Source organism: Rhipicephalus microplus, chromosome 5 (genome assembly GCF_043290135.1).
Source record: "Rhipicephalus microplus isolate Deutch F79 chromosome 5, USDA_Rmic, whole genome shotgun sequence".
In the NCBI taxonomy this organism is placed as follows: domain Eukaryota; kingdom Metazoa; phylum Arthropoda; class Arachnida; order Ixodida; family Ixodidae; genus Rhipicephalus; species Rhipicephalus microplus.
In genome coordinates, this window is record NC_134704.1 from 6877097 (window position 1) to 6948908 (window position 71812).

Genomic DNA, 71812 nt, shown 5'->3' on the forward strand with positions numbered 1-71812 from the left:
CCTATCTCCCTCTTTACCACAGATGACCATCAATCTCTGCAAATCTTCCTTGTTGTCAGCTATTAGCACTATATCATCTGCGTACATCAATGCTGGTAGTGCCTGTTCAACGAGTTTTCCTAGTTTGACGAAAGAGAGGTTGAAGCCCAGTCCACTTTCCTCTCATTTGGCCTCTAATCCTTATAGGTACGTCATGAATAATAAGGGTGACAGAGGACACCCCTGCCTAAGCACCTGTTTCACCTCTGCAGGCTTGGATATCTGGTTTTCCCACTTTATAACTACATTGTTACCTTTATAGATATCTTTCAAAAGATTAGTGACTCCATCTTCTACGCCTAGTGTGTCTAGTATTCCCCACAATTCCTCTTGAATCACGCTATATCGTACGCTTCCTTGATATCCAAAAATGCTAGCCACAAAGGCCTGTGTTCCTTTTCTGCTATTTCGATGCACTGCGTCAGTGAAAACAGATTGTCATCCAACCTCCTGTGTTTCCGAAACCCATACTGCAGTTCCCCCGGCACCCCCTCATCCTTCATGCCTGCAGTCTTGCCTTTATAATCTGCATCGCCAGCCTGTAGACCACTAATGTCACTGTTATAAGACGGTAGTTGTTTATGTCAGCTTTGTACCCCTTTCCTTTATAGATCATGCTCATCCTGCTAAGTTTCCATCCATCTGGGACTTCACCATCGATTATTATTTTGCTCACTGCCTCTCTCAAAGCCTGCTTAGACTTTGGACCTAATGTCTTTATCAGTATAATTGGAATGCCATCTGGGCCTGTTGATGTATACTAGGAACCCTCTTTTCAGCCCTTTCCCACTCTCGTTGTGAAAATGGAGCCATTGCGCCACTTGATTCATCCTTGTCTATTGTGGTGCATAAAGCACTTCTTTGTTGAAATTTTTGTGTCACCCTTGTTCTTGTATATTCAATAGCTTCGTCCCCTTCTAGCCTAGCACCTTGAACTGTAGTTATAAACCTCTGCTCTAGGCTCGTCTCATTTCTTAGGGAGTTTAGATGGTTCCAAAATTTCGCAGTTGCCTTTATATCTTTTTATGTACTTCTGCCAGCCACTGAGCTCCCTTTCTTCCAATCTTTTCATTGATCAAAAGGGACGCATCCCTTCTACAGCTTAGAAAGATGTCCCATTTTCTTTCAACATCATCTGTCGGTTCCCCCCGCTGCTTAGCATGTCTGTGTTCCCTAGAGGCTTCCCAACGTTTTGCTATGACTCTCTTAACTTTCTCATCCCACCAACGCTTGGGTTTGTGTCTTCTTTTCCGGGGTGACTTGTCACGTACGTGCCTTAGCAAGCTCTAGCTCAAACAGTCTAATTAGATTCGTATATGTCCACACTGTTTTATTATCCTCAGTGATTACTTTCTCAATTGGTTTAGTAGCTATTTCTATTTGCCTTTCTGAATAAAAATTTTTCTGTAGTTGCTCATCTTGTCTCCTTCCCACTTTCCCTACTCTTCGAAAACTTAGCTTGATACGTTTGTGATCACTACCCATACTTCTGGAGCCACCTTCATCTATGTGCATTCCCCTGAGCGTATCATACATCCTATGTGACATCAGTGCGTAATCTATCGTCGACTGCAGCCTTCCTACCTCCCATGTTATTTGCCCTGAAAGCGCTCCTTGGGCTTGACTGAAAGCGCTTCTTGTGGATAAAACACTAAACTACGGGGAACCTCCTGTCACCTTAGAAAAGCGTGCGATGTCGCAGGCATCTTTCTAGAGGCGGTGGTGGGTTGTGGTTACCACCGTCTGAGCCTCCGAGATTTTGCTTGCCTGCTGGATTATTGGTGGTCACTTGGAAAGCGGCCGTCGTCGGAACTCTAATATTAGCGACACCTAAGTAGGAATGTTTTCAAATAAGTTTTTGCGTTTTTGGAGCTTATACGCAACAAAAATAACGTAAAAAAAGTTTAAAAAAAAGCGTACACGTAATTATAATTGACCCTACGTAAGTGACAGCGTCATTCAAAAGGCAACTTTTTCAATATAAGGCATCCTCTGAGATTAGTAAAAAACATCAAAACTGCTGATTTCAAAGGCTGAGTACAAAGGCCTTTATTCCTACGTAGGCAGCGCCGCCATAAATGACCGGCGTTTCGAGCTCATCCGACAGGGAAGGGAAATCTAGGAGGACCGTGTTCAGTGGCAAGTTGTTCGAAACTAGTGGTCTTACATACCTGGTGTTCTGTGCCCGAAGCATGCGCCTGAGGTTCTCGTCATGGAGCTTGTAAGATCCATTGTTTCCGAGGAATGTCCAACGAAAAAACTCGCGCTTCTTCGAGCACTTCGGCCAGACGACGCCAAGAGTACACTTTGTGCGCTGTCCCAGTCGCTTTTGCAGAGTGGCATCCCCAAAGATTCCAGCGATGATGAAGAGAGAGAACATGATAAAAATGACTTCCCTGGCGTTGCTGAAGCTGCCACCGAAGGTATGATTTGCGCCCGCCTACTGATAAGTAGTTTCGCGCCGGAGTTGACCAAACACTTCGTGACACCTTTGCAAGTTCTCTGTTTCGCACACTGCAAATCTGAATTGCCTTGGTGCAGCGAGGAGTCGGTCGCCGCATCGTCGGCGTTGTCGTCGCAGCTCAACAACTCGTTTTCGGCGCCCGAGCAGCGCCTTTCCGTACTGAAATACATTTGGCCGAAACTGGCAAAGGAGACCTGGAAGAAGAATCCTTGCTACAGGCACGTCTATCGTGAAGTGCTCTTGGCTCTTACTCCGAATGACATGCGCCACGCGCTGCCCATGGTTATGGCACCATCGCTGCTGCTTGTAGACGACTACATGACGTACAACCAGAGACTCGGTCTTGCATGCGTTCGCCGTATCGTTGTCAGTGTTCCACCGAGTGAACTTGACCAGTATGGCCGCCTCGACGTGCTCTTTGACGCTCTCAAACACTTGTTGTACGTTAAAGAGCCGGACGTAATTGTTGAGCTGCACACGTGCTTACGGAACCTGATTTTCGCAGACCATTTGGACGCTCTTCAAATCCATGATGACCAGAGGCGTCGAAAGATGGCTGGTGATGTGTACTGCGAGTTGCTAACTGCTGCTGAAGTGGAGCAAACATTTGCCCTAAGGAGGGCTTACTCGAGCCAGTTTTCACCCTACATTAAATGCCTTGGAATGGATGTTGCCAAGTACATGAACAGGACACTGAGAGTCCTTTTGGAATATGTGGAAGTGCACGACACAGATGAACAGATCTGCAGGAAAAATGCTTTGGCCTCATTAGCAGAACTGATCAAACAGATGTGGCCAAGGATCCCATTTCATTTCAGGAGGATTACAGAGAGCATATGCAAGCTTGCATGCGACCAATTCAGCAAATGTGCACTTTGCGACGAGATTGGCACATGCCTAAACTTGCTGCGACAATCTTGTCCTAAACAATACCATCGTTTCCACGAAGATCTGCTATTCCTTAGAGAACAAAACATTCCTGGTATTGCATCATTGCTTGAATGCACACATACCAAATAGAGATTAAGCATTGCAGTAGTTATATATTGTTTGTTAACGTGTGGAGTCTCCACTTGTGTATTTGGCAAAAAAAAAAAAATGTTGATGGCAAAATTTTTGTGTAGGCTATGTTATGGTAGCACGAAGTTTGTCAAGGTTCACATTATTTGACCACACTCGCAGTGCAAGTAAGCTTGTGTAAAACGATGACATTGAAAAAATTGTCAATGCTGACTCACTACATAACAAAGAGTACATAAAGTGAGATCCCAAAACTTGTTTCGTGACTAGTTATACTTCAATCCAGTGGCATAGGCGTGCTAGGACAAAAGCCCCCCCCCCCCCCCCCTCCCCTTCTGACCTTCTGAGCTTTTTTTTTTTTTTCGATGGCGTACAGAACATAAAATGACACTTGAACACATCTGCCTGTCCAGCTTTCACTTGGAATGAAAAAAATTCTCCCCCCCCTCCCCGCCTAAAAAAAAAAAAATTCTGCGTACTCCTGTGCTTGGAGCACACAATCTACAACAAAAAGTAATTCCTACCACATGCAGCATAGTGCATTTCCAGCTTTATTATTACTTTTATTTTCAATTGTCAAGCACATAATTTCATTCTTGGCTTCGAAAATCACTGTCACATTCTCTCATATGGGACAGAAGCATATGTTGTTCAGCTATTTGAATTGAGCCCAAATGTATGCTGCAGAGACAAGAACCACCCCTCGGCTTCATCCAGAAGGGTGATTTAGACACAATTTGCACTTTTATAAAGCACTACCTACCTTCTCTACATACGAGTTAAGCAGTGGCTTACATATGTTTGCACTAAAGGTGCTTCACCTCACATTCATTCACATCAACAAAAGTCAATTCTTTGAAAGGAAGGACAACAATGTTTTTGCGTGCACAGGTTTTCCCGCTCTCTTTAATCCATGAACAAGCTAAACTAGTCCGAGCATCACAAATGTAATCTGAGTACCCAATTATTCAAGAAGAAACAGCGACATAGGGTTTCAAAATGGCACAACTACTGAAATAAAGGCTCCGTAACACGAAATATAGAGCCACAAGGTAGTCTATGCTTGAATGAACGGTGTAGCGTGCCCGAGTCCTATACACATGCTTGGAGCACAATTTAGTGGGCAGGGGCAGCAACACTTCGATAAGTGCAAATGTACCTATCATTGTGGTGCAGGGTCTTTAATGGTCGACCATAATCCAGCATTCCCCATCACAGTTCTATAACATGATTGGTTTTTGACATGCAATACCCCAAAAATATTTTTCCACATTTCTTTTAATTTTATGCTTTAATACAAGCAAAATATAATGCATGTGCACATTGTTCACTTGAATTTCAAGACTGAAAATGTTGGCGCAGCGGGCAAAGAGACCATTGCACATTGAGATTTGCAAGGCGTGGCCACTTATAATAATTAGTGCAGAGTGATTAGAAATGATCGGTGAAACCGACGCACTAAAGAGTGAAACTGCCATACCATAGCAACTATTCTAGTCATTTAAGGTTAAGCCCCCATGAACATTCTGTGGCAATTAGTCTTCAAAGAAGCGGCTGTCCCAAGAATGCCTCTTCAGTGAACACCTTGAGAGAGATGCAATTTCATGACCCAATTTTTGTACCATCCTTAAGTTGTGCTTCCCTCATCTGCCCAACTGTTCTGTAACTCGCGCAAGCGTGCTGCGAGGCCTGGCCTGCTCCATATTCTCCCGTAAACTCTCAACACCAAACGTAAAACTATGCCCTACTTGCTCTATAATCAATTCTCTCATTAAAAGGTTCACGGGAGGCTTGAAGCGATGAAAAATACTCAAACAAGGAATATCACTGGGCGGCACACTTTAGAAAACCTCACCAAGGGAGGGCTGTTGCGTGCCAGCAGCTAACATCACAGCCTCTGCGGTGCATTTTTAGGGTTCGTGCATGCTAAGCCCATAGAGGATTATGGCGGCACACAGAGAATCTTCGTTGAAAACTTGCGTATTCTGCGATAACTTTTCTTGAAAGCAGAGTGGAAGCAACAAGAATAAAAGTGCATGTCTGCTACCACACAAAAAAAAAGTAATTAAATTTGCAGATAAATTTGCCTTGCTGAAGCAAATGCTTCTTTATTTATTATGAGGCTCAAACAGCTGCGGGAAGTTGTTAGTAAAATATAGTTCACATTGCCAGAATGCCTTCCCTTTCAGCACATTTTTTACCACCTTTTCAGCGTATCTGCTTTCTAAAGTAAACATGGCATCTATGATGTAGTTGGTCAGTATGAGATCGCAAACGTGCTGTTTAGTTCCGCCAGAAAAATATATGCATAATATACTAAAATGTACACCAAACCATCAGCATGTTTCTCTCATTCACATCTACGAAAATAAATTTGCAAGCGCATTAAAGATGCGAGCGATAAAAACTGAAATCAGCCGCAAGCTGCCGTACTACTTGCAGAGCCACACGGATGCAGTGATGGAAGTGACTTTTTACTTTTGGGAACAGAAAAGGTTGAGAGCGGCCATGAGTGTTTTCGTAGCAGGAAAAATGCCAGTCTGGAGCAGCTATTGTGTTTTAGGAGCAGATTGCAAAAATATGCTGCATAACTCCAGGGATTCAGAGTCATTGAAGTGTTGCATAAATATTATTATTTGTTATGAAAGATGTTTCACAGCCCACAAACAACTTAAATTATTATTAGATTGCTTATTGAATGCCTGTGGTATGGAGCTATATATTTAAAATACAATCTCGGTCATTTTTATATGTTGCTTAAACAGCCTGCATGTAAATTTAAAAAGCTCTAAATTTAAATGTTCTTGGTATGCCAGCTCTTGTTGCATAAATAAGAGCCAACAAAGCATATTAACATGCAAGCATCATAGTATACGCATTCTTTTCAGTTTCTTTATGGCTTGAAAGCTGGTCACACAATGAAAGTCCCTCATTATCATGTTCTCAGTGCCATTCGGGAGTAGGTTCAGAGCAGTAACGAACAAAAACCACAATTTGCAGCAGCACCTCTACCACTGCGGTTGTGCCTTTGCAGCTTTTGCTCCACTGTGAAGTGCAGGAGCTGGCTTCCTTAGAAGCATGTCATCCTTTCTTGCCCTCAAAAGTAGAGGAGAGAAAGCCTAAACGCGAGAAAGAAAAAATCATGCAGGACCTGGCCGTTGAGGAGGTAGGCGGGGGGTCAGGCTCTGAGCCGATTCTGACGAGGTTGGGAAAAATCGTGCCTTTGTATTTCACCAAAACCTACATGGAAGCAGCAAATCAACATGAGGATTACACGGTCAGAATGGCTAAAATTCTCACATTCTAAGTTTGGCTAGTTGTTTTTGTGTGCCTACTATATTGAACAGATTTAAGAGAGTCTTTTGAAACATTTATATTTCTTGGCTTGAGTGTATTAAACTTTTGAATCACGTGTGACATTCTACATTTCTTGTTTCTGTGGGGAGTTTTTTTAGTGTATTTTTAGCCGGGAAAGGTACACGCACACTAGCGGAAAGTATACTGCCACATCCCGTGGCAAGCAGCAATGCACTGTCCACATTGTCGGCGCTGCGAGATTCTCGACGCGCACCCGCTAGCTCGTGGCTTCCTCTCGCCAACAGATGGAGAAAGGTGGCTCGGGTGAGATGATGCTTACGTGAAAAGTGAACTCGAGCGTTGCAAGTGGTAGAGAGGGTGAAGCGAGAGAGAGCTGACACGTGGCAGGCGAGACAGCGACGTCACGGCGCACAGCTAGGAGGGCGTGAGCTACTTGGCACCACTCCAACACCTACGGGAATAGGAACGGTGAGGACGAAGGGACAGCGTTACACAGGCTAGTCAAAGAGCTGCTTCACATCTAATAATGAAACAACTGGGGTGCTGTAGTATGAGGTTGTGATACACCAGGACCATTCTCCAGTCGAAATTCCCGTGTGCAGTAACACTGAATTGGCTTAGATTGATAGATTGTATTCAAAATGTGCTAATGACATTATTTCACCATCATGGGTTTATTACCAGAGGAGAAAATCACGGTCACAGTCTCATTTTTAAATTCGTGCCAAAAGTCTATGAGCATGGCATTACGGATTTCAAAGTGCAGTTCTATTTTAGTTACATTGGCTCTATGTAGGACTTAAGAGATGCCATGGTGTTTGGTGTGGAAGGGGCATAGTTAACTGCATTTTATTTTTGTATGTTTTCTTGCTGAACTGATGAACTTCACAAGTTGAACTGATGTCTATTCACAAGAGCCACTGCATTATGAATTATGGTTGGAAGTTTGTGCCCATCCTACATGCGCATCATTCTCTGTTCTTGTTTCTTGCGCCGTCCTGTTACATGTTGGACAGAGAGAAAGTACGTTTGGTGCCTTTAATTGTGGTTTACTATTTCGTGAAACGTCACTTCCCCCTCATAAAGACCATAAACGTGGGAAAAGCTGAGGTTTCGTTGGAAACTGACCCTTCAAACTAGGTGATAACTGAAAGACGCATTCGGCATAATCAATTGCTTCACTGTTTTCCAGCTTACTTTGCTAACAATGCAAAAAAAACAGCTATCACTAAATGCACATGGATAAGAAATAGTGAATGACATGAGCTTTATCATAACGTGCCACATGATTGTCCTTAACGCATCGTGTGCTCAGAATCATGTCGCAGAATGGCACAAGGCTAGCACATTATGAAGTGTGAATTAGAGATCAACACTATATGAGTACACATTGCATTTGTTGGTGAAAATTTGAAACCCACTATGAACGAATAAAGGAGCAGGCAATAGACAAAGATGTGGAGCATGGTATATACTACATTTTTTCTGCATCCTTTTCAATTATTATTTTTTTTACAATGGGTTGCTGCATATCATCTGCATGAAGAGCACTTGCTATGCAAGTGTTCATTTTGAATTCACAAGTGCACTAATTTAATCTTCAGAGAATAAATTTCCATACTTACAGGACTCAGATGACAAAGGCTTGTATGACACTCGTCTGCAGCACACAAGCCCAAGTCGAGGTATAAACAAATTCAGACTACATAGTAATCAAGACAGCTCTGTGAGTCAAATGATGCGAGTGACAATAGTAACAGCTGGGTAAGTTATTTCTGGCTGAGGCCATTGACTAAAAAAAAAGTAAACGACCGATTGAAAGCGTGTCGTGAGTCCTGCAATCATCTTTTTATCCTGTTACAACAATGCTAAGTCATGCTTACTTTTCCGTGGAGATGAACCATGCTGCAGTTATTGAAAAAGCAATTTTCACAGTGCGACAGAGGACACAGTCAAAATGCAGTCAGTGCAGCGCTACGTCGCACTTCTTCCAGTCACCTTTCTGCATCTCAACTTTCACAAACTTTCATGAAGATCAATCAACTAGCCAAACAGAGCTAAAGCCACAACTTGGCCAGTGAGTGATACCTTGAGGTGCCAATTAAAGAGTGCATGTTTACCTTATGTTGCTCTAGACAGGTATCTATTTCTCAGCCATCTCTCAGCCTTGAAACATGCAATAATGTTCTATCACCGTGTAACTATGCTATTTTTAACATTCATACAGGATGCTTTTGAACCAAGTTACTACGTTTGCACTATACAAAAATTTATAGGGAGGCTTGGAAAATAATCCCAAAAAGCAGAATATCTTTAGCGACTTCGCAAATTGATGCCACTGACACGCTTGCTTCTAACACAAAGTATACTGCTTCGCTACAGATGAAGGGACAGGAGTCAAGTTCGGATTCACATGCATAAAAATTGCAAGACAGAAATCGGAGTACATAATTATACATATTATTTACTAAATAGATGTTCTCCATGCATCTCACATAGAACCATGTACTAATGTAGTGTTTTGGGGGATGCTAATTTCACAATGAAAATTTAGATAGTGACTTGGACACACACAAATAAAACCCATAGGTCTTGAACAAATTGCATTGGTTAAGATAAACGTAAACGAAAAAATGCTGCCGATTTAAACCATTTGTGCAAATGCACTGATGACCAAGGTGAAAATAAAAAATCAATACAGTATGCTGATTATTGCCCCATTCCTAACACCACTTCCTCCATTTCTAGATCTCCGCAACCTTTGCACTAAGCAAACCAAAATGGTCAGCATGGACCTGACGCGTATGTCGAGAACAACAACAACACTTTCACCATCACACTTGCGCCGACTGCTTGCGCTGGAGGTTGAGGATGACTTGCGTGGGTGTCACCTTGCGCCTGAGAATGAGCACTCGAGGTCGAGTCCGCACGTGCACAAGCGGCAAGGCAGCGTAGTTGAGCCGCACGTGGCTATAGCCTTCCACTGTGGCCAGCAGCTCGTGGGTGTCTCGGTAAGGCACCACAGAGCTACTGTGAATCGACTTGCCCTCCATTATGAGGTGCGTGAAGCTCTGCATCTCCAGACCACCAGGAGCAAGGTTTTCTGTTTTGTTGTATCTTGATGTACACGGAAATGGGGAGGGGGGAGGAGAATTAAGTTATGCCACAAGGCAGCATCACTATCTCACCCTTTCAATCTAAAATTTTCATCTTGTTTTTCTTACAAGGACCAATAGAGACTGGAACGAACTGACTCATAATGTTGTTCTACAACCATCTCTCAAAATGTTTGCCACTTGCCTCTAAGATCTCACGTGTTTTGCTGTTATTCACAGCTTTGTTGACACTGTTCACCATTTGCTTACACTCTACACTTATCTCTAGAAATATATGCAATGTAGCATCCGAAATGATCCATAGAACTGTTTTTTTATTTTCTTGCATTTGATTTTTAAAACACGTTTTTAGCGTACGATATTCTATTACTATAGTTGCAATAAGTTGCTTTCTTTGCCTGATTATTTCTGGCTCCCTCATTTGATTATGCTCTAGCTAAACATTGTAGATTTGCCAACTTTTTAAATTTGTACTACTCCCAATTGCTGATCCACTCTGCTGAAATCACCCTGTGGAATTTTTTACATTAAAAAAAGAATCTCTGTCTCTGCCGCCAGCTCCCACTGTCCTTTGCCAACACAAGGCTGTGGTAGTATTTAGCAAAGTTGCCTCAAAGGGACACTTAAGACCAAAACACTTTTTCGCATATATTAATAGAGTACAATTTCACAATCTCAAAAAAATAACTCTCACTGTGACATGACACTTAGTGAGCAAAGCAACGTGGGAAAAGAAACTGCAGGTGGAGACGTCAACCTGAGATTCCCGCACCAGACACTGTGGCATGATAAATTTTGAAGACGTCTACTGTGTCCTACGTACCTTATAATTGATAAAACTGAAGTACATTGTCATCGGTGGGTGCCATAGACTTAGCATATGAAGTTTCAGAAAATGTCATCGAGCGAATATTGCGAAAATAAAAAAGATACCTTGTGGAATTTCTTACATCACACGTGGAGATTACGACGCGAAATTTTAAAATGAAACTTCATCCTTGATTTTTTCCACTAATAATGAACTTATGACATTAAAGTTCTCAGAGGGCAGTTTATCAATCTAAAACAACTCATTGTTTCTCTTTAGTGTCCCTTTAAAAGGATGAGCAGGAGTGCATACTTTTTTTGGCCGAGAGTTACTGCTCATTCCCGTTAACATTAAGTGAGACACAGGGTCAGGTGGTAGTGCATCTTGCAGTGGGACACAACCACAGGCATGCGCACGAGAGTGGCTGCCCCATACTTTGACAGACAGGGAGGGGGCACTGCAACAAACATTCGCCACTCTTCAAGGGGAACTGTGCATACCCCTGTGACAAGGGCCGAGGAGTGGGACAGTATACACAAACTATTAAGCATTGGTTTACAGGATGAACAGAATTGCAATACTAGTACACACAAAGACGAATCGAATACTAAAAAAGGTTATCAGGCACTACATAAGGTGTATAACTATGTCATAAGGTACTCTCATTACTTATACTCGTATTGTATCAATAACGAAAAAAGGGGTATGATTCAGGGGCTCGTTTCTTCGTTAAACACAATCCATTGAAGTCAACAGACAGTGAAGCCAAAAGAAAGCACAAGGCACATTAAAATTTGTCATTTTCTTGCAGTAGTGTAGTAATAATGACATAAGTGGAAATTAATTAAAGTGGAGAGAGAAAAACGTTTATTAGGTGGTCAATGCGTGAATGTGGGAGGGTCCCTCATTCCAATAACCCTCTGGCCTGGGCCACCTTCAGTGCTCGCGACGAGTTGGCGGTGGTCAACCAGGTCCCGCTTGAAGATTGCAGCCTCCCACGTTTCACTGAGGAAATTTGGGTCTGCAGTTAATGGTGTTGCTTGTGCGGCTTGGTTGCTGCCTTTGCATTGCAGTAATAGGTGGGCTTGGTTGTCTGCCACATTACAGTGTGGGCAGATGTAGTCGTATGACATTGGTTTGAGCCATAGAGTTTCATACAATAATACCCAAAGAGAAATCTGGTGCTAGTGTCTACGCGGGTTCCTTCAGCGGCGCTTGTACCCTTATGGGAATTATGGGAAGTACAAGCTTTGGATCCGCTTCGGATGGATTATTTTCTTGAGATTCGCGACGCTTCTTTTCCGAGTGTAAAACAAAATGATATGAACTTAGATTTAATTTAAACTTGCTTCAATTATTTGTGCTCAAACTTTATTGCAAGACGTTCTCGCGACCAGGCGGCAAAAGTGAAACCTGGGCAAATTCAACCACCAGGGTATGCATCGCTCTGCCATTGCGTTCCAGATTTGGCATCAAGATTCAATGAATTATTTCTCACAACACTTCAAAACAAACGTGCTTGTCTTTCTCTTGAAAGTACACATTATCTATTTATAGAACTAACAATAGAGTGTTAAGTGAGAAACACTTATCGTTTCGTCTTCTGCGACGCTAAGTGCGTCTGTTCCAGTGGTTCCAGTGGTCTGCCCCCAACACACCTCTAGTTTTGTTGTAAAGTCAAGTCAGCGGAGCGTGACGGTGCATCTATTAAGCTTTGTCATCGTTTTGCAGTCGACTTAAAATGGGTTTAGGCAAGACGCGCTCGTAAAAAACAGAAACTCCAGGCAATATCCTGCACTGGCATGAGACGCTACATCTATGCGCAGCATTGAATGGACAACGCTTCGTTTAAACTGTCAAATACGACTCTTAAAGCTCTAGCGTCACAGCAAATCAGGAAATCTAGTGGTCGTCAGCCTCTTCGACCAACAATGACACTGCTTCAGCCTTTTCACCGCACACCACTACCCTCACTGATCGAAGAACGAAACTGAAACTATAGAAAAAAAGTCCGTAGACTGTTTGCCAGTTATTTCTATCTAATCCGAAGCCTATACTTCCCTTGATTCCCACGGAGGTACACCATCGCAGTGCCAGATTCCTCTTTAGGTATTATTCTATCAAACTCTATGATTTGAGGTGATGCATTAGGATGCATAAATGTATTGCTTTGAAGGTACCTGGAGTCCGTGCCTTTGTCTCTTGATAGTTTGGGATGCATGGGAGGGTAGAATCTGCATTGTAACCGACAGTGTTGCAGCATTTCATGGGAAATTAAGGGCACCGATTCGGTTTCTTCTTTTGGTGTTCTGGTGTGGGAGGTGTCTCTAATTTTGTGTGGGGAAGCCCAGTTGATGCATTCGCGGGCCGTGGCGTGTGTTGCTTCATTCCCCCCGAGGCCCTAGTGACCCGGAACCCACATGAAGCAAGCGTATCGAGGAGGAGTGTCAATGTGTTTCAGAAATTTTATTGCTTTCTTGGAGATCCTTCCTTTCAGGTTAAAGTGGACAATAAAAAAAAACTTGCTGGTAATAAGGACCAATAGGGAGCCCTGGTCTGCTGCTGTGGCACGCGTTCACATTCCACTTTAGTAACCATTTATGCATGAGTACTCCTGGGATTGTTAGCCAGCACTGCTAGCAGCTATGATGAACCATAAGTATCAGTGCCATCATTAGGAGTAGATTTTTGTTTGGACACATATCACGAACCTATCATTATTTCATAAGTGCTGCACCATTTAAGCTCAGTGTGCACAGTGAATATTGCTAAGTGCATACAGTGTCGCCTTCTCAACAACATTTTTCCAATGCACAGGTATACTCTGGAACAGCCAGTATAGTACCACGGGCAAATTTCCGCATACCCAACCCACAAGGAATCTAGCAACTTGGGCAAGTTGCAATACAACAGTGCACCACAGCCATCCCACCGAAATAACGGCCAAGAACAACACACGAAATAGCTGTCATCGTTCATTTCGTTGTCTGTGCCTGACAAAGAAACAAGTGCCCTGAACAATGGCTCCTTTGACAACACATCAATTTTTCAGGTTTACTACAAGAAAACGTTTAAGAACTAGGCAATGAGAGAGACAACTTCTGCTGATACGTTGCAGGGAGCTTGCCTTTGTGATGCACGATGTCTAGCCCACCAATCCCTTTAGCCACAGTGTTGCCACTTGGTACAAGTCGATATCCAAACCTTCACACCTGGCTTTTCTTATGCTTGCATGCACCAACAAGGATGGACACACAATGCAGCGCACTGGGCATGGCTGCAAAAGTATTGCTGCCATGGCTTGTTGTGCCTCATTTTAGGCCTTGCCACATGATATTATTAAACTGATTGGACTGTTAACAATGACCTAATGGGCTATTTCTTTATCCACTACAGGTGAAACTAGGCCCATAAAAGTTGACTAAACGGAAAACTTGAAAACTTGGTAAAACAAAAGAGAACATATAAATTTCCTCTGGCAGGTCTTGCACAAAAAAACTTTTGTATTTTACTTGTGGTGTTTCAAAACAAATTACACCAAGACAATGGACAATAAAAATGCAACTCCTTCAGTTGAACACTAGGATACCCAGTAAAAAATAGCTAAGAAGCCGCACAATGTCCTTACCTCCAGTGAGGATTCAGCTCTCCGAATCTGGAGACCCCAGTCTGAGCAGCAAACACGTCGATGTGGATATTTGCAACTAAAATGAACAAGCACAGAGGAATAAAGTGCCACTTTTGTTGTAACAACACGGCGCTCAGTTTGAATGCCCGAGTAAAACAATAACTCCATCGATGACGTGCACTGCACACACAAGCTAAACGAAATGAGAAGGAGAAAACTGCGTGTGAAAGAGTGTGTTGTGAACACTATTGAAAAAGTGAGCTGATGATGAAGTAGTAAAATGCAGGGCATGCTTGCTTCCATTGTCAGGCTGGTTGACAAGCTCTCGAAAGGGGGCTGTAGCAGATGGTAAAGCAAGTATTAGTGTTTCTTTCATTTGACTCCTAGAATTTTTCATCCCAAACTGCACACCCAGCATTTACATTGGACACATCATGACATGAGGACTAAGTAATGCACACCTCAAATACTGAACTTGAAAATGAAACAAGCCTTTGACCTCTTATTACAATTCACCATTGTGAAGAGTGCATCATTATTCCTTGCAGACGTATCATTTGCAGAGAGACAGGAGTGCAACGGTATGACCGAGACTACCTAACAGTCCCGTAGCTGCAAAAGGGCATGTCGTGGTGCTGCGTGAAACCATCATGCGACCCAACACTTTCTCTCACCCCTCTGCAACGATGGCTGCACAGATGTATGGAAGCACAAGTCACACCACCTGTATTCCTATGAATAGAATTTGGTGTAGTGAACAATGAGGGATAACTGAGGAACAATTTAAGAAAAAGTAATGCTCTAAGAATTCCAATTTCAAACACCTCTGAAAGGTATTATGAAACCCAGTGGGAGCCCTTAGTGCTTGTGCATCAGCTTTTGATGCACTGTTACTTACCATGGTGGAAATGATTTTCCACCTATCATACCACATTGTGAATTATTTTTACAGTGCACACTGTCTCGCCACCTTGCAGCCTTCTCAGCAGCAACTGTTTTATAATCACAAACATGCATGACTGCTTTTCAGGAAATTATGATAATTAAGCATACTCTAATCATCCCAGCTCATTTCTCATAGCTTCAGTCTCTTGACATAATTCCAGCTCACTACCTCAATTTCTTTGTCGGTTGCAATTGCTTGCGGTTAATAAATTATGGAGACCACACATGGCATGGACGTAATACCTTCTCACTGGTGTAATGCAAATGCTACGGTGCACATATCACATGAGCCTAGACACAGCGAAACTAGAATCGCAACCATCTCACTGCACGCAATCAACAAACTGCCAGTACTATTGCAATCCTACCTACCTGGCAATCCTGCCTCAATTTCGTGCAGCTTTTTAAGTGCGTAGCCCCCAGGGTAGTTATGGCTGGAGACGTAAAGCAGGAGGCCAGTGGCAAAAATGTTTGCAACTAGATGAAAGCAGATGCCCAGGGTGCAGGCGACATGCCACGAGGACTTGAGCCTGTTGTTCCAGCTGAAATGGACAGGGTCATTTTGCTGCAGTTTCTCCCATGCTATCGCTAAAGTAAGCCTAGTGAACGTTATTGTGTCTGCTTCATGCATCACAATGTGAAAATTGTAATTGCTAAAAAGTTAGGCATGAGAGAATGTTCAAGTGCTTCAAATATTCGAACGAATATTACACTATTCGAATTCACTTCAATTCTAGTTTAAATAATTGACCATTTGCAAAAATCTACAAGGCAGCTTTCCTGAAAGATTTTTTTCCAACCAAAAGCTCTCATACACAGACTGCTTTTCTCCCTCACTCCGAATTCCAAGGAAGGCACACGAGTGCGACAAGAAGACTTAGTCCCTGAACAATTACTATGAGGTAGTCCCGCCTAGTACGCACCCCCACCCTAGGATGGTGGACGAGGCACCTGTGTTCGTGAAGGGTGGAGCTCAAACAGAACACCCTCCAGTGTACATCTCATTCGCTATGTCGTGTGAGTTCATTGGAGCTACTTCATGCAACTTACATGACAGACCAGCTTTTTAATAAAAACTCACAAAAAGTAATAATTGGTGCCACTTTTTATGCCAAAACCAAGATAAAGTAGACTTTTAGTAAACCAAAATCTTTTAAACATAACTGCTGCTTAAACGAAACAACTTCCTCTCATACAATTGTGTTCCTACTTGAACTCTTCGGTCATGTTGATCTCTCAGTAAACTTAACTCCTTTTAAAGGGCCAGTAAACAACCCCAAGGTCCAAAAATAGTTGTAAATAGAAATCTGTGCAATTTTACTTCGTTAACATGCTGCCACAATAATTTTGCGAATGCGTGCTATATTAAGGAAGTTACAGGGTATAGAACATCATGTTCAGATGGTTTCAAATTTTCACATGGTCTCGCCACCCTACTCCTTCACAGGAAAGGGAAGGCGCGGCCCGTCGTCGTGACTCTGCCCACTTCGGCAATGTGACAAAACGTCAGCGATTGACGTTATCGGCGAACTCGATCAGTAGCACTTCCGCTAGCTGCAATGCCTGGTTGTCTTACGTTTTATCCAGTCTCAGCAGCCCAGTCGCTCGATTTGCAGCCGACGAGAATTTGCAACAAAACTGCATTCCAAAACCCAGATATCAAGTTGGCCCGATTTTTCTGGAGTTCAATTTTTAGGGGCAGACTGCCATGCCATCTGGGAGCAGCAACATATTCCGCTTAATAGTGAGTGCACCTATCGACAGGTGGCGCAACAATCTGCTCACTCCCAAAAACTGGGTCAGTGAAGTGTCCCGATTTCGATGCATGGAGCCCATAGGGAGTTTCGCAACTCGTACAATTGAATAGCTCTGTCGTAGCTATGGGTGAGAACAGCAAATGTAGTAGACTTCACTGCTGTTTGTTGAGACCTGGTTTGTACCAATCGACAAGCTGCGTACTGCGTCACGTCGCCGAGTTGCCATCACTGCAAGTGCAAGGAGATTGGTCAGGCGTAGGCAAGAAGCACGAGAATCGTTTTTCGAAATGGAGGCTGTGCGCAGGGCGCAGCTCTGTAATATTCAGAAAACGTAATCGATGCGGTCTACTCTACGAATTACCGAGCTTGTTTGGGGGGTGTAAAAAAAAAAAGTCCAAGCCTATTGACTGGCCCTTTAAATGGAACACATTTCAGGTTCCGTTTCATGAGAGCCTACTGTATATTATGAGAGTAGAGGGTTCGGGAAATTCCGACACTACTAAGGCATGCGCGCCTAAGCCTAAGTGCATGGGCCTCTAGCATTCTGCCTGAATCGGAATGCAGTGGCAGCGGCGGCCATTAGGATTTGATCCTGTGACCTTCGGATCAACAGTTGAGCACTGTAGCCACCAGAACACTGTCAAGGTAAAGTGTTGTGTGCAAATAAAAATAGGAACAGGCGCAAACTTTCAACTGACTTTATTTGTCGTCGCCCTTCAAAAACATACTCATAACAGACATGTGCAAACAAACCAACAAAAAAAGAGCAGATTACAGGAAGGCATGGAAAAATTTACGCTTGCTATCAAATGACATCTTTGGCGTAGGTGCACTGGCACCGTGACCCTGGATGGAAAGTTACGTCAAACACCGCTTGAGTTTCACGCCCCACTATGGGCCAGATGAACGTGTGAACCACAAGACTAAAATCCATAACAGCAGCGCCGTCTGCGAGAGACGCCATTCAGCAGACCGCAATTTCCTGTGTCCTGTTTGTAGCGGAAATAAAAGAGCAAACAACGAAAAACTATACAATGAGGGATACTTGTGAGATGCTACGTGTCCAATGGGTGCGTTTCTGTACTCCAGGCAGTTCTGCATCGGTTTTTTACCAACCTGATGAGGGTTACGGCAATTTTCACATTGCCATTGGTTTCCAGTGAAATCCTGGCACCAAAGTAGCCTTGTGCTAATACGGTATGTAAGCTCACTATGTTGTTTCCATCCCATCCAGCTAAGTTCTGTGGTAGCACCAGCTGTTAAATTTTGCCTGAAATGTTGGAACGTCACCGCGTCGTCTGCCAGCCAGTGCAAGCTGAGGGGATTGCACCACGCTCTACCATTGACCTCTACAGTGCCATGGCGGCGTGCACTCGTGTCGCGGCCGACCGAGCCGGACATGTGGCACCACACGTGTGGTGCCCAGATGAACGTACGGCACCACACGAAGGCACAAAAAACCCCACTGGTGCTGGCAGCCGAAGATGTCGAATAAATATACGGACATGTTGCTAACACAAGCATTGCCTCTTGAAGATATGTAAAAGACCTCCATCAGTTCACGGGCTGTAGTGTCAATGCTCTTACTTAATATCTTGACATTTTTGAAAATTGGTGAGCACATGCATGCTAGGCAATGTGCAGGCAAATGCACGTTTCGGTTTTTTCTAATTGAAAGCTCATGTTCTCTTGCACGATCATTCGCATAGGGACTTGTTAGGCCTGCGTAAGCTTTCTCACAAGACAGCAGTATTTCATAGATGATGCCAGTCGTAGATTTTGCATATGCCAAAATGTGATTTTTTTCTGCAACTGCCAGGTTTCTTCTCGCCAAAGGAGATTCTGGGACAAAGCACAGCTAGCTTGGAAAAGACCATCTGCACATCGTGCCTACTCTGCATCTTTTTCAGGTTGTGGGATATGCAATGGATACGAGGCATCACCTCTGGACACCTCCTGCAATGTGGGGCAGGGTTAACCCTAGGCCGGGCTGCTTTAGCATCACGCAGAAGAACCTCCAAGCATGGCAATGCGCATTTGCCTACGCGTTGCCAAGCATGCATTTGCTCAGCGATTTCCAGAAAGATTAAGATACTGGGTAAGAGCATTGACACCACAGCCCGTGAACTGATGGAGGCCTTTTACATATCTGCAAGAAGCAATGTTTAAGTTAGTGACACGTATCTTTATTTGATAGCGATCGTAAATTTTTGCATGCCTTCTGGTGAAGCGTGTGGTCGTGACCACGTGGTCCCCCTCCCTTTCTTTAGTATATATTTGAAGGGTGATGACAAATAAATGACAGTTGCAAGCTTGTACTTGTCCCTATTCGTTCTTTCTGTGGCCCTGTCTTGGTTTGCGCACACCAGTTTACATTTTCGTATGAACCTACTTGCTCAGCAACAAGCTTTACTGAAATCACCATGGCAGTTTGAAACCCACAGAAAGCAACTTGCTGTGACCTAAATTATGAAGAATACAGCAAATGTACCTCCTTAATTCTCTTAGGTATACACAATGCGAACCAAGCCTCTTTAACAAAAAAGACAGAACACCTTAGGCAAATCCATCTAATCCCATACCCTTTTTGTAGTTGACATGAGTTGGACTATTTTATAAGATGCACTAAATATGCCAATTAACAAAGCTTAGTTGTGTAGTTTTAAATACTCATCTTAAAGCAAAACACTAACTGTAAATGTAAAGTGGGCTCCTAAGCAGCGAATGAACTTGTCCCAGTTTATTTGCTCTTTTTTTAGCTCGGAATAAAGCCAGTAAAAAGTTAACCACATATAAAATGGCATGCGCACTGTCACTAAAGCTGAGCCCATGATTCTCACAAGTGTAAGCATGCCCTAGCAGCAGCCACATTGAGGAGGGGCAGGGTGTAGATGATGAAACGCAGCTCCTTGTGGGGCAGCAGCGAGTACAGCAGCACGTACGCCACTGCAGGCAGCAGCAGCATCTTCACGCGCCGGTCCACCCACACACCGATGGGGATCAAGAGCAGAGAGCTGCCAAGAGCTCGTGGAATGGCCGAATACAGGTACCACGACCACGGCAAAGTCTGCCGTGGCTGTCAAGGGCACCTCAAACGTGTCACACTCATAAACACCTTGCAAGGCTGAGAAAAAAATTCAGTCGATTGACAATTATGTGAAGAGGTTGAATTGAAGTTATGCGCACTTGTTACGAGGTTGTTATGACAACTAGAAGCCACCGTCCTCTGTTCCTACCTGACTACATCTCCGGTCAAAACTGCCTTGTCATGTCAGCCTTCAGATGGGAAGTGACAAGGCAAAGCAGTGAAGCAAGTTTTCAAGTCGTGCCGAGGGCCGCAGATTCCTAACCCCTGGCCCAGTTAGACTCACTGACAAAGGTAACAGGCCCCCTACGATACAATGGCTTAATTAAAGCTTATGTCAATTTTCATATCTGATGAAAAGATATACACTTAAAATTCCATAGGCATCACTCAGAGTTCATATCGAAGAAAAAGATGTCAAGTGATTGCTTCTGAGTTTATTTATATAAGGACTGAAAGCTGCGAGAATCATAATGTACAAAGATATTATATTGGTAGGTTGAAACATTCTGATTAGATATCGAGAAACACGAAGAGTATGAATGGTTGTGTAAAAAATGAACAAATAAAACTTGCGGCTCTGCCGGTGCAACAGCCTTTAAATGTCACTAAGCCGAGACATAGGCCAGAAGGATACACCCCACTCGGAGCTTTTGTTCAACACCACATTGAACCAGAGCACTTCCCCTTCTGGCCACAGCCAGCGTTGCCAGAAAAAGGAGTCAACAGCAATGGTTGTTCCTGCAGCAAAAAAAAAAAAAAAAAAAGCTGTAGTTTGCAAAAGCAACAAAGCATGAATAAGCACACATTTTTCCTTTATGTGGGTTTATGCAGTTCACAAGCAATGTAAATGTTTTCTGCCACATCACTTTTCAATGGCAATCACCTCAGCCTATTTTAACTGCTATGGGTTGTAATATTTGTTTAGATTTCTCTAATTCAGACCACTTCAAAAGCATAAGTCAAAGCACATATTGTAGATACTCCAGACTTTTTTTGCACCTAGCCCTTTTCAACAAAACATAGAATTTTGCTGCACAAACGTATCTGTGTGTTTCCTTCGAACTTCCCACAGGTTCAAAGGAAACACACGGATACGTTTGTGTGTTTCCTGTAACACACAGATACGTTTACGTGTTTCCTGTGAAACACACAAACGTATCTGACGAAGAGTGGCCTCAGTGGCATTGCTCTGTGCCTCAAGTGCATCACCATCGGCATGAGCTCCTAGTTGCTGCGCTTGGCCAGACGCTGCTGACTGCTTCGCCTTCTGCATTCTGCTCTGCCAATAAACCTCTTAACAAGTGGTGAAGGTGCTGGGTTTCGATCACCTGGGAACTTTGGAATCACATTGTACCGTCCATTATGTCCACCTACACAAGCGCCGCTTCAACTCCTCCAATGGCACTGTGCTCTTCACCGGTTCCTTGCGTCTGCGAGATCCCCCTGTTTTCTCAGGCACCGATGACAAGAACGTTGACGACTGAATTTCCATGTAGCCAGTGAGTGTTCATAACAAATGGGACGATGCCACCAAGTTGGGCTATGTCTCCTTCTACCTTTCGAACATGGCAAAGCTGTAGTTCATCAATCACGAAGCTGAACTCCCTAAGCGGTCTGTCTTCAAAACAAGCCTCACACAAGTTTTCAGATGGCCCAAGGTACGCATACGCTGTGCCGAAGAACGCTTGCGTACTCAGCCCCAGCAGCTTGGTGAGAATTTCACAAGTTATATTGAGGACATTGTGGACCTTTGCAAGCGGGTAAACGGGTCGATGTCCGAAGAAGATAATATAAAACACATCATGAAGGGCATTGAGGACGAGGCTTTCCAAATGTTGCTCTCCAACAGTCCTCCCACTGTCGTCGAACTGACCGAGCTATGCCAGTGTTTCGACGAGTTGCGCAGGCAACGTCTTTACACCCGACGTGCCTTGGCGCCCAACGACTCTTTGTCGAGCCTGTCCAGCCTTGGCATAGGAGACGACCATGCTCCTTTTCTCTAAAAGATCCAAGAGATCATCAGAGCCGAGGTTGCTCGTCAACTCTCTTTAATGTCCTGTGTACTCGATCAACCACGCAGTTTGGAACCTTTGCTCCACGACGTCATCCAAGACCAGGTCGTACCAGCTCTTCCCCTCGCCCGTGAACCGCCACCAGTCGCCGCACTTCTCACGTATGCCTAGGCAGTTGCTAGACCTTGACAGTCTGCGTTCCAGCCAGCAACTATGTATCCGCCACCGCCCTTTTCGCCGCTGACCTATTTACTGCCGCCTATGCTGGTGGCACCCCGACCACATTTTTCTGCCCCCTTGCCACAACTCGGCTACTACTCCGACCAATGGCGGACCTACGACAACCGTCCGATATGTTTTGCTAGTGGCAGTGTTGACCACGTGGGACATTATTGCCATCGTCGCCAGGCTTCTTCGAACATTCGACGAATGCCATCTTTCGACCCTCCGTTTTCCTCTGCGTCTTGCAGCCATCTTTCTTCTTCCTATCCCCCTGATCGCCCGTTTGGCCTAAACCGCCGCTCCCCATCTTCACGTCGTCGTTCGCATTCCCCTATGCGTCGCCATTCCGGACCCACCAAGCAGAAAAACTAACGGCCGCAGTTCCCGAGGCACGAACTGCATCCCTGCCGCCATGCACAAGTGCTCGCCCCTGTCAAGGCAATGTCATTGAAGCATCAGTTGATGGTATTGTCGTCATGGCACTTGTCAACACCGAAACCGCTGTATCCGTCCTTTCCGCCTATCTGCACCGCAAACTCTGCAATCGCACAAAGCTTAACTCCTTTCGCAGCCTGTACCACATGAGTTGTCATCTAAAGGCTCGTGTATGTGACGTAGGAAGGCAGTAACTGATGGTAGAGACAGAGGATGAAGAAGTTACAATGAAATAAACATGGCATATAAGCCAGGCCTGTGTCTCACATTAGCGTCGCATGTATATAGTCGAATTCGTCGTGTGCCCTCATATTCCCATGACATATTGTTTGGCTAGGACGTCCTTGCGAATAATAATGCCGTCATTGAGTGCTGTCACGCCGAACTTGAACTTTTCTGCACTTCCCAACCTTGACGCTGTCGAAGCCTCCCTCTTGTATTAAAAAATGTTTGTATCCGAGGACGCCACCGTACCACCGTTCTCTTCTCTGCTGGTTAATGTGCCGTGTGCCACTATTTCCGATGGTGATGTTCTCTTTACGCCCTCTGATCTGTTCATTCAATCCAAATGTTCTCCACTGCCTGTTGCTCTCTCTACTCTGCATCACGATGTCCCGAAGACGTTCGTTTACAACACGCTAGAATGACCTTTACCTTTATTCTATGGTAAATGTCTCAGTAACGTGCATCCGATAAATGCCTGTCACACTTCTGACGATCCATCTAGTTCATTTTCTACGGGACTCTGCGGACTCACTTCCGACTCTGCTGCTGACCAGTCACTCCTTGACGCTTTCCACTGCTCCATGATGTCGCAACCTCTTCTTCAGAATGAAGGCAGTCGGTCAACATGCTGCAAAAGCTTTGCACTTCTTTAGGCAGCCACACTTCTTGCCTCAGTCACACATTGACCATATCTCACGAGATTGACAAAGGATGCCATGCGCTTTTACGACAGCGTCCCTACCTAGTCTCAGCGTTGGAGCGCTATGTTATTGATCACCAGGCTGCTGACATGCTCCAGTAGGGTATTGTACAGCCTTCCAACAGTCCCTGGGCGTCACCGGTCATTCCTGTTAAGAAGGATGGCTGGATTCCGTTCTGTGTGGACCACCAACACTTAAGCAAGATCACCAGTAAGGACGTTTACCTGTTACCGCGAAATGATGACGCCCTTGGCTGTTTGCAGGCAGTGGAATAGTTCTCTTCACTAGATTTACATTTTGAATATTGGCAAACTTCTACGGAAGCATCTGACCAATCGAGAACAGAATTTGTCACACCCGATAAATTATACGAATTTACCATTGTGACTTTCGGCCTTTGTGATGCTCCAGCCCCTTTTAAGAGAATGATGGACACTATTTTACGTGGCCTCAAGTGGAACACATATTTATGTTATCTCTATGATGTAGTTGTGTTTTCGGCTGATTTCGACGCCCATTTAAATCATCTCGAGCGCCTCCTCACATGCTTCAATGACGCCAGCCTTGAACTTGACCACAAGATGCGTCATTTTGGTGCCGGCAGCTCACCATTCTTGGCCACGCCGTATCGCGGGACGCCATACTTTCAGAACCCACCAAGCTTCGAGCAGTTTCCAATTTTCCAAAGCCAAAGAACCTAAAGGAACTTTTTGTCGGCTTGTCGTCATACTTCTGACGTTTTATTTGAAATTTTGCTTCCATATGTGCGTTCCTGACGGATCTGCTTAGCGGCTACAAGGGCCTTTCTACATGGTCCCCAATCGGCGACGACGCCTTCACCAAATTAAGTCGCCTGCTAACTTCATCGCCCATCCTCCGCCACTTCAATCCTGCCACTACCATGGAGGTTCATGCTGATGCCAGTGGTGTCAAACTTGGCGCTGTGCTCGTGCAACGAAAGGCACTGTTTGATGAATATGTTGTCGTTTACGCAAGACGAACTCTGACGAAAGCCGAGACTAACTACTCCATGATCAAGAAAGAGTGTTTAGCCACTATTTGGGCCTTTCGGCAATTTCGCCCTTGCCTGTATTGTCAAGCATTCGACGTTGTCACTGACCACTATGCCCTTTGTTGGCTATCCATGCTTAAGGACCCTTCCGGACGACCTGCTCACTGGGCGCTCAAACTTCAAGAGTATGGCATCGGCATTATTTATAGATCCAGTCGTAAGCACACAGACGCCGATGCCCTTCGTCGCTCACCCATATCAGATGATGACGTTTGCCTCTCCTCCCTTGAGCCTACGCTTCTGTCACCCGCATTATGCAACACGACGATAGAACAAAGGAAAGATCTTTGGATCAGTGGTCCCATCGGCATTCTTTCTGATCCTCTCACTTCTTCCTCGTCTCGTGCTCTCCACCACCAGGCTAGAAACTTTTGCCTATGGGACGACCTTCTTTATTGACGCAACTACTTTTCCGACGGTCGCAAGTGGCTCCTTGTGATACACCGCCATCTCCGAGCTGTTATGTGTGAAGCTTTCCACATTGACTCACAGTGCACACATGCAGGCCTTTTCAAGACATATGCTAGGTTTCAATATATGCTAGGTTTCAACTCAGGTTTTATTGGCGTGGCATGTATAACTATGTGGGCTAGAGTGGGCTTGGCAATAGCACTCGTGGTAAGATGCTTAGAAATCCGCTTTGCTTCACTATCCAGGTTTTCATCGGAATGCTGCCAACTATGCATGATGCTTCCCTGACGGCGGTACTTATGGACGGCATTCCTGGGCTTGACCCAGCCGCATCGATGCAGACAGAAGACTGCGCTTGGCTCGGTGAACTCTGCGTGATGACGCCCATTCTGATACCATCGACGATTGCGGCAAGCCACGTGGTCTATTCCCCGTCTATAAGAAGCCGGTCAACTCAACTCTGCGACCGTGGGCACGGTGATAGCACTGGCGGAAACGTGCTTAGAAATCCGCTTTGCTTCGTTATCCAGGTTAGTGACTATTTGTCTGGGAGTTGTTCCCAAAGCGATAACCGGTTTCTAGTGCTGTTGCCTTGGCCACTGTGTATAAAATGGTTTTCAAATTGTGTTTTGCCTTCTGACAATGACCTGCTATGTTGTGGTGATATTGAAGCCAATCAGGCCCTCTGCTAGGGAAATGTTATCTGAAATATTGAAAGGTAAAAAAAACTATCAGTTTGGCAGTTGAGGGCATACAGAGTGCACAGAAAGTGACAGAAAAGAAGCTTACTAGAATAACTGAACGTATTGATGACATTGATGAACAGCTACAAAAACTGAATGCTGCAGCCTTGAAGGTTGTAAATATAGAATCATCAGTTTCTGAACTTGAATCACAGGTATTGGCACTTCAAGATCATATAGATGACTTAGAAAACCGAGGTCGTAAAAACAATTTAGTTATATATGGTCTGGATGAGCCTACAGAGGAGTCAAACGATAAGCTACATAAAAGAGTACAAGATGATATTTTTGTCAAGCGTTTTGGCAGGGAAGTAGACGGCATAGAAAGGTGTCACATTTAATAAAAAACAGCAAAACAAGTCACTCCCTGTAGTAATAAAATCCTCGACTATCGTGAAAAAGTGTCTATATTAAAATCAGCTCATAAGCTAAAAGGCACGGATATATCTTTATCTGAAGACTTTTCCAAACGACTTCGTGGCGTAAGGCAGAAATTATGGAAGAACACGGCAGGAGAGAAGGCAAATGGTGCGAAAGTAAAACTAATTTATGATAAAGTGAGTATAAATAATACTTTGTTTGGCTGGGATGAGGAGAGAAATGTAAGCTTTCAGATATCAAAAGCAAAGACTGGCTGACATCAGTATCCTAAAGCCCGATCTCTAAAGATAATCAATGTAAATTGTAGGAGCGTACTTAACAAGGTCGCTCAATTGGAGGCTCTCATCCTCTCACATAATCCTGCTGTTGCAGTTCTGACAGAAACGTGGCTAAACGACTCAATACATGACACTGAGTTTGTTCCCTTTGGTTACAGGGCGTTTAGAAAAGATCGAGACAGCAGAGGCCGTCAAGAATCGAGGCAAGGACCTTTGTCAAGCTGCTAGATAGCAGTTTCTGTTTCTGGTCCTCGTATTCATTATCTTGCTGTAATGAGTGCCAAATGAAATTGGTTGATTGATGTATGCCTGTGTATATACACATACTAAATGCAAAAGTTTTGGGTACGCTTGGAACCCTGGCTATGCCAATGAGTCATAGGTCAGCAAACACACCCAAACTCAGATCGAGCCGCGAGTCTGGTTGGAGGGAAATTTTCCGACTCTGGTTGAGCCCGGCTCAGGAAAATTTGGCGAGCCCGAAGCAGAAGATATGTTTCTTGAGCGAGTTCCATTTTTCCTTGCCGACTTATGGCCACAGTATTTGTATATTGTTTTTTTCTGCTGTGTGGATACCTTGCTTAGACACTAAACTGCATTGTTTATATGGCAAACTTCACATGGGACATAAGCTTTTTTTCTTTTTTTTTTTTCTAAATGAACAGGCATAGAACTAAAATCCACCTTGCAGCCACATGTGGAGCACTGTGATGTTAAATGTCACCGATAAAGCTTCTTGAAAGCCTGAGCAAATGTTTTTCCAACTGTCTATATTAAACTTAGTGTAAAAAAGCTCTTTGCGTAGATGAAGGAATTTCCGTTACTCATTGGGACTTAATGAATTGCCCAAAGCATAATTGTTCTATTTATGTCAGTAATAGCAAAATTGATCCCAAAAGTTCATTAAAATTATATTAATTACTTTTTAGAATTTCATAAAATATAACTAAGTTACATGCAAATTGCAAATAGTAAAAAGTAATCACATCACATTGTACAGTGGGCTCTCCTTGAATGGAACCTGAAGGGGCCAGGAAAATCTGTTCTTTTTAACAAGAGTTTCATTGACTGAACAGCAGTCCTGAACCCAAGTGTGAAACCAATCATGTCAGAGGCAGCCGTTCTGTTTAAAAGATTTTCATTTACCGAGAGTTTACTCTAATTTTTTCTGAAAAGTAATGAAATTACTTTGAGATTACTTTAATAAGTTTTCATCATTCACTCACAGTTTGTGCACTTCACCTCAGCTCATTGAAATCTTTGTTTAGCTTGCCACACGTGAGGCCTGGCAGTCCGACTAGCTTGTCCTGGTTATTTTTCTTTTATTTTTTATTCAATTTCTTGTGTTATGAGGCCTGTCAACGTGCTATATTCTAGTCAACGTGCTATACAAAAGTGACCATGCTTGCAGAAGCTACTGGTAAAATCCCAAACTCTCTGCTGCCAGTCAACAGGTGTCTCATCGTCATAATTAAAAAGAAAAACGCAGTCTTTTTATAGCAAGAGTGCTCATGCTGACTATTTTCGAAGCATAAATTGAGAATACAACTTTACCGAATGGCATTCAAACCCTCAATAAGATAGACTTCCAGATATGAATGAGCCGTTGTCCATGCTTACCGAGCAACGCTAGGGCGATTGGGATTCCCCACTTGAAAACGTTGAAGATGCTCAGACGACCGAGGAATATCTCCATGAGAATGATGATGCCAAGAAGAGACGCTAGCTCAGCTCGAAAAACTAGGACCGCCACTCCACTTGTGACCATCAGCAGAAAATGGCGTTGTTCCAGCCAGGAGCTATATGCAAGAAACACTGGAAAGAGCGTCTGGCTGTAGGATGTGATGCGTGGTAGTACAGTAGGTAGCACATGTACATGACAGCTAAAAAATGGAGCCCTACACATGGTTTAGTCTCGGAAACCAGGATGCACTTGCCTGACAAGTCACAGCCAAGTGAACACGGTGAACCAACTGAACCTTCTTTTTTGTAACAGTGTCAACGACGGCTTGCTGACACGCACATCTCGGAGTGCAGAAATTTGTTCCGTTTCTGTTATAAACCGTGTTGTTTGAAATTTGCTTCTAGCTGTTACTTTAGTGTCTTCAAAGAGAGGGGAACATTGACACCGATTACAATGCAGCATGCGTAGACCACAACTTGTGATTTTTTATGACCCGATCCGACGCCCACTATCATTCCGGAGGCTATAAAGATAATTTAATCACTTACAACGACATCACAAAATTCACAACGACATCACAACGACATCAACCGTGACAATATTATTACTTGGGGCGTAGGCAATTCCCACTGCCACAGGCGAAATTGAACAGGGCTCAGGCAGTCACGCTACGTTTACTGCAAACCGAAACTTACCCAAAGTATTATTTTCTACATAAAATTCTCCCTGACAGTGAAATTCAAGACAACCGTGACGTGTGCGATGACATCATTGGCATCAGACACATGCTGGCGGGCTGTCCCGCGACTCTTGCCGACCCCAAATAACAATGGCTTTATTGGCAGACGATGGTGCGAAGCGAGTCTTATCAAGACCAACTACGGGCAGTCCAGAAGGTCCACGACGACGCCACAAGGCTCGGCCTGACGGTACCGACGCGCACGCGGCCCGCCTGGGTCTGAAAAAACCGCGCTTCAGGACACAAATTAGATTTTGTGAATGAATGAATGCTTTCTCACAGGACGTTAATATCTGCATCAACGTTCTTCCCTATTTGAAGACATCAAAATAACAGCTAGAAGCAAACTTGAAACAACCTGACTTACAATAGAAACCAAGCAGATTGCTGCACTCGGAGATTTGTGTGTCAGCCAGCCATTGTAGACACTGTCACAAAAAGAATGAGCGTATCTGCGCATGCCTTAAGATTTTAAGGTTTGTTCAAGAAGATCACATGGCTTGTCAGGCAAGTGCATCCTGGTTTCTGAGAATTAACCATGTTGGAAGTTAGCTCCTAAAGTGTCTATGTGCGCATGTATATGCACTACAAAGAAACCTAATGGACATGTATTCATCTTACCGAAAATCAAAGCAAAGGTGTTGGGAAGTGGACGTGACATGTAGAAGACGAAGTGGAACTGCGACACCGTCAGCAGGGTGAGCCAGTTGGTCATCGCAAAGCCAAATTCTTTCTGGAGAGCTCTGCTGAACTCGCGGTATGCACATGCCACCATTGTTCCTAGGACGGCCCTGACTGCAACAAAGATGCGAAACGAGGATCACATCTGACCGGTCAGTCAAGGAGGCCTTACTTACCAATGAACTGCGCAACTATTTTTTCCAAGCCCATAAAAGTGCTCACAGCAACCCATGGACCAGCAAACAGGGCAACCATCAGGGGTCCCATAAACGATCTTGGAACAACACCGGGAAATTCCAGGTGGTCGTACTGCGTGAAAATAGCTGCGTTAAGGTTTGCAGCCATCATAATCATTATCAGCCTTACTACATCCACTGCAGGGCAAAGGCCTTTCCCATGTCTCGCCAATGAGCTTGGCCCTGTGCTTGCTGCTGCCACGTTACACCCGCAAACTTCCTAATCTCATCTGCCCACCTAACCTTCTGTCTCCCCCTCGTGCGGTAGCCTTTTCTGGGAATCCAGTCAGTTACCCTAAATGGCCAGCAGTTATCCTGCCAAAGCGCTACGTGCCCGACCCAAGTTTATTTCTTCTTGACTTCAACTATGATATCATCCACCCCGGTTTGTTTCCTGACCCGCTCTGTTCTCTTCTTGTCTCTTAAGGTCACACCTATCATTTTACTTTACATCGCTCGCTGCGTCGCCCTCAATTTAAGCTGAAACTTCTTTGTAAGCCTCCAGGTGTGTGCTCCCTATGTAAGTACCGGCAAGATGCAGCTGCTATATACTTTCCTCTTGAGGGTTAGTGGTAGATTACCTTTCACGTTTCAAATGCTCGACAAAAAAATCGGGGTGCTTAACCACGCGTAATGATGCAACGTGCCGTCCTATTTACTTACATTTGATATATTCGTTCTGTGGTAAATTATGTCGTGTATAGCTTGCAGGTTGAAGCTCTCCTCGACTTTTGTGAAAGGACAAACGACGAGATGCACGGCGCAGGCCAAGAGCAGCAACCACTCCACAGAATCTAGAGACAAAAGATAATCAAGCGTCAGCAGACGGGCTTTCACTGTGAATGTCACACGAGAAAGGGAATTCACCTTGATTTTTTGCCACCATGATGACGTGGGTAGAAAAGGCAAATTCAACTTCAGCGTCCTGACGGCAGCGGCGATACAACGTCCACAACCAAATTACAACGTTTTCCCATCGAGGTTTTTAAATCAATGTCAAGTTAGTACATGGCAGCGGTATCATTCCAGGAGATTTCACCTGAAAAGAAAGCGCTGGCCTGTGCATTAGCAGCAGTGAGTGCCCAGTATCGCAACAGCTGGGCCGGCAAATCATAAACGCTCCCAGCGAAGAGCACACTACACGGACACAAAATCGTACGTTGGACGAGCTCTGCAAAAGGGGACGGCGGCAAGTACTTCGGAATTTCAACGCCGCTGACACAGCAGCAGAAGCGGTCAACTAGCCAGCATTACGCCGAAACTCATGCCGCAACTACCGAAACTAACGACGAGACTGGATAGTGGATAGGATTGATTTCGTTCAGTTTTTATTTGAAGCTTTCGTCGGTCTACAGCATGGTTTAAAACAAGACCTATCTGAAATTCAGACCAAGAGCTTATCTTATGATAAAGTTAGCGCAGAATCTATAAAGAGAAAGCTCATCAGACTGTGTTACAATATGTTCGACTGCAAGAGCGCCGCTACAGAGTACTCACAGACTCAGTGACAGCAGAAACCTTTGCTTCCTCCGTGGCAGAAACAGTTCTAAAAAAACAAATGGCTGAGCTAATTGGTAAGTGTTTATTTAAAAAAAAGCTCACAAGACCACAAATGCTGCTCTCTTTATGTTTGCATGCTCAGATATGTAAATGTGGTCGTTCTTTGCAATGACACAAAAAGCAGCCACAACCAATCAAAGTCGTCGTCATCACGTTTTTATAGCGCGGAATTTAAGCGTGTTGTGCGAAACTTCCTGCCGGTCTTGCTTAAAGTAGTCACGTAATGACATCAAAGCTAATGTTATGCGCAAGATTTTAAAACTTCACACATCCGGATGTATTAGTTTGGTGAAAATGACTGACTGCGTCGTCTGAACTTGCACACTTCTTATAACAGTGTACCGGATTGCCTGCGTATGCTTACTGCAGTTTAGAACTTTGGTGGGCGAGTTATGGATAACTGCTCTACATGACACAGAAGTAAAAACCAAACACACATACAGGTGCAAACTTGCAACTAACTTTGATTTTACATAGTCCATTTATAAGTTAAAAGTTCCCAGGCACACTCCCACAGAAATACATGGGACAGTGGCCTGGGAACTTATGATCCCCCTGTACATTCCGCAGAAACTACCACCGAGCATGCACGTTTGAGAGAGAGAGAGAGAGAGAGAGAGAGAGAGAGAGAGAGAGACATTCATTAGCGAATGAACAGAGAGCCTTCCTTAGGTGAGGCCCCCAGTACAGGGCTTAATTGCTTTGTGCGACGCTGCGAGCCCACTGGACCAGCTGTTGCTGTCCCAGCCGACGTTACAGAAAGGCATCATCACAAGCTTAAGGCCAACTGTTGAAGTCAAATATTTTTTTCTCAAAAGGCGAACGCCGATAACAAATGTGCAGTTGTTCCCTATGTGCACAAAACTTCGCACCACCTGGTTGGGAAGCGAGTTGACGTTATGTTTTTGGCTCCTAAGAAGCCTGCGGGGTTGTGCGCGCATAAGCGGCCGCCAACACAGGGTACAAGTGTGCGGGAAAAAAAGCACAGTAATTCGTTTGCAGAGTGTAATGTTGGCGGGGTCTATGAAGTACCTTTGTCATGTGAAAGACGTTATGTAGAACAGACTGGAATATGTGTGAACGTGCGCAGGGTTCCCCTCCAAGGGTTCGCCGCGGCACCCCTCTCCCTAGAATGTCAATGTGTAGAGCTGAATTTGCGCCCCCTTCCTATGATATCATTGTATGGGACATAGGCAAGCAAAAATTCGGGAGCTCACTCAGACTAACTAATATCTTGCGCTTTGGAGTTACTCTGAGACTGGCCAAAAGTCTGCTGAGCAGGGCTCACTCGCACTCACAGAAACTGTTTTCAACCGGACTCTCTCAAGTTAACAGCTCGATCTGAGTCTTAGAGAGTCCGAGTGAGTCGACTCATGAGTACGTCAGCCTAAATCGACTTGTATGACGATGGTGTCAATGCTCGTTAACACGTAAACGGTGCTCCACCTTTGATGAATATGAATTAGGAGTGGTTGCAAACATTAGAGGGACTGTCAACCGATCGGAAAAATTTTTCTGATTGTGGCACAAATGAAAAGATCGTTCATCTCATCGGCGACAATGACCATGCTTTCGCACCAGAAAAAAAAATTATACTTTTAACTTGATGTTGAAAGTCGATAAAAAGTCCCCACTAGCGTCACCCAACAGGGAATGTGGTCAGTCTTGATAATCTATTGCTAGTACGAGAAATCTGCGCAGGTAGACTAATTTGCTTTAAAACAAAGACGTTTCACGTGAATTAGTATTCTACGCAGTTAGCACCACAGACCCAACTTTTGCTTTTTTTTTCCCTCACGCTTTCAAATAGGCGGCAGGTGACGCTGCCGGCGGTGTGTTCGCGTGCCAGCAAACGGCCGAGAAACGCGACCACGGCGTCCGCCGCCGCTCACGAGAACAACAAAAAAAAGTGTGTGCGTGCCTAAAACAACCACTAAGGTATTTGTTTTAATAACAAACAAACTTTATGACGCCTGCAAAAACCACACGTGGTTTCAGTTTTGGACTTTCATGATTGCACCGGCACCGACCAGTATTGTGGGCATTCATCCCACCGATGGAAGGAGACATGACGCGGACAGAAAAACTCTGTTGAAAAAAATGCAATTTTCAGAGAAAGCGCTGCAAGGTTAGACGCTTCACCCGGTACGCTTTTTATTGCTACACAAAACATAGATATATTTATCAAGAACTTTCCTAGCACAATGGGGGAGCGAGGGGGGGGGGTCAAGACCTTTTACTACGTAATTCACTCCTCTGATCAATTATTGAAAGACGTATGAATGATACTGCTTCGGAATACTTGTGAGTAGACGTGAGTATAAACGCGAATTTAGGTAAGGCTTGTAATGATGCACTTCTCTATTACCGGTAATAGAGAAATGCTCAGATACAGCCTACACTATACATAGCTAGCCTTCCTAGATTACGAGAAGGCATTTGGTTCAGTAAAAATATCAGCAGTCATGCAGATACTGCGGAATCAGGGCGTCGACAAAGCATATATAAACATCCTGAAAGAAATCCACAGAGGTCAACTGCCACCATAGTGACAGAATACCGATCAAGGGAGGTGTAAGACAAGGGGATACAATCTCCCTAATGCTATTTACCGCATGCTTACAGAAGGTTTTCAGAAGTACAGAATGGGAAGGGTTGGGGATAGGAGTTAACGGACAGTACCTTAGTAACCTGCGCTTTGCGGATGACATTGCATTGCTGAGTAACTCAGGGTACGAATTGCTACTCATGATTACCTAATTAGACAAGGAGAGAAGGAAGGTAGGGCTTAAAAGTAATCTGCTAATTTTCGGAAACTAAATTAATGTGCAACAACCTCGGTAGAGAACAGTGCTTCGAGATAGGTAATAGTGCACTTGAAGTTATGAAAGAGGACGTCCACTTAGGACAGGTAGTAACCGCGGAGCCGAACCACGATGATTGAAGTAACTAGAAGAATAAGAATTGGGTGGAGCACATTCAGCAAGCATTCTCAAATAATGGCTGGTAGATTGCCACTATCCCTCAAGACGAAGGTATATAACAGCAGCATCTTACCGGTACTTACCTTCGGAGCAGAAACCTGGAGGCTTGCAAAGAGCTAGGGTCCAGCTTAAATGGAGGACGGCGCAGCGTGCGGTGTAGGAAATGATAGGTGTAACCTTAAAACACAAGAAGAGGGCAGAGTGGATCAGGGAACAAACCTGGGTTAAGGATATCATACTTGAAATCACGAAGAAGAAATGGACATAAGCCGAGCATGTAGCGCGTAGGCAGGATGACCTCTGCTCATTAAGAATAACAGACTGAATTCCCAGAGAAGGCAAGTGAGTTAGCGGGAGGCAGATAGTTAAGTGGGCATGTGAGATTAGGAAGTTTGCGGGGATGCAGCGGCAGCAGCAAGCACATGCAGGACCGAGTTGACTGGCGCGGAACATGAGGCCTTTGTCCTGCAGTGGTCGTAGTCAGGCTGATGACGATGATGCTGTGATGGGGTTCTTGTGACTGTATACAGTAAATTCTAAAAACAAAATTCAAGAACGCCCGAATCGGCGCCTGGTTGTTAGGGCGTTATTTCGCTTCAAGACATAGAAAACGTTTGCTTGCATGCTGGCGGAAAGTTATTGAGAATGGCGAGACAGGACGTCTTGTGGTCTTTCTAGTGTTCAGAGAAGAAAAAGGACGCTATTTGTGGAGAAATGCGTAGTCGTCGCAGAAGACATAACAGTACCCATTAGCGGCCGTCACCGTCGCTTAGCCAAATCGCCCGGCAATGTAGATACCATCACACTTCTGGTCGAACTTCTGGAGGACATAGAAAAGCCGAAAGTGTGTTCAGGTTGTCCCAATTCGTCAGCAGGCAGCCTCGTGAGTAATCACTGCGATGTGCTCCCCGATACTCCTAAGTGCGGTCCCGGTTGAGAACACCGTAAGGAAACAAGAGCGCGCAAGGTGCAGTCTAGCCCGGGCGTGTCCTCAGACTCCTCGCTTTCGCGGTTCAGCCAGTTGCCGCCAGGCGGCGACTCCGCTCGATCTCGCGGCCAATAGAGGCATCAAAATGAATTTGAACAGTCTGATTCTTTATAATAATACCGTCACTACACGTTTCTGATGTGGTTTGAAAACGCCGCCGAAGTTGGTTGACCATGCTTGACGTGAAGCCACGTTTCATCGTAACCCACGATGAGGTGTGGATTTGGCCTTTCGTAATGTTGGCTTGGCTGGGTGGAGACAGGCGCGTCGGTGACAGCTTGCTGTGGCACCAAGGCTATGATGCCCAAGCACGCCCCTTCTTTACTATATACGCTTCTGCGTGTAAGCCCATGAACGATCATTTTTTGTGCATTGCGTAGCATAACGTAAAATATAAAAAGGATGTAATTATTATGTTCAAGATTGTTTGAATTACTATTAGGAAGCTTGACCCAAGCAGGTTTTTTGCTCTTGGCCGTTTCAAATTTTCTGGCGTCATTACATCTTTTTTCGTGCTCTGGTAAACAACGAGGCGTCGCTTGGTTGCAGCAAGAACACAATAGCAATGGAGGTAAAAAAACAATTACTGGAGTGGAAGCTCCCGCAATTCTTGGTCAGCAATAGTGAAAACAGCTTTTGCCGTACAAAGATCTCTGAAACATACTCTTTTTTGGTGGCCCCGCCGCGGCGGTCGAGCGGCTAAGGCACTCGGCTGCTGACCTGCAGCTCGTGGGATCGAATCCTAGCTGCGGCGGCTGCATTTCCGATGGAGGCGAAAATGCTGTAGGCCCATGTTATCAGATTTGAGTGCTCATTAAAGAACCCCAGGTGGTCGAAATTTCCGGACCCCTCCTCTATGGCGTCTCTCGATCATATATGTTGGTTTTAGGACGTTAAATCCAACTTATCTATCTTTCCTGGCGCTGCCAACCAAGAGATCAAGCGGGTTTGATCTGTTACTACTAAAGTAAAGTAAAATTAATTAATAACAAGTTTAATAAAGCACAATGAAAGATAGTGGTTTCCGATCAAATAACATATAAGAGACGAGTGTTGGTGACCTAACCTCTAAGAAAATGGTTTGAATTCAAGGCTTACTAAACAAAACTAGTAATAAAGACGCACATTGAGCACCATCTGACCCGAAAAAGTTGCCACGTTAAACTCGTTGGGCGTGTGAGGAAAACACTTCTTTTCAATCACCGAACACCTACAGCTCATCATGATGGCAGAAGCAGCCGCCATCTTACGATGGGTATAGCTTCACTCCTGGGCAATAATTTTCACTCCAGAAATTTTTAGAACCTCCTTGAGTTGCAGCAAGTTTCCATCAAAGCTTGTGGGCGAGCATGGGTGCGTTAGATGATGATCGAGCAGGAAAAAACTATAAAGAAACGAAGACAGTGGTGCGTCATGAAATATTTTGTTTCCCGCACATGCACGACATCGACATTAGGCTGCACATGGCATCGGGGCAGATTATTCCAAGGGTGGACTTCATACGCGTTCTGGGCATGATTATTGAAGCTAATGGACAGAACGGCCGCACGATCGACCGTCTGACTTCCAAGGCGGAAGGGGTCATCCGACTAATCTCACGCATTTCCAACAGTCGGAGTGGTCTTCGAGAGAACAACCTCCTCAGACTGTTCCATGCATTCTTGATGAGCCACATAAGCTATGTCGCATCTATGCACAGGTGGCGACTCCATGAAAGAAATAAATTGAACATCCTCATAAGGAAAGGCATCAAGAAAGTTCTTGGCATTCCTATACGCACAAGACTGAGAACCTTATGAAACTTGGAATTTACAACACGCTTGAAGAAGTTATCGAGGCTCAAGAAACGGCACAGGTTGCCAGACTTTCGATCGCACCAGCGGGGAGAAAGATTCTGGTTGACACTGGAGTCAACCCCCTGACGCTTGAAGTGCAAAATACGCCGCTCGATGATTATATACGCTATCGAATCAAAGTGTTCCCCCTTCCACGAAATATGCATCCACAGTACAACGTGGGTAGGCGTGTCGCTCGAGCCTCCTCTCTTTTAGCTCAAGCTCACAAACACTCGTCTGTTTCATGCTTTGTTGATGCCGCCCAGTACGGCGTTTCCACTCGCTTTGCAGTAGTATCCGTAGATACTAAGGGTCAGATTTTATCCTCGGCGTCGGTTCGAACCACTTCTTATTACAAAGCAGAACAGATGGCCATTGCGCTAGCACTCCTTGATACACAAAAGACTGATATGTGTACGGAGTCTAAATCCGCTGCTAGGGCCTTCGCTTCTGGTTCCGTGTGTAAGGAAGTTTTGAGAACTCTCGCTCAAAAGGAACTCACCCACCACACTATTATTTCGTTCCCTGCTCACCTTGGCTTGAGGGTTGGAGGCCTTCCCAATGTCAACGAGCTAGCCCACTTAAGGTGCGAGGCCTCACTTACCGCGCCAGAACTTGTGCTTCTCAGACAGAAGAGTCAGCCCCCAGCCTTCATTTTAGGGACCTTTTGACTACCTTCAACGAGATCACGAAGCATTATCAATTAGTCCGTAGGTCCTTTCCATTGCCACGCGAAAAGTTGTCTAGGCCACAGGCAATCTCTCTTCGCATGCTTCAGACGGGAACTTACCCTAGCCTCGTAACCTATAGCCATTACTCCGATATTTCAGAACTTTGTCCGGACTGCCAGAATCGCAGTGATTTTAACCACATGCTCTGGAGGTGCCCCTCTTTACAAAGAAAAAATGAAGAATTTTCTGAAAACTCCATTCATTTAATGCTCACGAGTCCGGTTCTCATACAACAACTCAAGGCTGTCCAGAAGGCCCACGATGCGGCGGTGAGGATGGGCCTCCCCGTCCCTACGTGGGAGCGGCCTGCGATCCTACCCCTATAAAACGGGGGTGGAATCCTTCAGGACCCCAATAAAAGTTTTTCATCCATCCATCCGCACATGCAATCACCCAGACGTCGTGTGCGACTGATTCCATCAACATAAGTGGTACTCTAACCGCTATAGCTGCATTGAAAGTGACACCCGTGACCTACCAGTGTCCATCAACATCTGCTGCTTGGAAGAAAAGGGCGATTAGAAACGTGAGTGATCGATGGCCTAATCTCCAACAAAATTTGCCTTGATTTCGAGGCTTACTAAAGAAAACTAGTAACACAAGGACGCAGTTTGAGCACCATCTGACCCGAAAAAGTTACCACGTTAAACTTGTTGGGTGTGCGAGGAAAACGTTCCTTCTTAATCATCGAACGCCTACAGCTCATCATGCACTAGTAAGATGGTGGCTCCAGCCTCCATTTTACGGTTGGCCCGGCTTCACTCGTGGGCAAGAATAACGACTCCAGCAATTTTTTAAAGCCTCTTTGCTCTCCACTTACTATGTCAATGCTCAACGCCCGCGTGGATTCGCAGCTTTTTGATCACGAGTAAAGACACTTTGCGCTGGACTTGCATTCGCAAGAGTAATATCATTCACGGATGTTGCTATACTCGCGAAAAACTTTTCCTTGCAGTGCAGCGAACGGTATAGAGCGAAATCGCGCGCATCCAACTGCTAATGAATGTAGTCCTACATAAATGTCCTTATTATCAATGTGAAAAATACTGCCTTTACTTTTGCATGTAGCTTTTTTGACACACGACAAAGCTCACACCAGCAATATATTCGTATTTGTTTTAATTTATTCATTGTCACTTCGCGTTTTTTAACACAAAAGTATAGTGAGCTGTAGAACCGTCATTTTAGTGGTGTAAATGGGGGGAGGGGGTTTTGGACGTGGCGTAGAAAAATTCAGGTGGCGCCACTGCATCTTTCTCTAGTGGCAAGGACGCGCCGTTCCTGCATGCACAAATGCACATTTCTTCGTGTCAGTAGTCTTAGCTGAGCGTGGACGCAGTCTGCCATTAGGATGGCTTGCATGCTACGTGCGCAGAGTTGCTGCGGACACGCACTTCATAGAGAGAACGTGCATGCCGTTCGACTAGCCACAAGAGCACCTGCACAGGAAGACGCACGCGAGGTGATCATCGCTACAGCTTCTTCGAGAGCCATGCCAAAATACGCGTGTTATTAAACGGGATAGCCCTTCCGATTACACAGTTATACCTATAGTATCGCGGCGACGGACACCACTGAATTGAGGTGCGTGAACACGCGTTTTCTGCAATTTCGGATGAAGACGTATTTCTACGGCGGCGACCTTGCGGCATCTGTTGTGAAATAAAAAATTATTGTGTATTTTTAGTTCAGTATAGCGGCGTCTACTACGGCGCGATTGCCGTATTTGAAGGCACGCGGGAGACGCCATAGTTTCCTAAATATACACTAGAGGGAACTCTGACACTAGTGCACCTTTATGGGAGCTGCAAAGCATAGTGCTTCAGCGAGCATGGAAACGATGGGTATGACCTGAATTTGCCTGGTATTCGTATTTTACGTCCGTTCTGGCTTCGCGTGGCTTGAAGCTGCTTTGTCACGAAACAACAATCGGCCAATGTTCGGCAGTTACGCTTCACCGCCTTAATCTTTTAAGCTTACTAATTTAAATTGCGTCACGAAATTCAAAACCACCTGTTCATTTATTAGAAACAAAACGGAAAAACGGCAACAAACGAATCGACAAGTGCGTTCACCACCCGCAAGCACGAAGACTAGGCAAATCCATGTTTACCTTGTGGATTCTCCAAATGAAGAGAGCCACACTCTTGGAGTAACGGACACGGCAGACACGGTCGGGACAAACCAAACAACAACATACATTTATTTAACTAATTTTAAGACGCATCCGCCGGATTATCATAACACCAATCGTGATCAACACGATAAGACATCCTTACACAATATTACCATACACTCCAAAACGTGACAAACACAATAACACACCCAAGGCAGCGTCGCCAACGCTTGACTCACCACAAGGGCCCCCGGCAGACGGCCCGCGGTGCCGTGAACCGGGGTCCCACTGGGAGAGACAACAGTTCGCGCCAAACGCCACCAGAGAAAGGGACTCGCTCTTCTGTCTCTGCCGCCAGGGGTCGCCACCGGTGCTACTGCTCTAACAAGCATGATGATGATAGCGGTGATCTACGCTCGCGAACACAACGCCACCTACCGCGCGATAGTTGTGACCCCTGAATGCGGCTTGTGCGCGAGACACGTGCGCCACAAGGCGCAAACAACTTTACAGGAGGTGTCAGCACCCCCTCCCCCCCCCCCCCCCCCCTAACCCACAATTACTATTATAGTGAACTAGAATACCATGGTCACTGAACGATCGCAGAGCCAGTGTCCCCTTTCGTTAAGTTTAGGAAACTCTACGGGGGACGCTGACTCACGTCGTCCCACCACTCCAGCGCAGACCACCACCCCCTCCCTCTAGAAAAAAAAGCGGAGTGCTAGGGAAAGGCACAGCCACGATCCTTGCGGCGAGGAAAGACTTTCTGCCTCAGCCTTTGCGTTGCAAAGCTCCTCTGTTCGCACCACTAGGATGTTCGTTCTAGGTCACTATAAATGGTTTCAAAGTTGCGAGCGTAAACAACGAGATGTCGTATAGCTATTGCCGCGTAACCCCAAAAAACTTCCGCTCACCTCATATACCAGCCCCTAACCTCGAAACTGAAAGCACATTTTCAAGTTCTTTTCCAGGGTAAAAAAAAATCTCTTTCATTTTTCACATGAAAGGAACGTGCGTAAAAAAACAAATGAATCTTTTACAACTTTCATGTAACTTAAAAGAACATTTATTTAAATATGTTTTGGCAAACAAGGGAAGGAAACTGTATGAGAAATCCACGCCTCTTACGTGTACTTCAAACGCCAAGGGACATCTGCATCGGTGTGAAACGTTCTTCGCGCACAGCAATCACTTTCCACAACGATGCGGAACGCATGACGTACCGCACTACTTCGCGCAGTGGTACAGGGGTGCAGGAGCTGCACCCCTGTAGCTTTCCCTTCATTGCCAGGAAAAGTTGCCCACGGGTATCGCATCACAACACGTGATTGAATGTATCGAGACTAAAGGTGTTGCAGAACGTAATGAGTGTAAAGACCCTCACTGCCACCGCGGCAATTTTGAGCAGGCCGAGTGGTGCACATTGATATGTGGGGTTTAACGTCCCAAAACCACCATATGATTATGAGACGCCGTAATGGAGGGTTCCTGAAATTTCCACCACTTCGGGTTTTTTAACGTGCACCCAAATCTGAGCACACGGGCCTACAACATTTCCGCCTCCATCGTAACAGCCGCCGCAGCCGGGATTCAATGCCGTGACCTACGGGTCAGCAGCCGAGTACCTTAGCCACTAGACCACCGTGGCGGGGCCTGAGTGGCGCTCAGCTACTTCGGATCACTGAGAGCTGCAGACATCACTTTTAACTTCCATACATTGCGGGTGTATATGTTCGTGTGTACAATTACTTTTTACACAGCATAAACATGGCATTTCGCAACATCCATCAGCAGTGATAAATTCTCTGACATGAGAAGCTCTACTCGCTGTTTATCTAAATGTTAAAGCAATTAGGATTCGCGCGCTGGTTCTAGGGCTTTTTTTTTATGTGACCAATTGCTAAATATATTCGTCTTCGTGAATTCTTATTGAAGGCTGTGAAATGTGGCTGTATTTCCCCATTTCGAGAATGCCAGCAAAGGCGGTAAACACCAAGATGTCGTTTAGCAAATCGCCGCGTAAACGAGATGGGGCGCGTAAATTTTCAGAAGCGAAGTTCCTTGGGCTCTTCCGATATATGTTGTCACCGTCCTCGTTGTATGCTCCCCGTCGGGTCGAAACACATGCATCCTACATAAAGCGCTCATAGCGCGTATGGTTTAAAAAAGGCCGCACTCTGTCCGTCCACCTGTCCGTCCGACCATCCGTGCATCTGTCCGTCCATCCGACGTCCATCCATGCGTCGGTTCGGCCATCTGTCCATCCAACCGCACGTGCGTCTGTCCTTCCGGGCAGCCATATATGTATCGTCCCTCCACCCGTGCATTCGTCCGCCCATGAGTTCGTCCATCTGTCAGTCCTCTTCACTAGTCTTCAACGTGGAACCAAGCTTCGGTCAGCATTAACTCCGTTGATGTGTAGCGCCATGCATTCCTTGTTGAAATTAATTGCCGCGTATGGCACGTAAGAAAGCGTTCGTTCAAGGAGGTAATTCTGGAAAATTGTTTCACCGCGAATCAAGGCATTTTTTTTCAATTTGTGGTTTTTTTCTCCGCAAGAAAACAGAACTCTGGGTGAATATTTCTAGTTTATTATCGACGCGACAATAGTCATCATCACACCTTCATGCACAAATATGAACGAAAGAAAGAAAGAGAGAAAGAAAGGGAGAAAGACAGAAAAGAGATGCACGTGACTGCGAAAGTACGATTGCCAAGCACAGCCCGAAAACGAGACCAAATTTATGGTTCAAAAGCGATAAAGCCATTTTTTTTTTACCGGTTAGGTCAACGTTCGATCCCGTTAAGGTGCGAAAAGTGCGCGTTGAAGAGGCACCAATGCGCAGTTAAAACAACACACATAGGTTGTAATAGTCTAATCTCGGACTGCGTTGCTACTTGATAGTAATACATGCGCCGTAAAAAAGGAAAAAAGAAAACGCCAGGCCTGCGCTGAACCAACACCACCTAGAACCAACACCACCTAGACTATGTCAATAGTCTAGGTGGTGTTGGCTGAACGCACCGCACTGTCACAGCCAAAGCTAGAAGCGCGGGCTTGCAGGGCCTTTTCTAAACACTCTTTGCTACAAGCACACTCGCTGGATAGCCACTACGCCATAAATTATCATAGTTCTTGTGTTGTAGGCCAGCCTTCATTTGTTTGTTTTTGCCATTAAGCGGTGGCTCACTATACTATCGTTCGTCATTCTTTGGAGAAACGTGGTATCAGCTACACACTCGTTAGGAATTTCGGGCAACGTTTTGTGCAACGTTTTGTGTAGTGGCTGACGACGATGAAGAATTATGCCTGAAGTGGGTGTGCGCCACAGTTAATAGGTGATCAAGAACGAGTTTACTAATGGGTTGGAGCATCGATGACCCACTCGTTACAAAATTGGCATTGTGCGATGCCTGGTTGTTTCTTTATGCTAATTCCTTTCCCGACATGAAGCCTGCCTCAGTTTAGAAACGAGTTCCAAGCACTGGCGTACGTGGCTCAGTGGTGGCATACTGGGCTGGCACGCAGCGGACCTGCGTTTGAATCCCTTCGTGTCATAAGTGTTATTTATCTACTGAGTTTAACTCATTTCTTGCGGGCCCCGCCGCGGTGGTCTAGTGGCCAAGGTACTCGGCTGCAAACCCGCAGGTCGCGGGTTCGCATCCCGGCTGCGGCGGCTGCATTTCCGACGGAGGCGGAATTGTTGTAGGCCCGTGTGCTCAGATTTGGGTGCACGTTAAAGAACCCCATGTGGTCGAAATTTCTGGAGCCCTCCACTACGGCGTCTCTCATAATCATGTGGAGGTTTTGGGACGTTAAACTCCACATATCAATCAATCTATCGAATCATTTCTTGCGGTACTCGTCACGTGCATTGGCGGCGGCCACTACGGCGCCGCGCATGACCCGTGTTCTGATCTTATAACAGCATACGCTGTAAAATCATGCCAAAAGTAGCAAAGAAACGGTGACGGAAAACCACAAGGAGTGCAATACTATAACGCTGCATACATGAGAGGTTTCGTCGGCTGCCACTTGTCATGCTTTATGTCCATAAAGGCCTCCTTTTAGGATCCCTTGGGAAAGAAAACACCTTCCGTCCATTCCTAAAACGTTCCGTGCGCGTTGGCAAGCAACATTTAGTAATCTTGCAGGACTCGCGACGAATCAGATGAGCGGCAGGTGCCGCGTGTACGTTTAAACGAAGCGTGGTGTAGGCCAAGACATGGCGGCGTCGACCCTTTCAAGGACGCACGCATCGAATCATTCTATCCAAGCTCGGGCCATCCTTCATAGAACCTTTGTTCTTGAAGTCATTGAAATGCTCCCGTTGTTTTGATTTTCCACGTTTCACTAATATATGCACACAAATCTTCTCATATGCAAGGCAAAGCCGAAAAATATTCTATCGAACCTATTCTCGACATCTGCGAGTCGGTAAGTGAGCCACTGGGACCTCGTGCAAAACGCGTTCACGGGCGCGAGGCACCGCAGCGCGTTTTCCTGTAGTGCGATATTGATCTGGGCGCTGCAGTTGTCGCTGCACCCAGTTCATAAATGAAGGAGGGTATCCGAAAGCATACAGCAAGCTCCCGTCAATTGGTCTCCACGTGTTATTGTGCGTATTGTTGCTTGGAGCAAGCCTACTGGGCGTGCTGCACAAGTGTCGATACAACTGAACGTTTATGGCAGGAGGGCTGCACAAGATTAAAAATTAGGAAACGACCGGTATGTGTGTCCTTCCTGTAAGCGCTGAAAGTGAAGCGGCCGTCGTCTCGTTTCACAGAGGTAACAAGGAAAGGGAGGAAGCCATCAGATTATTCTTCCACGGCACTAAGCAACAATGTTTCTCTCATTGAAAGCAATGAAAAATAAAGAAAAAAAGCCGCGAAGCTCTGATGCACACGTGGGTGCCATATAACCGCAATAACATCCGCCATCGATTTGCCTCTCGACGACCGACAGACGTAATCGCAGCAGTCGGTAAACGCCGTTGCGCGAGAGGCGCTGTCGGCTGCCTCGCAGGCGGCCTTGCTCCAAATCGTGCGCGTCGATGGCACGCCCCGGCTGGAACGCAAGGCCGCCTCGGGCCTTACCCATTCCTCGGATCAAGCCGGTTAGCGGAGGACGAAGCCGGCCACCGTATATATCTGGCAAGGCAGCCTTCGTCGCCGCTCTTTTGCCTCACGGGAAATGACGACGTCATGGAATTCCTGATTGACACTTTTAAAGGCGAATGCATTATTTAGTCGGGGCATGTCAGGCGTCTATCAGTGTCCGCGCGCCGGCAGGTGCTATCTTTCCGCTCTCACTCCCTCTGCCATAGCAACAGCTGCGGGCACGCGCTTTTATTCTCGCCCCTAACAACCAAAGCAGGAGGTGCGGGCGAAAAAGTGGAGAACATGGAGTTCCCTAAATGTGCATTAGAGAGAACTCTGGCGCTAGTGTCTATGGGAGCTGCAACGCACGACACTTCAGCGAGCATGGAAATGATGGGTAGTACACAAATTTGTTTGATCTTCGTACTTCTGGCTCCATTTGGGTTCGCGGGGCTTGCAGTTGTCACGAAACAAAAATCAGGGAAGGTTTAGCAGTTGCGCTTCCCCACCTTAACATATCAGACTTACCATTTCGTGGCCCTATACGTGACTCGTGGACAGAACCGCTATTTTCGAAATATCGCATGCTCAAAGCAAGCCAGATTTACTATTTTAAGTTATTTCAGTACATAAAACACAATAGAATCTATAATTCACTGGATTCTCGTGGTTCTCTGTACGATTTTCGTACTTACGCTTAGAGCACTGGCAGAAACCAGAACACCAGCACAAGCGGCTGCACAAATGGGACCCGGAAATGAAGTTCCGTATGCCTCACAAGTTAAAGCGAAGCATGTCATGCATTATCTACCGCATTCGCCTCGGTGTGGCTTACACGAGACGTTACACACACTTGATCGGCTGTAATGACACAGGTCCTGATTGTGGTCACTGTCGGTTGCCAGAAACGCTCGAACATATATTTTGCGAGTGTCCAGCATATGCAAGCGAACGCCAGCAACTGATATCTTCGATTGGCCGATATATTAGTCGACCATTAACCGATGAGGTTGTGTTTGGTCCTTGACCTGACGCCAGCAGCACACATGTGGTTATACGAGCCGTCATCGCTTTCTTGGAAGCCAATGGACTGGATGCACGTCTGTAGAGTTACCCAGCCTAATAAGAACATATCATCTCTCTACCTTACCATCGTCTTTCATCACTCTTTCACTCCCCAGTCCCCCTTCCCCAGTGTAGAGTAGCAGGCCAGAGCAAACTATAGCTCAGGCCGACCTCTCTACCTTTCTGTAAATAAATTCTCTCTCTCTCTCTCTCGTACTTAAGCTAGAAGGACTCCGAAGACTCGAACGATCTGCGGACGACAACACTCATCTTTTCAGATACCCACATTTTTAAACAAAATCGACAGCCTCCTCGATATAAATGGTACAGTTTCTAAGCATACGATCAAGATGGTATTGATTGAAAACAACATCAATTTTTCTTGACTATCGTTCTATGTTTCCTCTTTTCCTAAGTAGTATCTGATGCTTTTTATGTGTGTGTTCTTTTTCCTATGCTTCCCTGTGTATACTGTTATTTTTGTATATCTCTTGCAATAGCGATGAGAAATCGCAACTTATATCTAATTTGTATTTAAAACATTACGATGGTTATGTATATATTTGTTTACTAGAAATAACACTTTATTACTGCTGTATGTGTTACAGTATTTGCACATGTATCTTTTGTATTTTTGCATATTTTTGTAGTTTTTCTGTATCCTGCCAAATTCTTATGACAGCCTGTCTGCCTCACTGTATTTGGAGCAAAGGCCCTTAGTCAGGCTTTCAGCCTTTTGCCTTCACTCAATTTTCTGTACTGGCACAGAAAGAAAGAAAGAAAGAAAGAAAGAAAGAAAGAAAGAAAGAAAGAAAGAAAGAAAGAAAGAAAGAAAGAAAGAAAGAAAGAAATCAGGTCACGAAGGTTAAAAGGGTTCGTTCTTTCTTTCGAAACATCTGTGTAGGCAAATCTGTGCACTACCCATCATTCCCATGATCACTGAACAATCGCAGTGCTAGAGCAACACCACCTAGAACTAGAGAAGGCCTGTGCAGGGCTGCGTGACGTCACCGCAGTGAGATCGGCCTAAAAGTCGGCTTCACCCAATGCTACGCTTTTTCTTTCCGAAGTGGCATTTTCCCTACATTATTATTATTATTTTCGCGGTTTTGGAGTGCACAGAATATTTGCATTAAGGAATATTTTCAGTATGTTTTAACTAAACGCTGGCTTGAAATAATTCATCAGGCACTCGTGAAATTTTTAACAGCATGCACAGCCATTTCGTGCAGTTTAAAAGAGGCTTAAATTTTCGTTGTGAGACATATTTATTCGTGATACATCATAATCCAAACAGGCAGAACAATTCATAAGAAAGAAGATTATGCTTGAAGAGTACTGAGCTTCCGCTTCGCAGCCTTGCTTTCAGTTCCTTTATTTTCAACTTTGTTCCGCTTTGCAGCCTTGCTTTCATTCAGCTTGTTATTTTGAACTTTGCACAAATTATTCAGCAGCGTATTGGCAGCAGCACTGAGAACATAGTTTAAGACAAGTTCAGGTGAGTGGCCACCATCGCAGAAATCCAAGTCTTCATTGCACTCAACAAGAGAAGTTGCGAGGCTTACAAGAACTTCTTTTTGTTTGGCGCAAGCAAAAAATTGTGATGCGTACTTCGGACTTCTCAGCTTGTCAAGCACAATTTCCATTGTGAGCACGGCATTCACAACTACCGCTTGTGGAAATTTCAGTCCACCACGCGTTGCATTAGCTATCAGCACATCATCATCCAGTTCAATGGTCCGATTCTCAACAGTCAAGTTTTCCTGGCAGGAAGAGCAGGCAAGTTTCCTAACTGCAGCATATGCACAATATCCTGCTACATATGTAATAGCTGGTAGCATTTTCTCCTTCTCCTTCACATCATCATCCATCACTGCAACATCAAACTGCTTAACAAGGAATTTCAAATCAGTGGTAGGAATGCAAGGTGCAATGGTATCCAAGTTGGGAAGATCAAGTAGCTTCTGAAGTCTCAGCTTCTGCTCGGATTCATAAATCTGACGTATCGAAACGTGGTATTGGGCACCAGACAGCTGCCTGTACCTGCCAAACCTGTCTTCCAAACTGTCGGTTTGAAATTTCCCTAGCAAAACGTATTTGAACCGAAGTTCTTCAATGCAATACGTTGACACCTCAACAAGGGCATGTGAGGTATGTCGCAGTGCCATGTGCGTTTCGCGAGTTAACTGGCCAGCATCATGCTTCAAGCTCTGCCAGTGGTCCAACCAATCCACAATCTTGTTTAGAAACTCAATTTGGTGGCATTGCAGTGCACTTATCGGTTCTTGAAATGGGTCTCGGAGACGCTGACCTTTGAATGGGGTCTTGACATTCACCACATTCCACCATGTCAAAACAATGTTAATAAGTTCCAATGTACCAGCTTTATGCTCAAGTGCGACTTTGGTGCTTCTTAGTGCTGCAGCAGTTGAACTGTTGAAGATCCTCAGTGCGAGCTTTACATTTTGTCGCTCTAGATTGGATGGATTCAGCGACTTGAAGGACAAAGTTGGAGCTAGTCGCAAAAGCTCATTTTTTTCTCCTTCATGCAACTTGCATAGTGTGTTAAACGAGGCTGTCAGGACAGATGGGTTTTCCGAGAGGGCACTGAAGTCGGGAAAGAAGATGCACCTTCCACAATTACGCTGATTCAGCCAGTTATTTCGGATATTTTAATATATTTCGGACATTTTAATATATGCACTGCATCCAGAATAAAAAACAAGGGTCTTGATGAGTCTGACGGGTGCCTGTATACAATGCTCACTTTGGGAGGATCAGCAAAAAATGACATAGCCTTTCGGTTGATCGAGTTGTTGTCAGACACCACTGCAACTACTCGTATTCCAATGTCTTCTAGGTGCCTGATCAGCAGATCAAGAAATTCATGTAGCTGTTTCGCTTCTATTTGTGCTACTGGAAGTATATGCACAACATCCTTGTTTGATGATAACAAGCTTTGTATCATAAAGACGTATGCTGTCTTTGCCGCATTTTCATTGTTTGTCGCTGCACCAGTGACATAACCACCCTTGTACTGAAAGGATGCCTGCAGGTGGATCTCGTCCATCATAAGCGTCACAAAGCGCTCATGGTCTTTTAGTGTTGATGCCAGTCTCCTTGCATAAGAAAGGAATGAATCCTCTTGTTGCTCTCTGGATGGGCTAGCACGGTAAGAGGCACAAATGCGTCTTATTGTCTGTGGATGTGGGAGCTTTAATTTTGCTGTACTCCTGATGAATCTGTATGCGTGCGGCGATATTGTGTACACAAGGCTGCAGAACACCAGAAAGTCAGCTGGGTAAGTCGACGCCTTAGTGAGGAGAACTTGAAGTTGCTGTGTCACAAATTTGACGACTTGCACTTGCCACTCATGCAGGAGAGCTGAAGATGACAGTTGCTCCAGGAGTGCCACGACACGCTTCAGCAGAATCTCTAGTTGGAGTTCATTATTTGTGGAATCCTTCGTGACGTCTTCCACATCGCACAGAACTTTGTGAAGCACTCTCAAGTCAGAAATTGTCATAGGAAGCACAGAGGAACCTAGGTTTTGTAACCTCATTTCACCAACATACACTGCCAAAGAAAGGTCGGATGCCACTGTCACTGCACGATGCACAACTGGGGCACCTTGGTCGCTGAAGTTGAGGAAAAGTACTTGTTGCTGGGTGACCACCTTGGTCCAGAAGTCAGTAAGAGAGAGGTCACCTACTGCTGTCAATAGGTCTTCGAAAGTGGCGATGGCATTCTTCTTTTCTTCCGCTTCGTGAGACTGCTCTGATAACCGTATTGCTTCCTGCAACGCTTCTGCGTCCACACGAGCGCGCTTTTCTTCTGGGCTCTCGCGTGCAGAAGTTTCTTGGCGGGACAAGTAAGCAGGGCAATTAGGGAAAACGCTTGGAATTGCATAAGGCTTCAAGCGCCTCAGCTTGAGGGGTACTTCAATTACTTTCCCAGTCATGCTGTCAGTGTAGCTGGTGGAGTCTACGAAGTCACTTTCAAGAAAATGGTGCTCACAGACCTGGAACATAAGCACAAACAACGAAGTATAAGATGAAAGCGACAGAATTATACATAACAGTTTTACAGAATTATATGATCCCAGTGCGCCGTTTGTAAAGATTAAGACAAATTCTTTCGCTTTATTTATCTGCTTCTGTACGGCAACCACGACCACGCAGTCAACAAGAATGACGTCTCGCTTAGCGAACCTTGCTTTGAGACGGTAAACCACGAGCCATCGTTTGTTTGGCGCTCAAGTAGTGGCGGACGCCCCACATGTAAAGTAACTACGCCGTCTACATCGTATGTTCGACGCAGGCAGTTTTACTCGCGAATACATTGCGCTAAATCAATTTCTGATTAGGCAGAACCGTACATGAGCAACCTGAGGCGTAAACATGGCACTATACACTTTACGGCACGAACATGGAACAATATTACACTGAAACACACCATTTGCTCAGTTGTCAATCCTTAAGGTGCATAGCGCGTCGTAACGGTTGCATGCGTCACGCAATTAACTAGACTCTGTTCCCACGAGAAGCACGACTGCCGGAAAACAAACGGGAACATGTGCTTACCACAGTGTACTTCGTAGGTGTGAAGTTTTCCCGCCGCACAGCCTTCGTCCACGCTGCATTTTGGGCGGGGTCCAACGGAAACCTGTACACGCGTGCTCGCGGTCCATTAGCGTAGTTCGATCGACAGTTCGGTGCACAGCAGCACCCAGGCATTTTCGCCAGCACACCAGCAAAAGTTCATGCAGCACGCCTGAGCAACTGAGTACAAAGAAAATGCACGCCAACAAGCTGCAGCACTGGAAATAGTGTCAGCGTTGCCAGATGCTTAGGCTGATACCGCTAGCATTGGTGCTGTTATGTATTCAAGCCTGCAGTATATCACAATTTTTATAACCAGTACTGCGCCGCATGAATAAACCATGATGTAAATGAAAACACATATAAATTTTCCTTATTTTCTGCATAAAAAAACACCTTGCGGCTGCCACATTCAATAAACAGTTTTCTACCCACAACGCGCATGCTGGCAGATGGATTCCGCACTAGCCACAGCCGAAAGCCAAGCCGAGCCGCGCCAGTTCTCGTGCGCGCCGTGCGCTCTCTCTGCTCGCGTCGTCGGGCTTGCAGATCTCACTGTGGTGACGTAGTTGGTCTGGAGAGGGGGACATGCGCGGGCCTTCTCCTAGTTCTAGGTGGTGTTGGCTAGAGTCCCCTCTACTTACTCTATGGTAAAGAGTGAGTGGAGAGGAGGAGCGCGCTCTGGCGTGTCAGCGCGCTCGCATCGCGGGAGCTTAGCGCAGCTGTCGCGTGTGTGGAGAGGGTGTAGGAGACGGTAGGTGCAGTAGTGCTTAGTCGCTCTTTCTCTCGCCGTTTGCTATTTCTCCTCCCTGCACCCCACTGTCCTGTCGCTTCGCTAATCACTCTCGACCGTTCGCTGGCTGATGAATGTGTAAATAAATGATTATGGTACGAATCCTCGTCTCGTCATGATTTACGCCATTAAAATTACTACGCAGCGTATTCAAGGTGCAAGAAATGCATTCGCATTTCCTTTCTCTTTTTACAGCGAAAGGTGGATATGGCTAGGAGAAATGAAAAACTGTGCGGCAGTGGTGCCACAAGCGGTCTCCATTGGCTGTCATATCAGTTACCTCATTGTCGGCGTCGTACTCAAGCATGCGTGCCATTGGCTGCATTGTGAGTGACGTCGTCCATCTCGTCACAGTTGTAGCACCGAGCACGCGCGCATACGTTTCTCCAGAAACATTCCACATGGGTATGCTATGGACAACTCTAGAAGAGCGCTGACTGTGGCAACATGAGAGAGGTCGCATTATCCGGGTCGGTGGTGCAGTCCTGGCACCAACACAGGCCCGGGAGGTTGAGTGCCGGCAGTAACTGCGTACTGATGATTCGGCAGCCTTCCAAGCCGCGATCGCGAACTGGAATGCAAGCATCGGTGGCAGACGGATCCTGCAAACAACGCCACCGATTTAGCTCGCGATGTCGAAAGCTTGCAACTGCGCCGCGCCGAGCAATGAATGCGTGGTTCTCGGAGGAGGAAAAAAGGCGTCTCATTTTTTTTTTCTGCCTCGCCACTCCAGAAAACGCTCTGTGCGATGGCAACACTGGTCGAAAAACAAAGATGGCTGCGCTTGACAGGGTCAACGCGGCAGCTTTGCTTGGCGCTGTGCTGAAGTTTCTTGATTGTGGCGCAGCATCACGCTGCTTCGTCGAAGGCGAAAGGGTGCTGGCTACGAAATGCCTTGTTTTCATCGGCATAAAGCGCGTTTCACTGGTGAAACAGCGGAAATAGTAGCGCTGTGCGCATGAACAATGAGCCTCTTTGGAGAACTGTATCATACATACTTCAAGTAGAAGACCTTGTCCAGCGAGCTCGAGGTTGAAGAAGGCAATTGCTCATGTGTAGCGGGCCTCTCCCAAAGGTGCTAGCACTCTTGCGCAGCGTTGCTACACTGCTGCAGGCAAGGCGTTAACAGTTTTCCAGGTAACTACGCTGCGACTCGTGCTACCGATTGCATATATCCCATAGAGTTCTGCTGTCCCGTCAAAAGCTGAACACGCATGTTGTTCACCTGATTAGAAAACAGATCTATGCCTGGACCAGTGTATCTTGAGATAAGCTGGACAGAAAGAAACAGAAGATAATCACACCACAACTCGAAAGAATTTAGTTGTGACTCCTAATGTGCATAGGCTGTCGTACGGGATGTGGGTAGTAGGCACTCAGCTAATGTTGTATACAGCCTTGGCCACAAGTTGCGGCAGGCATGTCCAGCTGTGCATAGGAAATTAAAGCGGAGAAAAATATGACAAGCGGCAAAACTGCGTGGTAAAACACAGGAATAACTCCGTATATTGCTGAACTAATGCAGTATACAAGATTCCACGTTCTTTCAACAAGTTTTACATTGGGCAAACTATAGTAGGTGCGTAAACATAACAATACAGGAAGGTGCACGTAATGTCAAAATGGCACAGGTTCTCATTTTGTCATTCATCACCTGAGTCAAAGAAGTGCTTGTAAATCATGTTTTGATAAAACGGAAATTTTGTGTTACCACAGAGACCAGAGCTCACGGGAAATCATGAAGGCGTTTTACATGCCACTGGAAGGCGATAATTTTATCAGCGAGCCTTCCCTATCAAATGCGGTAGTATCATAGCTCAAAGACATAGCTTACATCAGCCACATAGTCATTTGATGTCTTTTGCCACATTTAGCATGCGAGATGGCTGTTTCTTTTCTTGGGTTTTCCAGTCGTTATTTATTCCGCTTCTTTTTTGGAGAAGAGAAAGAGAGCAAACATTTATTGAATAAAGATTGTGAGTGAAGGTTGGAGGGTCCCTTATTCCAGGAACCCTCTGGCCTGGACAGCCCGCCGGGCTCGAGCGACAAGATGACGCTGCTCGACCGGGTCCGGCTGAGAGATCGCAGCCTCCCACGCTTCACTGAGGAGGTCTTGGTCCGCATCTGCCGCTTGTAGCCTTGGGACGCTTACTTTGCACTGCAGTAGGAGGTGCACCAGAGTGTCTGCCACATTGCAGTGAGGCAGATGTAGCTATGCAGAGTTGGCCTCATACGGTGCAGTAGTAGCCGTGGGTGAACGTGTTGCTTTGAAGGCACCTGGAGTCTGTACCTTCGTCTCTTGTGAGTTTTGGATGTGGCCGAGGGTAGGACCTGCGTTCAAGCGGATAATGTTGCAGTAATGCATGGCACGTTAGCGGTATGGGTTCTCTTGCCTTTGCTTCTGTTGTTGAGTGGGAGGTGTCTCAGATCTCGTACGGGAATGCCCGGTTGACGCATTCTCGAGCTGCGGTGTGTGCTGCTTTATTTGCTTCGAGACCTGCGTGACCCGGAACCCACACGAAGAATGCGTAGGGGGAGGATTGTCCATGCGTTTTAGTAGCTTAAACGCCACCATGGAGGCCTTGCCTTTAAGGTAGTTCCGTACCGCTGTTTGTGAGTCGGTAAATACCACGATGGGATACTCACCCACCTGGGTGGCGAGTTCAGCCTCTTCAGCTGTTTCCGCACGTTTGACGAAGATAATCGCCGATGCCAGTACCGTGCCCTTGTAATCCGTGAGCGTAATCGCACAGGCGTTACGTCCCGGATACTTGGCTGCGTCAACGTATCACGACTGCGGGTCATTGCGATGGTTCTTTTTAATCATGTTAACGCTGGCGAGCCGTCTATAGCTTGGTGACGATGTTACGGGGAGAATAACTTTACTGGACGCTATCCAATATCAGCAACAGCCAACAAACGTGTAATGCATGCCCTCCAAGATTCTGAAAGGCTTTCTTAAGCCTCAATGATTTGAGTATGACTATCAAAAACGGTGCAGAACGATTCGACTACTGTATTGTCGAAACTAAAAGACGTAAGTCTAAAGCGAACAAAAGCATCAGTTCGCAGCTTACGAGCTACAGAGTGCACGGCGGCTGCTTAATAGAGTCGAGACGGTCGACAACTGCATTCGGAAGAGCGGCCATGTTTGTCGGAGGCTCAAATGCCTCGCCGGCGAAGCTTGCCGTGCACTTCAGACAGCTCTCCTGCGGACGGCGCCAGCGGCCGGTCTGCGGCACCGCGCCGCCAAGGCAGCCTTGCCGCTACCGTGAACCGGCCCTAACAGTGCTCACCGCTGTACATGTGTGGTAGTTCCTAGAGTGTCCACAGGGAAGTCCGAACGTCGTCAGTGTGGAAGGCATACCGGGCGGAATCCAACAAGTCCGGCACTTATTCCACGCCCTCAGCGTGGAACCAGTGCCGGACTTGCTGCGCATCGCTAGCAGCAGCTAGTGAAGCAGAGGGGCGCGTTGGAAATGGTAGAAGTGGTGCGAACGTCGTGATCTACGTAACGCCCATCGTCGTGCGTTGCGGCTTATTGAGCGCCAACAACAGTGCGTCTGTCGACAACATGATTCAGATCCTGGATGAACCATGAGTTCACCGCTGTGCATAGAACTGGTACACCCCCCATGAAATGGTAACAAGGCGACGGATGTGTAGGAGGAATGGCTGTCCAAGACAACAGATGGTATCATGCTTGTGGGTTCGTAACAGGGCATGTGGCGTGGCTCTTCACAGCAAGGTGGGAGGGATTCCTCGCAGGCAGGTCTGGAAAACCCAGTCTGCCACTTGAAACGTTGGAGGAGAGGTTGTGATCGGGCAGACTGTCTACGAGCGATTGAGTGGCAGGTGCCGATAAGTTGGCAAATCCAATGCCGAGCAGCGCGAGGGCAGACTCAGGGTTCGTGGTTTCAGAGACGTCGCGGGCTTCTGCAGGCATTGACTGGACATTTGACTGCAGGCATTTGACTGCAGGCATTTGACGGGCCCAATGCAGCCCGGTGCAGCAAAACAGGATTCTGCAGCGCATCTGACGGTGGGTTGTGCAGTAGGCAGTGTCAAATCCATGACGGACAGAAGCGGAAATGGCTTTGGTGTCATCGAAGGCAGGAGGCGTAGACTCCAGGTTTGTGGGTCTCTTCGTCAGCTGGTCAATGAGTGCGGGAGGGTGGCCTCCGTCGCCTTTCTAGCCGCTTGTTGTTAGCTGGGGATCAGTTCGAATTGTCCGTGGTGCGGGAGGCATACAGGTAAATGAAAAAAAAAAACTGAGATGCCGCAGAGTCGCTCTTTGAAAATGGACAATGTATGATGTCATAATACTAGAGCACGGCACCTCGCATCGTAAGGGCGAGGACTCCAGGATAAGTACGTAAGGCGGTGCTTCAGGTCACATAGAGGATCATAGTCCAGTACTGTGGTGTCGGTGGCGGCACCTGTGAGCTGCACGTGCACTGCATGTGCGCGAATGTCGTTTTTGTAATGGCACACGTAATTGCATTGTAGCCAATTACGAAGCACACGTGTTCGTTGTCTATTGTCTGAATAAACGACCGCTGGTCAGTAGAATTGTCGTTTGGTGTTCGGAAGGTATGGGCCTCATTGCTTCGTAGCAAGTTGGATCAGTTGGATTACGTTGGAAAGTTTGTGGAAGCGCACCAAAAACAGACGGACTGAAGGGGACAAAAGAGCAAGCGCTATCCTTGTCAGCCTCTTCTGTCTGTCTGTTTTGTTTTAGTGCACTTCAACAAAATTTCAATCGCTGCTTTGTGTCACGGGCCATGCTGGTTCCCGTCGTGTCTGGCTCCAGTGTCCAGGCACAAGTCGTCAGCTGCCGCCCACCGACACTACAAACGGCGACGAGGATGGTTCAATGCCAAGGTTCTGGCCTCGGCGAAAAAAACCCTCGAGATTCCGTAAATTTCACCTCTTTTTCTGATGTGGCACGCGTCTGTCGTCCCGAGGCCTACCACCATTTTATGTGAGGACTCTGTCCAGCTTTGACTTAGACCTTCGCCTTCCCTGAATCTGCATCCTTCCTGTATCTTCCTGCTGGCAAGGCTCTCTCCGAGCGTTTTCTTGCGTTCGTGGAAAACAATTTGTTGGGGAGTGAGTTTGGGTTTTTTACGAACCGTGGGCCACCGCGCGGTGATCATATGGTGCGTCTGTGTCCATGCCAAGCAGAGCCAGGGCACTGGCACCCCGGTTCACACAGTGTAGATGTGCGTCAAGCGAGAGAGAGAGATATTAATGAAAGGGAAAGAAATGAAAAGGACGCTACTTTGTGCCTCCCATCGCGGGGCACGGCTCAGCGCCTTTAGGTATGGGGGGAGGGGGAAGTAAAGATGACAGGAAAAAGAGAGGAGAGAAAAAAAAAGTTAAAAGCATGGCAAGTGAATGTCTTGTCAGTACAGTCAGTAGAACGAAGCGAAAGCGTTCGTCTATAAGTCGGCGAGGTCCGCACAAGCACAGAACTCGAGGAAGGCTCGGAGGGCTTGTGTCTTCGAGCACGCGAGAAAAAGTATGTCTTTCACCATTGTCACAGGTAGACCGAGCAGGCAGTAGCGGCTCACCAGTACGCAACGCTCTGTGGCCAAGTCAGGGCAGGAGCAAATAATATGCTGAAGCATTTCGTCATCCCCGCAGCTTTGGTGCACTGGCGACGAAGGGTGATCCGCGGAATACATGCGTGCCGCAGGCCAGGCGCTGCCGGTACGCAGGCTAAGCAACAACTACTGCTCGCATTTGTCCAGGCCATGCATCTCCGGAAGGTATGGTGGAGGTTTGCCGCTTGCCACCCGCGTGTCAGGGTGGGTGGTTGGAAGGAGCGTCCGCAGTCACTGCCGGGAGTAATCAGACTGGGCTACCGCCTTGGTGACTTGGCGTGTCGCAGTGGTGTGCTGCATTAGCGGCGGCGTCAGCCTCCTCTTTGCCAGCTATTCCAACGTGCGAGGGAAGCCAATGGAGGGAAAGGCGAGCACGGCTATCTTTGATGGCGTTCAGTTTGGCCTGCAGGAACGCCACAGTCATGCCTGCTTGGTCTGGTTGGAGCAGCGCTTGTAGAGCTGGTCAGGAGTCACACAGAATCACCACAGACAGCTGGGGTAACGTGGCAGCGAGGTGGTCGGCTGCCAAGTGAAGGCCGGCCAATTCAGCTGCAGTCGGCACCGGACGGTTGTCCCAGTCGATGGTATGACGCAAGCAGCCGCGGCCGAATTCATGGGGGCTGTCCCGAACGGGCCCGTCCGCGAACACCAGGAGCTGCCTTAAACCTATCATGGAGTTTCGCCACGGCTGCCTGAAGATCCTGAAACGCAAGAAGGGCCTGCGCATCCCATGTGCTGATGGCAGGCTGCCCCTGCGGGAGAGGATCGGCAGGGCAGCCAAAGAGAAGGTGGTCTAGGCCCCTCTCAGGTGGCAGGCGACTATCCACGGAGAGTGCACTCCGGAGAATTGGGGCGGAAGTGGGATAGGACGTGAAGAGTGGGCTGAAGTTGCCTCCAGATGATTTGTTGCGAGTGAGAGAGACGGGTGTTGCGAGGGGAGGAAAATGTTTTGGGCCCACCTCGAGGCCAGTGGCGGTAGGGACTGAAAAGACGCGCGGCACGCGTTTGCACCATAAGCGCTGGACGGGAAGGACAACGCAAGATTTCACTGCAGCTACAGAACTAGAGGAAGCCCAAAACGCTTTAAGCAACGCGGCGTCCGCGCCGGCGTCGACTCTGGCCGTTGAGCAAGGCGGCATCACAATGCAGCGATATGCCCATGGCAGACGAGAAGGCCGTGGCGCTGCGTCAATGCTTGCGTGAACAACAGAGTGACGACTTCAAGCCGCAAGCATCGTAGGTGGCCGTGGTACCTTTCAGAACAAGGCTTCAAGGATACTTTCCAGCCTCAACGTGTGACCGCTGCGGGAGCAGATGGCACCACTCTCGAAATCGCGCAGCGAAGTCTGCCACTGTCCAGTGTGTGTCTTCGAGGGTAGTCTCCGACGTCGTCTGTAAGCCCCTACACATGTGGAAGTCAAGCTCGTCAGAGGCTATTTGTGTTGTGTGGGTGTCACTTGATCCCAATACGTACTTTACAAGCGCGAGTCTCTACCAACGAAGCGCAAATATGGCTCCGCTGCAGTTGTGACTAACCAACGGCGAACAACCACTGCAGTGTCAAGTAACCTGCGCTTCGCCGATGGTGTTTCATTGTCGAGTAACTCAAGGGACGAATCGAAATTCATGATTACTGAATAAGGCAAAGAGGGCAGAAAGGTAGGGTTTAAAATCAATCTGTAATGTACAACAACCTTGGAAGAGAACACCGCTTCAAGATAAGTTGTAAAGAAGTACGTCTACTTAGGACAGGTTGAAACCACGCAGCCGAACCGCGAGATTGAAGTAACTAGAACAATTAGAATGAAAGGAAGCACACTCGACAAGCATTCTCAAATATTAAATGGTAGATTGCGATTAACTCTAAAAAAAGCATATAATAACTGCACCTTACCGGTAGTTACGTACGGAGCAGAAACCTATATAGAGGCTTACAAGGAGGGTACAGCCTAAATTGAGGACGACGCAGCAAGCGACGCAAAGGCAAATGATAGGGGTGTCTTTTCATTGTTGCTGGAGCTTACTGACTTTGGTGCAATCGATGCGAGGCGGCTGCAGCAGGCTGTAGCCGTCGTACTCTCTTCCCGATCTTGGAGCGACTATACACAGAGCTGCTATCTGTTCCGTCGGATGAACTCCTTTTTTTTTCTCGGTGAGGACATCTTTGAGAGACGTGTGAAGTTTGTGTTTAGGCCTGCCTGGTTTGGTAGGTTGGTGTTTGTTTGGTACTGGCAGATACCCATGCAAATACGCATGTAAATACGTTATATACCAAGGCTTTATAATTTTCACTTAAATTAGGCGCTAGAAGGCACGGGATAACCACTTGTGCAAATAAGTTTAGCGGTCAGGGGGACAAAAAGTTAGACTATAATTATCGCTATCAGCAGCCCAATTAACTAAAATTTAATAATTAACTTCTTACTTGTTGCGGTAAGGTGGCATGTTTAATTGTGAAAAAGTAGGCAGTCGTATTTTTTACATAGTTTCAGTTGGAAGATTTTTTTCTAGCACGTCTGTGCTCCGAGATATGCGGCTCCAAAGTTTAATTATCTTTCACATGAATACGCGTGCAATAGGGTGAGGGTCCACGCAAAGCTCCTTCCTAAAGTGACACATCTGTTGCGTGTGGTGTTCAGTGGGTGAAGAAAGTGGAAGCGTAGGCATAAATGATAACGATTACCCTTGCCCTCTCGGCCAGCGAAACCAAATGTGACAGCGTGGTGCGCCATGAGCCTCACGCATAATCCTGATGAACGCGATAACACGAGATCATTTTTTCACGACGTTTTTTCGCCACTTTAGATCACATGGAGACATCCTGTGAATGCGTTAGCTTGACCGTCCTGTACTAGTGTGCCTCCGGTAGCACAGTGTCTCTACATTTAAGGTCTACCAAGGAAGTGCACGTGGTGTCCCTTTGAGCTAATATGGCTGCTTATGGCGTGAGGTATCCTACCAAAGAAAAAGTGGACGTGGTGCTTGCAATGGCTGAAATAAACGGCAACGCTTCGTTAGCTATAGAGCTTCACGCGTCTCGCCACATACATCATCCCTTTCCAACAAGGCCGACTTTCATAAATCTATTTGGACGCGTTTGCACAACAGGCTCTGTCCACATTCCGAGATGAACCACGAAAGCAATCGTCCGTGAAGACTTCGAAAACGACGTTGTCGCGTGCGTAATCTCAATGCCAGAGCTCAGCGTCCGACAGATTGCCGATCAGCGCAGTCGCAGCGTCGAAATAGTCACAAATGTTCTAAGGAAGCCCAAGTTCCACCTATATCACGCTCACCTTCATCAAAACCTATATGAGGCGGAATTTGGAGGGCGAGTTGACTTATGCAATTGGGGCCTCATCAAAACTAATCAAGAAAATGGCTTTTTGTACAGAATAATTTGGACTGATGAAGCTAGGTTTTGCCGAAATGGAAGTGTTGATCTTCACTACGCCCATTATTGGGCACAAGAAAACCCACACTGTCTGAGGCAGCACAAGCATCAAGTTTGCTGAAGTGTGAATGTGTGGTTCGGCATACCCGTGGACAGGATTGTCGGACCTCACTTTTCTGAGGACAACTTGAACGGAAAGATGTACGCAGAAAAAATATTAGGTGTTGTCATTGATGACCTTGTCGGCAGTCTTTCCCTGAATGGCCAGCGCCAAGTATGGTTTCAGCACGGTGGAACACCACCACATTATTCTACCAGGGCGAAGAACTGGTTAAAGTGAAGTTTTCCACAACAGTGGATTGGGAACGAAGGAGCAATGTTTTGGCCACTAAAATCTCCTGAACTTTCTCCACTCGCTTTTTCCTTTGGAGCTACATTAAACATCGAGTTCACGTAACGGAGCCCAGCGGCGTTAATGACATGAAGGACAGAATAACATCTGTGTGTGCGAGTATTTCTGCAGAAATTTATAGTGCGCCGAGTCATCGAGTCGACGCGAGAGTGGTTCATACTTTGCGTTGCTGCCGAAGCTAGGCATTTTAAACACTTCTTGGGGCATTGACTTCTTCAGAGGTGAAGAGCTTCGATGAGATTTGTGCATGACCGAAATAAGCTTATGTAGCAGCGGGACATATGCGTCAGCAAGGATAAAACTGTTTCAGTTTAATATTATTGGTGAAGTTGTTGCTCTTGATTTGAATAAAAGTTACAGTACTCGGACATCAGCGGTCATGCTATTCGCGTAACCCGGTGACGACCACGCACGCTTCTGGCATCTAGATTCTCCGCTCGCACCATTATCTCGGCGTGGTATCTGCCCCTATCGTTAGAGGCTGTGCAGTTGCTTGTTACGACACTGGTTGCATGGGTTCTTCGATTTTCGATTTCGATGGCTGAGAGGGCAAGGCTAACTGTTATCACCTACGCCTACGCTTTCACCCTTTTCACACACCAAACACCCCAAGAAACAGATGCGTCACTTTAGGGAGAAGCTTTGCGCGGACCCTCATTGTCTTGCATGCATTATCATACGGAGGAGGAAGAAACAAGAACAGAAAAGGCAGGGAAGTTAACGAGAAGAGCGTCCGGTTTGCTACCGTGCACTGTGGATAGGGGGATGAGGATTAAAAAGAGAAAGAGAGGAGGGAACGAGAGCAATTCATGCACAAAGATGTACAATCAGTCATTCACTGAGGCCGGAAACTTTTCTGAGCAACATGACTTGAGCATTCAGACATGCCACAGGGAAATTGCGGCCTTTGAGAGGGTCATGGGCGATCCGTGGGAACTAGTGAAACACTGAATTCAGAAACTCCAGCAGTGTCAGGGCTATTTGGGCTGACGGAGTATTTAGCTTTTTCAAAAGCATAAATATGGTGTTTATGAAAAATTGTAGCGTCGCAGGGATGTCCTGGTCTTTTTAAGGCATAGCATGGTTAACCAGGAATGTCGTTGACTCGGTCTGCTGCGACCGTTCATTTCGCTGTGGATTGCGCTGTGGCTTTGGCTATGGTTGTGGCTCTGGCTGTGGTTATGGCTGTGGCTGCAGCTTTGGTAATGCCAGCCAATTGTCCGGGTTCATACGCTCTGGCGTGCTCCTGTCCTCAGAAATGGACGTGGACACGTATGGTCTAGCAAGCAAAGGAGATCGTGTTCCTGTGAACTATGTGTCAAAGAGTCCCTTGAACCCCTACAGTGTCGGGAGCACCGCATTAAACATTAAAGACAATGAAACATCGGAGCTAGATAAATCGGAGAACAGGCGTGCTAGCGAAAATCTTTAAATTGAAACTGTGTACAAACACCACTGCCTACACTTTTTTCCAATATAAACATGTCAACTTACCACAGCCAATAAAACGTTATTTGGGCTGCTGACAGCGTTAATTATCATATAAATTTCTCTCCCCCTGGCCGCTCAACTTAATTACACAAGTGGTTCTCACGTGCCTTCGAGTGCCTAATTAAAAAAATATCATAGCCTAACTTTGAACACACGGTATATATATTTACGTTGTATTGACGTTTTCGTTTACCATGTAATGTATATAATTATGTAAACATATCCTTTTGAAACAATTTTTGGTGTGTCTGTGCATGTTGTGTTCCGTCGTGATGTTCTGTTGAATTGTAATTGATATTCACTGTTCATGATAATATTTTTCTCTAAATAAGGGGTAAGCTTAAAGGGGCAACACTTTTTGAGCATGGTCAGAAAACGCTGCCGATCGGTAGTCGAGGCTCCCGAAAATACGCGAGCCAAATATTATAACGCAGCACGTGACCTAAAATTCACAATACATCATCAAAGTCACCTAAAAATAGCTTTCTCTACTCTCGACAAATAACAGAATTGAGCCCAGTAAGCTCATCTATCAGCCATTCGCTGATTTGAACATGGCGCGTTTGGTTGTTGCAGAGGTCGCCGCGACAGGCCGTCACTTGTCCACGCGTGCGCGCGCGATCGCAATAAAAAAGCCACGTATTCGAAGAAAAGAAAAAAGATGCTCAATGTTACGAGGCGCGAGTGACGTTTTTTTGTTTCCTCCAGCCCTGCTGAACTTCCAGCGCTTTCTTCGGGACGAGAGAAGAGAGAATGCGATTGCAGCGTGTGACAAATCTTTGTAACTCCACTCGTGCTGGACGGATTCTTAAAATTTTTGCGGCGTTCAATTTGTGAGGTGATAAGCTTTTCCCATGAACTAATTGCATTGTTACACAAAAAAGTGTTTCACGGCCCCTTTAGGAGACAAGAAGAGCACAGAGTAGGTCGCGGAACAGACGAGTGGTAAAGACATCATAGTGTAAATCAAGAAAAAAAAACTATCATAGGCTGGGCACGTAGCACGTAGGCCATTAAGAATAACCGACTGGATTCCCAGAAAAGGCGAGCGGAAAACGGAAAGTTTGAGGGGCAGAGGAACTTTGCGGTACCAGCAGTAAGCACAGGAGTGGCCTGCAGTGGACGTAGTGATGATTAGTGAGCTGCATATCGACCTTACAAACACCCTCCTCTCCTCAATGAAATCTATTTTAAAAACACTGCATGTTCCGGCCCACCCCAATTTGAAACACCCTTCTTTACACCCTGAATTTTTATTCAGTTTCTCCATTCGAGCAGATCGTATGGCTGTTTTCGGTGATCGAAGCTGCAGCTTAGTCTCTGGGTATCGGCTGACTCAAGCGTTTCGTTTGACGTACGCACGAAATAGCGTGCCAGTTTTATAGAACAGAATATTGAAAGTAAGCTGATGAACCGACAATGCTTCAAATCTTCTACGTCCTATTTCTCGTCAATTATTATTGTATTGGTGCGTGTTCGGTTTGACGGTACGCCTGTAATCTTTATACATTCAGTGTAGAGTGTTTGCAAGCTTTTTCACCTTTGACCAAACTGCAACTGATGCCGTCTTCAGCGACGGCTTTTCTGCCTCACCTCTATCGCCTATAGCCACAAGGAACTACAGCGCAATTCAGCCATTTCCGCGTTGAGCAGCGTCACCGTTGCGGTCGCCATCGATTGCATGTAACCTACAGGCATGAAAAAGCAACCGACAGGCGTGAAAAAATAAAATGGAAAAAAAATACCCAGGATTGAAGGCTATCTGCTTACAACTACCACGCAAACACTGGAAACTCATTTGCAAAAAGACCCCACCGTCACTAATGTCGGCTTTGAAGTCACGTTAACTTGTATATTATAGCATTGCGGAAGCTTAAACTCGACCAATCATGCCAGAGTGCTGATAGTGCAACACTCAAGTGTGTGGTTTAATGATTCCCGCGCAAATCAAACAGCTAAGCCAATTTCGTCATCAGCCACATGCAGCGTCGACGTGTAGTGGGTACCTCGCTTATTTCCAGAAAGGCGAATACTGGCGTAGTGTGAGTGCTGTCCTAATTGACAAAAATTATGATTTATGGTGTATTGGTTAGTCCGCGGAAAACCAAACACACAGTCAGAATTCGCATTATGCAGCATCGTAATCGCCGGTGATTTTTTAAATACGAAAGAGTTTTACGACGGGGTCTACCACGGCTCCGCTGACGTATTTCCGTCACAAATATGAAGTTGTGAACCATATATCAACAGACTGCAAAGAAAACAACGAGAAGGAAAAATTCCGTCGCGCGGCGTCGAACCAGAACCGCGGTGCTAACCGATATGTCAAGGAGCGAACGTCGTCGAAGATGCTAACGAGAAGCCGTTTATGAACACCATACACTGTTTGGCAGTCCTCACAGCTCCGAAACTTTAGAGCGTTTCCGTTATTAGTAGCTAGATGGCGCGACGCATATGACACGCTCCGCGTCCACGGAGCGGTGCCTCCACGGAGCGTGGTCTCTCCTGCGCGCATCATGCTCGTTATTTGGGAGAGGACGAAGGTCACTTCGCTCGCTGCCGAGGCCGCGTTTAGGAAAGGAGCGCGCTTGTGAGAATGGTGACAGTCGGTCGGGCTTGTCCTGTGTATACTTGTGCGCTCGTTTCGTACGTCTTCCTTTCTGTTTCAACAGCGCGCTTGAAGTGACGAGCTGTGACAGTTGTTGGTCGGCGCTCATCCTGTGCATATGCTAATTTCCTGCGTGCTTTCTGCTTGAGGTGTGCGCTACAAGTTTCGAGCTGCTGGGCGGTTTTAACGTGACTTTGCAATTCGTCGCTGTTGCTGAAACCGTTGCACAATAAACGCTCAGCTACCTCTGTAAAAACACGTTTCACTTTCGTGTTTTACCGATTCCTATAGGATTAGCCACGTTTATCTTTTCTTATGCCTTGCCGTAGATGAAGTTAATGTAGAAAATGGCGCTGGGATTTTCCCCAGTACATTCACCCTTCACCGTGACGGGACTGCTTGTTATGTAATGGCTCCAACAAATTGTTCAGTCATTAACTCCCTCGAGGAAGCGTGCACGCGCGACGTTGCCATCGGCCTACATCTGATCGATTTCGCTGGCGAGCGCCCTTCCCAGCTGGATGTAATCGGTTCATCGAACAAGGACGCCCAGGGAAGCTAAATCGTGCAGCCGGAAACGGCCACAGCATCGCACGCATTTGCATCTTCTTCGACGCCACCACACGGTCAGTGCGCAGACGTGCGGTGCCAGATGGGCGTTCCTGCAATGTGATATACGATTGTTTAGCGAAAAAAAAAAGCAAAAAAAGTCTCTCAGGGTTTTCTTTCCTCCTCTTCTCTTTCTTGCTTTTTATTCTTTCCCACAGTTCTCTTTCTTGCTTTTTTATGTTTCTTTGTGCTTCTTCCTTCTCTTTCTATTTCGCACTTCCTTCCTCCCGCTTGCTTTCTTTCTATCTTTACACCTTGTTTTGCCTGCATTGCACCAAGCGCACTTGTTTTGCTTTGTCTGCGTGTGCTGTTGATAAAAAGTGATCGTTGCCAAGGTGCTTGAAAAACAATAGGAAGAAAACTTCCTGGGCACGCTCAATATGTGACAGATGAAGCGACAGTGCATGACAGCATGATACGATAGCCCGACCTCCCTACATAATCCGCAATCTATAAACACCGAAAAAACCATCTGCACTGGTTATACGACACGCCATTGTTCATGATCCCTCGCGCGTTAAAAGCGCTTAACAAGTGCTTGTATAATGTGCGGCTGTCCTCCTCCTTTTAGATCGGAAAATTAACCCATTAGGCGTATTACATAAGCGTTTCAAAATACATGGACAAATTTGATTTGCGCTGTTGTAAATCGCCTACACTGAATTCCACACGTAGTCGCCATGCAACACAAAGTAGGGGCGTGATTTAGCAGTAATTGTTAACACTGGCAATTTACAAAACGTTCCCATGTCCCATTTGAACACACTGTTTAAGGATGCTGCGCGAACAGCTGGAGAATTTCCGGTTGTTTGGTGGGGCGGATCGCAGCCGGGATCCGCTAGCGCAGCCAACGATTTCTAACGGCTCGGTTAAAGCGACGTATCAGATTATTGCGGTCGGCTGCCGCCACTTCCCAGCGCTGCGCTCGTTACGTAAGGCGGCCGCCGCTCCCGTTCCAACTTCCGGGAACGATGAACGCGTCTGTTCGAATTGTTTCGCCCAATGCGAGACGGATGTGCGGAAGCAGGCTGCCGAAATGCACTCGTCGGTGAGCAGCAAAACGATGAAGCGCCGACAGTGATGGCCCCAAGCGCATGCACGCGATTTCCTCGCGACAAGATTTGCTGTCGCGGAGGCGTCGCGCGTTTCTGGAAAAACTAGAAATGACGCCCGGAAGCAAGCGGGGAGATTTCCGGCAACATGGCTGCACCCCTGGTCTTCACTTCGGTTTTAATTTGCTCGCGATGCTTGCTATCCGTTCGTATACTTCAAGGAATACAAGGTATCGACGACCAGTTTTACATTTCCATCTCACTCGGAGAGTGGGAGAACGGCCGTATTGTGTTTTACATCTCCTCATCGAATGTTTGTTTTGATCATAGAGTTTCCTTTATACACTAGAGGGAACTCTGTCGCTAGTGTCTACGGGAGCCACAACGCACGGCGCTTCAGCGAGCATGGGATTGATGGGTAGATGGGTAGATTGATGGGAAACTGGTTGTATAGCATTGTATAGCAAGCGACCAGTTTTAGGATGCTGATCTGTTCGAATGGAGTCGTTGGAACCTGCACGGGTTGCAGGAGGCCAGCTGGTTTAGTCGGTGGTGACTTGCGTCGCTGGAAGTCAAGACAGGTACGAACGTAGTGCTTCACGGCTGTGGTTAGTCTTGGCCAGTAATACCTTTGCTGTACTCTAGCCAACGTTCTCGTGTCACCAAAATGACCAGAGGTCACCTCGTTGTGGCATACTTTGAGTACTTCGGTGCGAAGGGCTGCTGGGATGACGAGCAGATAGGCGGATCCCGTCGACGAAAAGTTTCTTTTGTAGAGTACTCCGCTTCGTAAACAAAATGATGACAAACACTCTTGCCAAAACTCTTGGCGGCTTGCGAGATCGGCCATCCGAGTACTTAAGCCAAGCAACTCAGCGTCGTCACGTTGTTGCTGCGCTACGGCGGTCGTGTCGACGACACTGAGAAACGCTGTTTCCTCCTCCTCGGGTAGGATTTCCGACTCAATGGGCGAACGGGACAGACAGTCAGCGTCCATGTGTCGTTTCCTTGACTTATCCAAAATTTTGATGGGAGCCGACAGATGGAAACAACGTAGTGGGATAATCATAAGATGAACAATGGAAGCGCCTCAGACTGGCTGGCCGACGTTTTGATAGGGGGACCTATCTTTTTTTCAAAGGCTCCGTGCCATCCTTGGCATGTTAGTTTTAAAAGGGTTAGTGGTGACGTCGTATCATGGTGGTGGCGTGTGTCCCTGTTGATGATCACTGTCTGAAAAGCAATATACTATAAAAAAGAGAATTGCAGTCCTCGCTTCACTTCAAGTCAGGTGGTAGTGATTCAAAAATGTTCTCAGAGAGGGCGGGTGGGGGGGGGGGGGAGAAGCACAAAGTTGGAGTGGTGTGTCGCAAAAGGGGCGGCCGTTTCAGACAATTTTTTCCCGTCTGTTTACCTTAACGTCCCACCTATTCCAGCCACCTTTTCTCTCCCACCCCCTCCTTTTGTGTATGTGTGTTTGTGTGTGTTTCTCTCCTCGTTGCTCTGAACAGCGGTGGCCACAGAAACAAGCGTGCACGACCTATAGGAGGGAGGACCACGTCGCCATCAGTAAGACGCAGTCGGTTTGGTCGCGCCTCTGGAAAATCGGGTAAGCCTGAACTGTTGCAGAAAGTAATCAAACTGTCTGGGATGCTGATGGCGGCGCCACATTCTCGTAAAAGATACATGCCAAGAATTACATCTCTGCAGCATGCGGCGAAGACGATGAACGACGCAGTGAAAGGAGAACCTCTAATGTCAATTCTTGCTGTACATCTTTTAGAGGGTATCAATAACTGGCACCCTGCCGTTTTTATATGAGGGCTCGTCCACAGCTTATTCACTTTTCTGAGGCTGTCGGCGAGGTCTTGACTAAGGTTGTCACTTTCTGGCCATCAAGAAGAATACTAAGGTTGGTAGTCACAATTTCATCGCTTTCACGGCTTATCGGCTGGACGACGTGATGCAGTGGGGGCTTTTTTTTTCGCCATCTTGATGGCCTGCAACCTTGCCCCCGGAGATCACCACCCTCAGTGTGACTTCTTCTATTAAGGTCCGCGTAGGTGCGTCGGTACGACAAAGGCGAACCGACAAAGGCGAACGCGTGGAAGATGGAGAGCGGGATCGACATCCCAGACGAGGCACGTGAGTAGGCATTGCCTCCTCTGCAGTGGTACGGCTGTCCTCAAAGTGACAGCGGGCTCTATAGAAAGAGGTGTCGTCGTGGCGTGGGGTGTATTCGTTGTTGGCACGTCGAGCGTCAACCCAAGGTCGAAAAGAACAGAATGAATCCCCTAGATGCCAGCAATGACGGGCAATATGGCCTGCACCTCCACAGTGAAAGCATAGTGGATGCCTGTCTACTATGCGCCATGCATCTGTTTTTCGGGTCAGTGGACGTCTGAGCATTTCCTCTGCCATCGATGCCCATGGCGTGGCTGTGGACGGCTGGTTGTATGGCTGTAGCATGGGTGGTTGCTGCAGTGTCTGCTCTTGCGGCGGTGATCAAAGGGCCATTGGCGCCTGGCGGTACGGCACCGGCGTAGGCGAAGCTCATGGGACCTTGCTCAGCATAAGGACCAGCCGTTGACAACGCTTGGCGGATTTCGTCACGAACGATTTCAACGACCGACGCAATGGGAAGTTTAGCAACTGGAGTCCGGAACTTCTGCAGTTATTCGCGAACTATCTCCCTAATGAAGTCTCGCAAGGAGCCCTGACTCTCAGACGTAATGGCGATAGCATTGATTGGGACATTGCTCAACCTGTGGTCATATGCTAATGATGCCGCTCGATAGCCGTAGCCTCCTTAACAAAGCCAACCACGGTACTTGGAGGGTTGCGCAGTAGCCCGGCGAAAAGCTGATCCTCGACACCACGCATGAGGTAACTCAACTTTTTATCTTCCGTCATGTGCGGGTTAGCTCGACGAAAGAGACAAGTCAAGTCCTCGGCAAACATTGCAACGGTTTGGTTAGGTTTTTGAACCCACAGCTCGATGGAATGCTGCGCACGGTCCCGTCGATCGACATTGGCGAAGGTATCGACGAACTGCTGTCGAAAGTTGGGCCAAGTTGACAGATTGGCTTCTATATTCTCGTACCAAGTACGAGCATCATCGTCAAGGTGAAAATAGGTGCGAGAAAGCTTTTCCTGATTTATCTTGGCAACACGCTCGTAGTTGTCAAGCCAGTCGTCAACGTCTTCATGGGCGCCGCCACTAAAGCGATCGGGAACGACGGGCTGAAAGATGGTCACCTGAGATTGGTGCGTCGAAAAGCTGCCTTGGGGCACCTGTTGCAGGCTTGCGTTGGCCATCGGTTGAGGTGAGCGGTGCCTGGGAGGTTCCGGCTAGGGAGTGAGCTCTGGCGCGAGGCCTCCCAACCGTCGATCGAAGCGATGCACAGGAGTTGCAACAGGTGACAATGCGCCTGGACTCGATGAACGGCTTCCAGCTGGAGTGTGGAGCATCGGGCAGGGTCGCGGCCCAGCACCTCCACCAGTGTCGCGGTACAACGCGAACAAAACACAGGTACGCCTTGAGACAGCAAAAGCAGCGTGTTCTGTAGCTGTAGATGTCGATCCTAAACTCGTGACTCACTACCACTCTGGGGGATCGGCCAAGAATCGGGTGGCTTACCAAAAAAAAAACAAATGTATATAAATAATACTGGCGAAATGAAAATTAACAAAAATATTGTTCTTTTGTAAATTATTTTTGAGAAAAAAACTTTGATGACTTAGTTCCTACTGACTGAGCAATAAATGATTGACATCAAAGAAAATTTTTCAATAGCGTACATGGGTTAACTGAGAACCTTTTGGTATTGAGGTTATTAGGTGAATCTCAGACTGTACAATGAAATCTTGCACGACCGCGCACACTTTCCCGTTGCTGTGAACCGCTGAGCCGCAAGATTGTATTCTTTGTTCTTGGGTAAAGCCAGAGGCCCACTACCAGGAGTCCGCTAAATCCTCCCCATCATCGTTTTCGTCCACATGTAGTCACGCGTCAACATATATATAATGAAAGACGCAGGAAGACTTCACCAGGCAGGACCAACAGGAGCGTTTATTCCGCGATGATTGCCTCGGCTCAGAACAGCAACGAACGAGCTCAATTGCGGTGATGATGGTAATGTGCTTACAATACACACACACACACACACACACACATATATATATATATATATATATATATATATATATATATATATATATATATATATATATATATATATATATATATATATATATATATATTATTATTATTATTAAAACAGGCTAAAAAGAGTGTGCCACACTCGCCGCCATGGCTACTGGTGGCGCTGACTGACACTCCCATGCTTAATTCACATATAAACCCTATAAAGTTATATATAAACCATATAAACCCTATATATATAGCCCTTAAATTTCCGTTTATTTTCTTCCTCCGAACGTTCTGTTATTCGTCGTCCCAGCAGTTGTTGCAAGCACGCAAAAGCCATGCTGCCGTCGCTTTACCGGAGCCTATAAACGCAGACAACTGATCTTCGGCAACACCACTTCCTCGAGTGAGTATCGCTTCGCGCTTGTTAAGATGTGCAACTATACTTTTGAATGCGGGTAGAAGAGTGGCGCGACACATTGCAGAGCGGAGTCAGTCGGGCAAGGGTAACTGGCGATGGCGCGATACGATCACGGAAGAGAATGGCTTCGCCTGAAAAGAGGTTGGACGTATATTTTACGTGACCACATCGCATTGACGCGGTCGTTCCGTTTTGCTCAGACGCAATCCACGCTTCCGGGGGAGTCTTCCGCGCCGCAACAAGAAAGGCGCTTGCTTGCCAAACACCCAGTTGGAATGACCGGAGCTCAA

General features: G+C 46.4%; 3 protein-coding genes across 4 annotated transcripts; 1 reads left to right on the forward strand and 2 right to left on the reverse strand.

Moving 5' to 3' along the window:
- The first annotated feature begins 2151 nt into the window (after positions 1–2151).
- Positions 2152–3777, forward strand: LOC119175073 (TELO2-interacting protein 2). Its single transcript, XM_037426280.2, has one exon. The coding sequence runs from the start codon at positions 2252–2254 to the stop codon at positions 3521–3523; it is 1272 nt and encodes a 423-aa protein (XP_037282177.2). The 5' UTR covers positions 2152–2251; the 3' UTR covers positions 3524–3777.
- A 3377-nt stretch (positions 3778–7154) lies between these two features.
- Alg12 (Alg12 alpha-1,6-mannosyltransferase) lies at positions 7155–31038 on the reverse strand. Of its 2 annotated transcripts, XM_075894762.1 has the most exons (11): positions 30871–31038; positions 30667–30797; positions 29944–30076; positions 29708–29881; positions 28284–28478; positions 20818–20921; positions 19936–20162; positions 15711–15880; positions 14394–14469; positions 9674–9958; positions 7155–7292 (listed from the first exon to the last, which is right to left on the reverse strand). In XM_075894762.1, the coding sequence occupies exons 1-10, from the start codon at positions 30887–30889 to the stop codon at positions 9676–9678; spliced, it is 1512 nt and encodes a 503-aa protein (XP_075750877.1). In that variant the 5' UTR covers positions 30890–31038; the 3' UTR covers positions 7155–7292; positions 9674–9675. The 2 variants fall into 2 exon arrangements, with proteins under 2 accessions (XP_075750877.1, XP_037282176.1); XM_037426279.2 differs by lacking the exon at positions 7155–7292 and having other exon boundaries at positions 9286–9958.
- A 16593-nt stretch (positions 31039–47631) lies between these two features.
- Positions 47632–51349, reverse strand: LOC119162039 (uncharacterized). Its single transcript, XM_075894763.1, has 2 exons — positions 50966–51349; positions 47632–50403 (listed from the first exon to the last, which is right to left on the reverse strand). The coding sequence occupies exons 1-2, from the start codon at positions 51116–51118 to the stop codon at positions 49033–49035; spliced, it is 1524 nt and encodes a 507-aa protein (XP_075750878.1). The 5' UTR covers positions 51119–51349; the 3' UTR covers positions 47632–49032.
- Between the last annotated feature and the right edge of the window lie 20463 nt (positions 51350–71812).

What these genes read in the sequence shown, in the direction of transcription:
- LOC119162039 (XM_075894763.1), bottom strand. Translation starts at nt 51,118, where the DNA reads ATGCCTGGGTGCTGCTGTGCACCGAACTGTCGATCGAACTACGCTAAT. An exon ending in CACCTACGAAGTACACTGTG is followed by an intron (nt 50,404 to 50,965) that starts GTAAGCACATGT and finishes CTTATGTTCCAG; the next exon opens with GTCTGTGAGCACCATTTTCT.
- LOC119175073 (XM_037426280.2), top strand. Translation starts at nt 2,252, where the DNA reads ATGGAGCTTGTAAGATCCATTGTTTCCGAGGAATGTCCAACGAAAAAA.
- Alg12 (XM_075894762.1), bottom strand. An exon ending in ACAGAACGAATATATCAAAT is followed by an intron (nt 30,077 to 30,666) that starts GTAAGTAAATAG and finishes ATTTTCACGCAG; the next exon opens with TACGACCACCTGGAATTTCC. An exon ending in AATTGAGGCAGGATTGCCAG is followed by an intron (nt 14,470 to 15,710) that starts GTAGGTAGGATT and finishes TGTTCATTTTAG; the next exon opens with TTGCAAATATCCACATCGAC.